At 47.9% G+C, this 67,192-nt stretch overlaps 5 protein-coding genes across 9 annotated transcripts in view; 2 read left to right on the forward strand and 3 right to left on the reverse strand.

The window, feature by feature from the left end:
• LOC136759255 (STE20-like serine/threonine-protein kinase) overlaps positions 1-3,423 on the forward strand; it is a 13,189-nt gene extending 9,766 nt beyond the window's left edge. The window contains exons 12-17 of the mRNA XM_066714168.1: positions 12-141; positions 811-935; positions 1,084-1,269; positions 1,528-1,653; positions 2,730-2,843; positions 3,001-3,423. Of these exons, the coding sequence (XP_066570265.1) occupies positions 12-141; positions 811-935; positions 1,084-1,269; positions 1,528-1,653; positions 2,730-2,843; positions 3,001-3,126 (807 nt within the window). The 3' untranslated portion in view covers positions 3,127-3,423. The remainder of the gene's footprint in view (positions 1-11; positions 142-810; positions 936-1,083; positions 1,270-1,527; positions 1,654-2,729; positions 2,844-3,000) is intronic.
• A 2,261-nt stretch (positions 3,424-5,684) lies between these two features.
• LOC136759256 (uncharacterized) lies at positions 5,685-10,782 on the forward strand. The gene is made up of 2 exons (XM_066714169.1): positions 5,685-5,852; positions 8,891-10,782. Exon 2 carries the CDS (start codon positions 8,907-8,909, stop codon positions 10,521-10,523), a length of 1,617 nt encoding a protein of 538 aa, XP_066570266.1. The 5' UTR covers positions 5,685-5,852; positions 8,891-8,906; the 3' UTR covers positions 10,524-10,782.
• Positions 10,783-19,178: 8,396 nt separating this feature from the next.
• rassf2a (Ras association domain family member 2a) lies at positions 19,179-29,604 on the reverse strand. 5 transcript variants are annotated; one of them, XM_066714170.1, is made up of 11 exons: positions 29,425-29,604; positions 25,335-25,412; positions 24,918-24,993; positions 24,677-24,828; positions 24,419-24,516; positions 24,165-24,304; positions 22,827-22,928; positions 22,533-22,584; positions 22,260-22,381; positions 21,990-22,087; positions 19,179-20,233 (listed from the first exon to the last, which is right to left on the reverse strand). In XM_066714170.1, exons 2-11 carry the CDS (start codon positions 25,385-25,387, stop codon positions 20,164-20,166), a joined length of 963 nt encoding a protein of 320 aa, XP_066570267.1. In that variant the 5' UTR covers positions 25,388-25,412; positions 29,425-29,604; the 3' UTR covers positions 19,179-20,163. The 5 variants fall into 5 exon arrangements, with proteins under 5 accessions (XP_066570267.1, XP_066570271.1, XP_066570268.1 ...); XM_066714174.1 differs by lacking the exon at positions 29,425-29,604 and adding an exon at positions 27,390-27,442; XM_066714171.1 differs by lacking the exon at positions 29,425-29,604 and adding an exon at positions 26,594-26,894.
• Positions 29,605-30,177: 573 nt separating this feature from the next.
• On the reverse strand, positions 30,178-44,443 carry slc23a2 (solute carrier family 23 member 2). The gene is made up of 16 exons (XM_066714175.1): positions 44,111-44,443; positions 39,287-39,568; positions 38,711-38,809; positions 38,463-38,579; positions 38,052-38,209; positions 36,883-36,971; positions 36,523-36,590; positions 36,258-36,439; positions 34,770-34,890; positions 34,518-34,674; positions 34,256-34,403; positions 34,066-34,171; positions 33,819-33,948; positions 33,486-33,623; positions 33,281-33,376; positions 30,178-33,160 (listed from the first exon to the last, which is right to left on the reverse strand). The coding sequence occupies exons 2-16, from the start codon at positions 39,380-39,382 to the stop codon at positions 32,910-32,912; spliced, it is 1,956 nt and encodes a 651-aa protein (XP_066570272.1). The 5' UTR covers positions 39,383-39,568; positions 44,111-44,443; the 3' UTR covers positions 30,178-32,909.
• A 941-nt stretch (positions 44,444-45,384) lies between these two features.
• On the reverse strand, positions 45,385-60,635 carry kcnip3a (Kv channel interacting protein 3a, calsenilin). The gene is made up of 8 exons (XM_066714176.1): positions 58,307-60,635; positions 53,038-53,162; positions 52,610-52,679; positions 52,287-52,357; positions 49,889-49,996; positions 49,231-49,335; positions 49,097-49,159; positions 45,385-48,956 (listed from the first exon to the last, which is right to left on the reverse strand). Exons 1-8 carry the CDS (start codon positions 58,407-58,409, stop codon positions 48,909-48,911), a joined length of 693 nt encoding a protein of 230 aa, XP_066570273.1. The 5' UTR covers positions 58,410-60,635; the 3' UTR covers positions 45,385-48,908.
• Between the last annotated feature and the right edge of the window lie 6,557 nt (positions 60,636-67,192).

Below are 67,192 nucleotides of genomic sequence, written 5' to 3' on the forward strand. Positions count from 1 at the left end.
CCTCTGTGCAGGAGCAGCGGTTCATGCAGCGTCAGCAGCAGGAGCTGAACGAGGTCCTGCAGAGGGCTGTGCAGGAGCACAAGAGGAGAGTGTCAGCGCTGGAGTGGGAGAGCACCACCAAGACCCAGCAGCTCAAGAGAGGTACATCCAACAGCACACACTGTGTATAGACACCACACACACACACACACACACACACACACTACATATAGTGTACAGACACCACACACACACACACACACACACACTACAAACACTACACACAGTGTGCAGACACCACACACACACACACACACACACACACACACACACTACACACAGTGTGCAGACACCACACACACACACACACTAAACACACTACACACAGTGTGCAGACACCACACACACACACACACACACACTACACACAGTGTGCAGACACCACACACACACACACACACACACACTACACACACTACACACAGTGTGCAGACACCACACACACCACACACACACACACACACTGCACAAACGGTGTATAATCACCATACACACAAAACTGTGTATAGACTGTGCATCTTCTGTTTGGTTTTGAGGTCTCAACCTAAAAATAACGCACCCGTAGAACCGTCTCTGATTCCAGGGAGCCTCTGTCTCTCTGTCACCTATTCCTTTAGATAATTTTATTACCATTGTCTAATAAAAATCATATTGATTCACTCTGGTCCTGTGGATTGGATTTCTTACAACACACTGCACAATTTACACTGCACACTGCACACACCCCACTGAATACCCCTCATTGACCTCCCCCCTGCCCCTGCCCCCCAGCACGTGAGTCTGTGATCTGGGAGCTGGAACAGCGCCACCTGCAGGAGAAGTACCACCTATTCAAGCAGCAGGTGAAGGAGCAGCTGTCCCTGCAGAGACAGCAGCTTTGCAAGAGACACGGCAAGGTTAGCCTCTGCCTGTACCTGTCTGCCTGTGTTTGCCTGCCTGTGCTTGTCTCTCTCCCATCCCACTTTCCCTCTATCCTGCTCTCCCTCCTCCTCTCTCTATAACCAATCACTCTCTCTCTCCCTCTCCCCCCCACCCCACTCTCAGGATAAGGAGCGTGCCAGTCGTTTCCACCAGACTCTGCTGGAGGAGCAGCGAGCCCAGTGTGCCCAGGAATGTGCCCGCCTGCTTCGCACCCAGCGCACCCAGCTCAAGGCTCAGCTGACCCAACTCAAACTGGCATTGAAGGGCCAGGGGCTGAGCGGCCAGGAAGTCCGACAGCGCCTCTCACAGGTCAGCGTCAGAACTACCCCGAGACTTCCCCGCCCCACTTTACAGTACAGCACAAGCAGCTAGTGATACGGGTACGGGTGCCTGGCAGGAGTCAAACAGCAGCATTAGTGGGAACAGGGCTAGACAGGAGACAGGTAGTGTCTTGTCTATCTCAGCCTCTTACCTCCAAACCTCTCTCACATCATCTCTCCCTTCTATTCTCTCTCTGTAATTCTCTCTCTCTACCTCTCTCTCTACCTCTCTCTCCCTCCCTCTCAGGTGCAGTGTGAGGAGGAGAGCGCTCAGAAGGAGCAGAGGCAGGCGCTGCAGCAGCGGCAGGAGAGGGAGCAGAGGGAGCTTCAGGAGCAGTGCAACACCAACATCGCCGAGCTGCAGCAGCTACAGGTAAACAGACACCCACATCACTGAGCCACAGGGACACTGAGCACTGAAGATGGCACACACTGAACACACTGAACACTACAGACACCAAACACACACAGGGCACTGCACACAATATAAAAGTTTATACAGGGGCTAAATGTAATTTTTTTCAACCAATACCAATACAGAAAAATCTAAAAACTATGGACAGATAGAACCATCCCACCCACCCGCCACCTGCAACCTCCCCCCACGTTGAACCCACCTCCATATCCCTCTGTAGTCTGGAGAACAAGTGCAGCTCCAGTCTGCTAATGGGAGTCTGCTGCAGAAACAATCAAGATGCTTTAAATGCAGACTTTCATCTTTAATTTGAGGGTAGTTACATCCAAATTGGGTGAATGGTGTAGGAATTACACCCATTTCTAGATGTGGTGCCCCCAATGTTAGGAGCTCAAAAGTAATTGGACAAACTAACATAATCATGAATTAAATTGTGAGTTTCAATACTTGGTTGCAAATCCTTTACAGTCAAAGACTGCCTGAAGTCTGGAACCCATAGACATCAGCAGATGCTGGGTTTCTTCCCTGGTGATGCTCTGCCAGGCCTGCACTGCAGCTGGCTTTAGTTCCTGCTTGTTCTTGGGGCGTTTTGCCTTCAGTTTTGCCTTAGAAATCAAAACAAACCAATCAGAGAGATAGCAAAAACATTAGGTGTGGCCAAATCAACTATTTGGTACATTCTTAAAAATAAATAAAGCACTTTGAGCTCAGGAACACCAAAATGCCCGGAAGACCACACACCACCGTCACTGCAGCATAAACAGTGATCATAAAATTAACATCTCATCCTTGAAGTGCATGAATATTCAGAAAATAATGTGAGCGCTGCTCAGTTACTTGGGGGCGGTGCCGCCACTGCCAAATATACTGACTGGTTTAGACAATTGAGGGGCGGGCTGGCACAGGTTTGCCATCCATGGTCTATACTGACCACCGTGCACAGCTAGGATTGCAAACACTACACTATACTCACTGAAGTGTGTGTGTCTGTCTATCTGTGTATGTGCGTGCATGTGTCTGTGTGTGTGTCTCAGCTCGAGAAGCTGCAGGTGCTGGTGGACAGAGAGAAAAGGAAAATCCGCACCCTGGAGGAGGAGCACACACTGGAGCTGAATGAGTGGAAGGACAGACTGGCCACCAGGAAAGAGGTGAGAGGGGGAGAGAGAGACAGATGGAGAGATAGGGATGGAGGGAAGGATGGGCAATGGTAGAGAGAGAGAGAAATTAATTTTCCCGTGTATGTCTCTGTGCCTGTGTTTGTGTATCTGTGTGTATGTGTGTGTGTGTATGTGTCTCTGTGCATAGGTGCTGGAGGAGGATCTGGCTCGTCGGCAGCAAGAGAGGCGGCAGAGTCGGCGGAGGTCCAGCGAGCTGGAGTCCAGGAGCGCCAACCGGCTCTCGCGCTTCCTGCCCAGTCTCAGCTTCTCCTGATAGCGGGAACAACCACAACCTCAGGAACAACCAAACCAACAACAGGGTCACACAACCTGAACCCCGGCCTGCACAAACTCACTGACAACATGTGTGAGAGAGTGTGTGTGTGTGTGTGCGTGTGTGCGAGTGTGTGTGCGAGAGTATGTGTGTGTGCAAGTGTGAGTGAGTGAGTAGTTTTGCCACTGTACATTTCTCTATTGTGTAAATATGACTGGTTTTCAACTCTACAGAGAGAAAGAAGGAAAAACAAATTTCACCAAAATCAAACTTTTTACAAAACAAATAAAAACCATGAATCAATCAGTAATACAAATGTCTGTGTGCTACACTCAGCGCGATCATGTCAATTAACACAGAAACAAACTCACTGCCAACCTTCACATCATGGTTGTCATCGGCTCCCTGGCACCCTCTGGCCTGAGGGGGGCAGCTCTGGCCTCGGTGCCGGCTCTGCTGCAGAGACACAGTGGCCTGTGCGGCAGCTCTGCCTGAGACACAATCATTAACTCATGAAGGTCATCACGGTCACTAAACTGACAGGAAGAGCAGCGCAGGTCAAACTTGCATATTAATCCTCCGGTTGTAAAAGTAAAACATAAGAATGATCCAGATCAGAACTGTAGGATGAACAAGAAGTGGTCTCCACCCCTCTGCCAGCAGGTCACTGTCTGTCAGCTGCTTTCGCACAAAATAATCGTAGTTAAGTCACAAACTTTCAACTCGGAAAGTCAGAAAACGAAGAAACAGACAACGGAGCCATAAAGTACAAGCAATTAAAAAGTTTGAAACTTTGGCTTTGTGATGCATGAGCACCTTCCTTGCTCTCCCCCCTCTGTGCTCTTCACAAATCTGCACACTCAAGCACGGATGGATAGCTATAGATAGATCGATGGACAGATAGATAGACACACAGATAATCAAGCCAAGTGCTGCTCATTATTATTGATTGACTTACCCCCGTTACACCAGCACAGCCACACAGGCTCACCAAGCAGAGACAACAGCCTGTCCATCCTGCTGGGGGACGCACCAACAGCAGGGATAGCAGCGCAACACATCAGTGCCTGCCACACACTGAGAGGCAAACAGCACTCGGACACTGACACTGGGTATACAATGTAAAACGCCTGATAGATGTTAAATGTTTATCTAAAATCTAAAATGCGTACTTTCTGTGATTATTGCTCCCATCGCCCTGTTCTTGATCACTGGATGTGTCTGGCAATGCTTTGGCAAAACTGATGTCAATTAATCATGCCAATACAGCTTTACTGAATTTGAAATTGTCAGACGTACAGACATGACACCAGAGGGTTGTTACATATTCGTGTCAATTAGAAGGTGTGTTAATGTAACAGTGGGTATTGTCCATGGGGGAAGAGGCGTGCCATGAGCAGACACTAACTGGGCCTGATCTCGGTCAGCAGGGTGGAGAGGCCCTGACACGGCTTCCCCCTGCGGGGAACCTGTCCTGCCAGCTGCCCACCTCACCCCTTACCCCAGAACATATTTTTAATGTGACCTTTAACCCCACAGTCCTGGCACCTCTCAATGACCAGCCTGCACACCAGAAGCAGCCCTTCTGCCCTTTGCTGCTGACTTGAGATTTAACATTTAGATTTAAACTAAACATGCATTAAGAAGCTAAATATATATTTTGTGAATTGAGAGATTTAAGATTAAGTTAAATATTTATTTAAAAAGTAAATGTTTAGTTTGCAAAGTTCATATTTAGGATTTTGTTCAATATTCATTGAAACGGCACATATTCATTTTTCAAAACGGAGGTTTAGCTTTTATTTAAGTATTTACTTAAATAGAAAAAAAAGTTAATTACTAAAACTGGAAAAACACATATGATTTAAGTTAAATTGTTTTACATTTGGTGCGTGTGGCTTTTGCACTGTCCCACCTGCCTGTATTTATTTATTATTATTATTATGCAATCTGATATTTATTTGTGCAATTTTCAGTTTCGCTACTAGCTATTTCAAACCCCGTCCATCCACTCTTCTGTCCCTTACTGTTGTTGTTGTTGTTGTTGTTGTTGTTTTAAAGACATGAAAACAGCACGTCTAGGAGCAACACCCTCCCCATCATAACAAGAGAAACCTCCCGGGAGAGCGCAGTAACAGCGCAGTAAAGTGCGTGCTGCCCCCCAGCGGCCATTTCTATCCAGTGTGACTGCAGGGCATAAACCGCACAAGTATCGAATATCAGGACTGTGATTGATTGAGACAGACACTGCACTGCACTACTTTGCGCTGGCCCTCAGCCGTGCACCGCGTCCTTTCTGCCATTGTACATTTCCTAGCGGCTGTCAGAATCATTCATTAACAAGCGCTTTTCCTGTGCGTCTGGTGATCAGGAAAATCAAACTGCTATCCGATTATTATTATAAGCATTGCTATTATGGTGATTACTGTGTAGTCAACTGCTGCAGGACCCAGTGCCCCCAAAACACTTCCAGACAGCCTGACACTTGATATCCGGGATTCAGTTCCCACGGCGGGGCCCTCTAGAGACCTGCATCCACTCGCAGAGCACTCAGGGCTGATGACATGTGCGTGTCTGGGTCTCTGTCTCTGCCGGGAAGCCGCACAGGCTCCTCCTCTCCCTGCCTCTCCCACGCCCTGGTCCCTCTCCGCCGCTGTGTGTTGAAGAGCTCCAGTGTGAGCAGAGAAACAGACGGACAGCACTGGCCGCTAAACTCTCCAACACAGGTAGGCTTTCTGTGTGATCCGCCCTTACCATTGACATGCCTGTAGCTTCTGTAACAATGTGAGAGCAGGTACAAAGGCAAACAAAACAACAGTTATTATTATTGGTCTGTCACCCACTGTGACGACATAGGCATTCATTAAACATGCATGTTTTGTTTTAGTTATTATGTAGCGGTGGGGAAAACTAGTATTCAACGGTGGGAGAATTACACGCAGGAGATGTGAGCGCAGGATAGGCGTTTTTGTGTGAGACAATACAGATCATAATGATAAAATAATAGTAGCAAGAGTGACTGTACCGGCTCCTGGTTATTCTACAAACATGCGCTTCATACAAACATCGCTATATATCCGATCTAGGGCATTGCAAGTAGGGAATAATATAGACACAAGTGCGCAGCGCCATTTTAAGGACCTGTGTGCTTCATTTGCTGGCTGCCTTATTATAGCTTAGAGCCGGCCAGGGAGAAGGATAACGGGGCTTATTACACGCTTGTGGGCCTGACCGGACAACCGGGGATAAACAGGGCATTAGGCTTTGGGGCCGAGAGAAACTATATTGAATCTGTAGTCCTTGCATAGGAGGGTTAATGTCCCTGCACCTGCCAAAAGCATTTTAAAAACATCACATGAGCCGACCTTGATTAAACTGGGAGAGAGAGAGTTGACACACAGGGAGCGGCGGGTGTTGACCGTTACATAATAACGGTCTGCAGAAGCAACGAGACTACGCGACGCGCAAGAGCCAGCGCTGTATTATTATTATTATTATTATTATTATTATTATTATTATTATTATTATTGTCCAACTTGTTCAATTCTCGTCTGTTTCCGTTAGGGTTAACGCCATTGCTCAGTGCTTATCCGTTAGAACATTTTCGACTGGAAAATTGAAAAACCAACCAATACAAATCTGAAGGGAGGACGCACTGCTGCTCCCCGGCCAAGCTCTCAAGTTCTCAAAACGTCATTGCCTGAGATTTGTGACGTTCAAGAAAATGGGCTGGAGGCGTATATGTGTTGTGAGACTCCAGAGCTGTGGTTCCCCCGCCTCCAGAGAGGGGTGGGGAGTCATCAGAGGAATAAATAGGACTATTATGCTTATAGAAATTGAAAAAAATGTACCTTTTCGTTGATTTATAGATTGAATTCAAATTCATTTAAAATATTTTTTCCCCATTTATCCACACATTCTACCATTCTACCACACACCTTCCCAATTAAATTGATACTCTAGATTTGTTTAGGAAATAATAATAATTTTAAAAATAGCTCAGGTGTAAGCGAAGACTCCAAGGAGCCAGAGTTGTTGAAAGGCACAGATTAGGGGATGGGCATAAAAAAATATCAAAGGCACATAGCAGCTACATACAGAGCCTGTACAAAGTCTACGCCTCCTTGAACTTTTTCACATTTTATTGTGTATGTGCCTCAGACTTTCATGCTTTTAAATTAGGATTTACATTTTCTATTTGATTTAGGGCAGGGCTCTGAATAGGACTTTTCTATACTTTGCTCAATTCATTTTTCCTTCTATCCTGACAAGTGCCCCAGTCCCTGCCGATGAGCAACATTGTCATAACGTGATGCTGTACCACCATGCTTCCCAGAAGGAATGGTGTTCTTTGACCAGTCTTGACCAGCTCTTGCAAAGTTGCCAATTGACCTCTTGATAGCCTCTCTGATCGGGTTCAGTCTTGCTCGGTCATCCAGTTTGGAGGGAAAGTCTTGGTGGTGCCACATACACCTTCCACTTCTTAATAATCATCTTGACTGGATAATTGGAGATAATAATACATTCAATTATATTAAAAAAAAAATTCCCACTTGAACCTCAAGCTTTCTGTAAGCTGAACAATTTAAAAAGACAGTGGGGCCCCAGAGAAGGACAGGCCTCAGATAAAGGATTATAATGTTGATGATAATAATAATACAAAAATGCCTATTATTTTATAGTTGGTTTTCAGTGGAATGCTTGTTGTCCCAAGCTGGATACAAGTCAAATTTCTAGGGATGTGACGGGCTGACAGAAATACGCATCTGTCAAATGCAGATTTTAAAGCATTAAATCCGTCAAATGCGGATGCAGGGTGTGGACATAGTGTATTTAGTTGTAGGTTGAGGGGCATTTGGTATTTGCCAGTATTACTGTAAAATCAGTTTGCTGCAGTTTTTATATATATATATACAAAAAATTAACACATTTTATTTAAATGCTGTAAATGTGAAATAGAGCTGAAAAAACATCAGCTCATAGTCCTAACATTGAATGAAATGGAGTACTTTTATTACTATTATTTCACTGTTCAAATTAACAATTGCGTGAGTTTTCAGACATTTTGAATGAACTGTTCAGATGCAAAAGTTACAATTTGCCGCTCCGCTCGGCTCCACTTCACCCCTGTGTCAGAGGTGGAGTGCCACCTTAACGGATTAACCGGAGCGGCGCTCTGGTCTGGTGTGCTTTACAGCATTACAGCCCTATCCGTAACAATCGCATCATCCCTTCTCTCTGTAAAACAATATCTGGGACGTACTGAGTGAATGAGCGGACTGACTTCATGCATGTGCGTGTTGCAATGGTAGCCAAAAATATTTTTGCTACAAATTCGAATTTGTTTGGTTTAGTATTCAATGGAGTTCAGATTTGTTAAACATGTGCGAAGTTCGACATCTGCGAGTGTGCGAACTTCGTCACACCACTACAAATTTCCCAACACACCCAACCAACCAACACACGCACACGCACGCACGCCTCTAAAGGTCAGTGTGCTCAGTCTGTCTGCAGTGTGCATTGTCCTCATTCAGTCTTTTAACAGTATGTTCAGTGTTCGCACACACTGGCACGCATGTAATCACACACACACTTGCATTCACACACTTACATACATGCACACCCTGGCGCTCAGGCACACGCACACATGCGCACTGACACACATGCTCGCACACACTGACACGCACACTTGCACACACGCACACACGCACACATAATATACATCAGTTAATGTGTCTCTCCCCTTGTCTTCTCCTCTCTCCAGGTCAGTGAGTATTGCGATGGGCAGTTCTGTGCTTCAGCTGGCCGTGGCCGCTCTGGCCCTCCTGCTGGTGCTGCAGTGTGACCCCACTTGGGGTAAGGGAGGGCGTGGGGGAGGCGGGGGCTTAGGGGGCTCCAAGTCCATTGGGAGCAAGATTTCGAGCTGGGGCAAAAGCAAGACCGGCGGCAGCACCAACAAGGGCAAGACACCAACAGGAACAGGCAACAGGAACACCAATCCCGGTAGCTACCCCAAACAGCAGAACCCAGCCGGAGGGGGGTACCCCCCTCAGTACCCAGCCGGAGGGGGTTACCCCAACCAGAACCCAGCCGGAGGGGGGTACCCCCCTCAGTACCCAGCCGGAGGGGGTTACCCCAACCAGAACCCAGCCGGAGGGGGGTACCCCCCTCAGTACCCAGGCCGAGGAGGGGTGAACCCTGCAGGGTACCCCAACCAGAACCCAGGTGGAGCGGCATACCCCCCTCAGAACCCAGGCGGAGCGGCATACCCCCCTCAGTACCCAGCTGGAGGGGGGTACCCCAACCAGTACCCAGGCCGAGGAGGGTACCCCAACCAGTACCCAGCCGGAGGAGGGTACCCCAACCAGTACCCAGCCGGAGGAGGGTACCCCAACCAGTACCCAGCCGGAGGAGGTTACCCCAACCAGTACCCAGGCCGAGGAGGGGGTTACCCTAATCAGTACCCAGGTGCAGGGGGAGGGTACGGACAGCCAGCCGGTTATCCTAACTGGGGTGGAGGAGGGTACCCCAATAACCAGTTCCCCAGCCCACGATTCGGGGGGTATGGCATGGGGGGCGGGGGCTTGTCGCCCTTCGCACGCTCAGTGGGGGGCCCGTCCAAGAATTCAATGGGCTTCGGAAAGAAGGCAGCACTGGCAGCAGGGGCGGGCGCAGTGGCAGGCATGGCACTGGGCTATGGGTTGGGCCGCTTCCCCCGGCCACACTTCCAGTTCCACAGCCCCGAGGAGGAGCACTATTACAACCGCTACATGTGGCGGCGTTACGGATCGCGCTCCACTGATGAAAATGACTACGGCCGCGACTACCACTACCGTACCCCCCCTGAGACCTATGACACCTACATGGACAAGTGCGTCCAGAGGGATGACCTGCTGCCCATGCCCAAGCCTGGCGCAGACATCGGGGCTGACCCTGGCACTAACCCTGGCACTGACCCCGGCACTGACCGCAGCATCATTAGAGACCAGCCAGCCAACATCAACACCAACAACAACACCAACAACAACACTGATGTCGCCCAGGGGTCACCTGTCAACAACACCCAAGCCGCCTCCATCTCCCTCTCCTCTTCCAGCCAGGGCAAGATCCAAGACCCCCCAGCAGGCCCTGCACCAGGTGGGGGGCAGAAAGAGGAGGACGACGACATTGTGAGCATCATGGAGATCGGGTACCCGGAGCTGATTGAGCAGTTGAAGGTGCGTCGCTGTGTGGAGCTCTACCTGGTCTACTCTGAGCGCTACCTGGAGAAGAACCCCGCACCCCAGAGCGGACGCATGGGCAACAACGACGCTGCCGCCCCACAGCTGTGTCAGGGGCTGCTACTTCTGGTCACCACCTCTGCGCTGCTCCTGACCAGCACTCTGATGGTGCACTGACTGGGATAAGGGACAGGGACAGGGACTGATACAGGGCACTGGGGACAGGGACAGGGAGTCTGCGGATTACATTTTCTTTGGTCTCCTCACGGCATGGTGTTGCAGGTGAGGTGAATACAGATAGACATAAAGACACTAATTGACTGCTGGGGGAGGGGCTTCCAGCTGCTCTGGTGGGCTATGGAGGACATGTCCAGCCTCAGACCAGTCACCCCTCTCTCACAGTCCACGCAGTATGGGAGGGAGGGGGTGGGTGGGGTGGGGCAGTGGGGGGGGAGGGAGGGTTGAGACAAATGCTGCATTCTTTGCTCTGTGCTCTGTACACTGAGAGCCCTGACTGTACCAGCTGGAGTCTCCGGCCTGTAGCTGCCTGAGGCACGGAGGCTCCCGCTGCTATGACGATGGGCTCAGACACTTGACCCGAGCCGTTAGAACACACTGCCCTGACAGCGTGTGCATAATTATTAGGAAGTCGGTATTCTAAATATTTATTATTTCCAAGCATGGTTTTCCTGCAAACCATGTCAACCTAAATAATGAGTGGGTAGAATCATTTTGAGGTGATATAATTGCTTCATGAAAGAGGGTGGGGCTTAAAGTGATAAATACCTCATATTCAGGTGTGCATAATTATTAGGCAGCTTTTTCACCACAGGTAAAATTGGCAGAAAAAAGGATCTAATTGATGCTGAAAAGAAAAAAAATGTAAAATGCTGATCAGAAGGATGCAAAACCTTTGACATGTTCAAACTATTGAGTTGTGATCACTGCACAATCAAACGCTTTGTAAGTAATAGTCACAAAAAGAAGTTAGCAGCATTGAAGAGGACCGTGATATTTATGCAGGACAACGCTCCATCGCGTGCGTCTAAGTACTCCATTGCTTGGCTAGCTAGAACAGGCTTCAAAAATGAGAGTAATTGAAAAGAAGGGTGGGTGGCTTTATTGGCAAATGGACTGCACAGAATCAATATGAAAGGCCCAACACTGTTATTTGTTAAGTTTTATGTTATTTTATATTTATTATTTGTTAAACATACTTGTACGTTTATTACATTTTAAAGTAAGTGTAGAAATAATAATTTGTAATTTAGTTGCCTAATAATTATGCACACTAAGATTTGAGGAAATTCTTGTATTTCCCCGAGAAAGACAAATCTCACTTTTTCTTTCTAAAACATTCAGTTTTGATGCAAAATAAAGTTTTGGCTTCAATGATGGCATTGAATCTCTCCAATGGTTGAAATCATCTTGAAGAATAATAATTGCCTAATAAATCTGCACACGCTGTATAAAACGGGTTCCCGAGGTATGTGTATACTCGCATATATAAATCCTTATAATTAGCATTAATGTTATTGCTTAACATGATTGGAATATCTAGGCGGCTGCATCCTGCTGAAGTAAAAGGCTTTGTACTATTTATACACTGATTTATAAATATTTATACTCACTCTCAAATCTGCATCTTGCTGTTGAACTGGAGAAGCTGAGGTCCTCCTCCACAGTGAGAGTACAAAAACCACCGAGTTACACACCTGTTCCCCAGACACTCGCACGCACACAGACACACACTCCCAGAGACACTCACACATGCACACTGCCCCGTCCTGCCCCAGCTCCTCCAGGCTACAGCACATGCATGCAACGTGGATCATGTTGCACTTTAAAGATTTGTGTTTTTTTGCTTTGTTTGTATGTTTTTGATGAGAATGTAGTGCTCACACTGATACAATTACGATTGTTGTCGAATCTGAGAGGTGTGTGTGTGGGGGCTGTATTGTTCAGGGAATGAAAATCTGTACAACAATGTTAAAAGGATAAAAAAAAAAACTAAAAACATCCACACAGGTTGTATGCTGCATGAAAATAAACAGGAATCTGTAATTTTAATACCAGAACCCTGAAACTCATCATCAACCCCAATACAAAAACGCATGTCACTGAATTTGCACTGCACACGTACCAGATTTACTGTATAAAGCACCATCACAGCTACACAGGCGACTACAGGAGAACAACGCACACAGCGTGATGTACGTACACATCATAACCCAACAGGAATAAGACAGTTAAAAAGAAGAAGCTAAAAAGGTTGATGGAATAACTTTGAAATCGATCAGTGAGTCAAGTTGGGATATCATGAGCTTGGGGGTGTGGCAGGAAGTGGTCCACACGTTCCCCTCTGAGGCCCTGTAGTTACAGTAGCCCCCACTACCACACCTCAACCACTTAACCAAGTCACATTCCTCCCAGTGCATGAGTCACCCTGTAACGCCGGGACCCCTGTCGTATGCATTACTGAATGATGCACACACTGCTGCTCTCCTTCCACACAGATGTATTCTGAAACGAGTGTGATCAGTCCATGTGTTTCTGTTGTTTTGCATTGCTGTGTATGAGATGAAATGTAACGTGTGCTTGGAATGCACAATCAATAAATACATGATTAATTACATACATCCTGACTCATATATTTAGTAGTGCTGCACAAAAATAATATTCCACTGTTGAAATTGAGTTTTCTGGGAGGGTTTGGGGTACAGAATGCCTGATATGACACACAGACGGACGGACACACTGACTGCAGCGCAGCAACTCCTGCCAGGGGGGGTAGTCTGCCAGACTGCTCTGTGCTAGTGTCGACCATGCAGTCAGCATCTTTTCAGTGGGCTGTGGCATCATGGAAACACAGATTGTGGCAACCTGTGCAAACACTGGGGCTGAGCAGACAGAGACACTGTCAGCAGCACATATTACAGAATAAAGTAGATGCACATCCACCTTGTGAGTGACAACGGAGAGTCATAGCCCATAGGTACATTCAGGGAAGTGGTGATACTACAGTATGTAGCTTAGTATGAGTAGTGTTTGTAGGTTACAATCTGTTCCTGTATGTCATTAAAGTGTCATGGAGTATGCTACATTTTACTGTTTTTAACATAGTTTACCATACCACACAAGTTTATTTCCACAGTATACCACTCAACACTTTACTGTCATTTTACCACAGTACATCACACCACACTTCGTGATTTTACCACAGTTACACCATACTTTACTGTAATAACAATCCCACTCGTTGTCTTTTTTTTAGGAGCGGTCACCATCTATTGCAACCAAACCAGGTCCCACTGTTGATGTGTGCTCATTAATATTCATAAAGCGGACAACTAGCGAACCACCGAAGAAAAGGTGTTCTTGTCAGGTCAACTGAAAATAATGGTTCATTAAAATAATTACGTGTATAAGTTAAGGAGGGGTTTCTCTAACACAATCCAGGGGAAACGTGTTAAAGAATGCAATTGTTTTTAAAAGAGAAAGCTTGGAATATGAAATGACTGAAATGAAATGGTTTACCATTATATCGCTAGGAACAGAAAAGCAAATCCCATAATGCACCGCTTCCACAAAGGTTAAATGAAAGTGGGAGTTGATAAGATCTTGTTTAGATAGTGGGTTGTGGGAAGCTGTGCAGGAGATTAAACAGCAAACCCGTAATGGCAGTGTTTACACTAGCAATTCAATGACAGGAAAAACACACAGGCCTGTGTTGCTACATGTACTGCAGCTTTGAATGACTTTCCCACTCAAACACATTCATTAATTCTCAAAGGGCAACACTCCCTCTCTCAGTCTCACGCACTCTTCCCTGTTATCTGACAGACAGGTATTCTGCAGAGGCTGCACAGTGGGATACACCGAGTAATTAAACACACTCCATGCCCACTGGAAACAATGGTCGCACTACACCTAAAGCAAATCAAGGACAGTAATTTACTTTCTTTATATGATATATATTAGCTACCAATGGTTACTGTAACATTTAGATGAATTAATTATGCTCCCATTAACATTTTTATTCTCCAAATCTTTAAACTATACTGTCCTTACATAGGCTTAATGCCCTGTAGGGAGAGAGAAACAGAGGATGAGGATTAATGGCGCTGCACCGGTCAATACCCCTTTAAAATTTAATTGAACCATCAAGTCTGCTGAACTTAATGAAATTGAGAGAGAGAGAGTGGTGACACAGAGGGAGCGGCAGGATGTTTACCATTACACAGCCTGTTATATGATATCAGTCTAGAGAACCAACGAGAGATGTAAAACCCTCATTTGCAGATGATGTGCAACACTGCTCAACAAGCTGAGCTCCATTACCCACTGACCATATACACTCTGCACATGTACAAACATAAGTGTTGAATTTGCAATCAGATGATGTTACGGATACAAAGTCCACAAGGCAGTACTCATGTTTAGAGAACAACGAGGAAGGAAGAGTGGGAGAAGGAAGAGATGAAGATGAAGAAAGTGGAGGAGGTAGAGCAAGAGGAAGACCAAGACCAACGCCAAGAACAAGGAGAGCAATCTCTGATGAAATTCAGGCGACTGTGGTTGATCACCCAATTTATAAGCTAGTTTTATAAACAATGTAGCATCAACTGTAGCTCAGATTTATGGGCGTGTATTGAAGGGATTCACAATTTCATCCAACTGATGAAAAGGATTGTAACGACGCTTTCTGAGAGAATGTGCACTTTCACTAAGTAGCTCATCCTGAGAGATTGTCAGATTGTCAGGACACCTGCCTCCGTGGCGGCCGCTAGCCTGTGGAGAGCGCGAAGTGCAGCTGGAGACGGTTTCCATAACAACCCTCGAGCAGCTGAAGAAACGGGCGAGCGCTGCTGGCGTTGCTATGAAACTGATTCCCTCTGGGAATCATTTGGGATAATGATAGGAGGAGAGAGAAAGAAGGAAGAAAAGAGACGGAGAGAAGAAAAAGAATAGGCATCCCTGAATTTCTCTGTGATGACGGTGTGTGTGTGTGTGTGTACACACTGTTCCAGTTCTTTTCCACTGAGGCCTGACCAACAACGCAGTGTCTCATGAATCAGGGCAGCATCGATGTGGCCAATAAACACTGCGGGACAGTCGGCATTCAGGATCTGATCAGGATTTTTTATTGTGTTTGTTTGTACATGTATCACCCAATCCAGCACATTTAATAAGGTGAAAATACTGCATAACCTGAACAAAAACAATAACAACAATAATAATCATCATCATAAATCCCAGACACTATGCTGCGCCACAGCCTCTCCAGCTGGAAATGACTGAAGCCCTTGTTACCTCGGAGACCCTAGACAGGGTAACAAGAGACGGCATGACACGCAGACGGACGTCCAGACGGACAGACAGACAGTTCCCAGTGTGTGGTCACGTGGCAGTTTTATATAGCGCATCACATGAAAAAGCAAATATATAAAATAATTAAAGAGAGTAGTGAAGACAAAGGACAGAGGAAACGCGGGGGTCCTGGAGAGTCTCAGGAAGCCGTTGTCTCGCATCCAGAGCAGCGCAGCATCTGCCCTCCAGCACCGCAGCTCTCACTCTCTCTCGGATTCAACTTCAAAACCAGCTGTTTCGGCGTGAACGCTCTCTCACTCTAGGTCCTGGCCCAACCGGGCAGCAGGGCCGAGAGGAGTGACCCGGCCAGCACGGCGCCGGCGCTGACCCGGGCTCCACGGGCCGAGCCCCCGCTGGCGTGGCGGGTGTCATGGAAGGCGTGCGACTGGTTCTGGAGCCGGAGCCCATCGTTGTAGTAGTAGGTGCGGTCTTCCTCGGAGGAGTCATCACGGCTGCCGATACCATGGTAGCCTGGTCTCCCTAGGGACCCCAACCCGTAGCCCAGCGCCGCCCCCCCCAGAGCCCCGGCCGCCGCTGCCCCTGCTATCTTCAGTCCCTGATTGCTGGAGCCCCCCTTGGGCCGGCTGTGGGGATGGGACACAGAGTGGTGCCACCCCCCTTTAAACCCACCGCTGGTCTTGCCGCCCCTCTTAGATTGCGTGGGTGGGGTCAGTGTTGCCAGGAGCAACAGGCATGCCCACATCAGCAGCAACTGGCCTCTTTGTCTGTACATGACTGTGAGAGAAAGAGAGAGAGAGAGAGTTTTATCCCGAGGACAGAAGTGCTCTGAGGGATTAAGGGTGGGGGGCTGTCACTGTGCTTTCAAACAACAGATCTGACCGAGACTGGACACAGGGCAGCACTGACGCTGAAATGTGCCCAGACACTGATTTGTGTGAGTGTCTGTGTGTGTTATCCTTGGTACGCCTTCAAATGCCTGAAATCAAACAGTCCCCAAAAGAGCTAAATACAATCAGGCTACACTGCACTGCACAACAGAAAGCTACACAATGGTACACAATACTGTCTAATTCTGTATACCTACACTGTGTACAGAAAGATCCCATATGGATGCTCGCAAGCCTTCTACCACTCCCTCTCTCACTCCCCCTCCCTCCCATCACTCTCCACCCCCCACCCTACCCATTCATCCCTCCCTCGGTTTCACCCATTCTTTGTCTCCCTTTCCTCTCCCTCCCTCTGTTGGAATCATTCCAGGTATTTGCAGAGATGAATATATATACCTCCCTCACTCTCTTACCTCTTAACCACCCCCCATCTGTCTCCTAGGCTCTCCAGTATAATACACTGTATATTTCTATCCATTCAGCAAGGAACAAAAGGAAAAACTCACACCACTATGGCTCCCAACTTGTAAAGTGGTTTAAGAGAGACAGTATGGCACAGCACAAAACAGCAGAGTATAGCACAATACAGTATAGTACAGCACAGCTCAACACAATACAATGCACAGTTATTACATTTAACATGGGGGAGAATTGGTCTTTAGGTGATAATAATAATAATAATAATAATAATAATAATAATAATAATAATAATTATTATTATTATTATTATTATTATTATTATTATTATCACCTAAAGACCAATTATTTAATTATTACTATTATTATTATTATTATTATTAATGACTACAATATTGCAATGAATTATGGAGGTAAAAAATGAACTAAAGAATTGTATTACAACACAGTACAAATATCTCTCTCTCACTCTCACTCTCTCTCTCCCCCAGCAAAGAGTAAGACTGTTCCCTACCTGTGGAGCGAGTGATGGCCAGCGGATGATAATGAGTGCAGTGGGAGCAATCTGTCTGTCCGCCCGTCTGTCCTGCTCTCCCCAGCTGCTCCCCAAGCCGTGTCTGCGCTCCCGCCCACATGCCTCTAGGCTGTCACTCACAGACGCCGTGGCCAATCAGCAGCCAGCGGTCTTTGTTTCGTTTCATTGATGCTTTACTCTCCCCCTGCACACCTCCCCCTAGGTGACGGAGGATTGGCTGGGAGAAACAATAACAAGGGGGCAGGGCCCATTTCCACAACAATGGCAGAAAAACATCATGCATCAGCAGGGCTGCTGATCACTGATACCCTTACTCTCCATCCGTCTCTCGTGCGCTCGCTGTGTCTCTCCCACTATCACTCCCTCTCTCCATCGTGCTCTTCTTCTCCAGTTGTCATGGTAACCGCAGCACTAAGATGTACCGAGCCGTGTGTGGGATGCTGTGAGGTGGACTAAACCCAGCCCAGTATACCCCTGGTATAACTCTGTTCTTTACTGTTCAGTGGAACAGAATAGTGCAGTGCAGTGCAGTACAGTCACAACCTCTAAATATCACCCGCCCCCTCCAGCTCATCCACAACTCTGCGACTCGTCTGGTATTCTCTCTGCCCCGATTCGCACACGCTACTCCACTGCTCCGCTCCCTCCACTGGCTCCCGATACCGGCACGCATTCCGTTCAAGACACTGACCCTCACCTACCGCTGTCTCGACCACACTGCACCAAGCTACCTTCAGTCACTCATCTCTCCATACATCCCCTCCAGACCACTGCGCTCTTCCAGTGCCAGAAGGCTAACTCTGCCTCCTCTCCACTCTCCTCCCTCCAGAGCCGCTCCTTCTCATCCCTGGACCCTAAATGGTGGAACGACCTTCCCACTGATATCAAAACAGCAGTCTCTGACCCCCTTCTGTTGATTACCCAAGACACGTCTGTTCAGACTCTACTTGTGATCTAGTCGTTTATTATCCTCTAAATTTGCACTGATTCAACATCAGGCTTTGACATACCCCTTGCTTGCATTTCCAGTACATGTATTGTTTATTTGGATTTCCCCTATGCCTCCTTTCCCCTAGCTTTTAATGATACCTGCACTCATAGGTGCCGAGTTTTGAAAGTTACTAACCTTAACCGCCCACGACCACTGTCAGCTAAAATCACTTACATAAAAAAACGCTGATTTTATTTTATACCTACATTCTAGGCCAGTGTTCGTCAACGGGCCAGAACATAATTAGCAGACAGTGTTTTCTCCGATAACAATGGGGGGGGGGGCTGACAGGGATTTCTCCAGTAAGAGTGGGGGGGCTGACAGTGCAACACACTATATAGTTCTATGCGGGATAATTTCTCAACGCAACTAACGGGGACTATTGCAATTAATGCAGTATAAAAGACAAGAATTGCGTTTTTTGTGAGTGAGCCCCCCTTTTTACTGTTCGACGGGGGCTAAAGCCCTTGAGCCCCCATGTAGGCCTATGCCTGCACTTACTAACTTTTACTACATTACTGTATATTTCCTATACAAGTGTGTAAATTGAAATTTGTAAATTACACTATGCTTTGAACTGCACTGTATTTTTTGCACTTTGTTTTGTAAGTCACCCTGGATAAGGGCGTCTGCCAAGAAAGAAAGAAATAATAATAAATAAGTCACAGAACTCAGCAGGAACAATCTTTATTAAATAGCCATTAGAACAGCCTTGTTATTATTGTGCTCACTTAAAAAATTAAAAATTAAAAATATTAAGAATGGACAGGGGAGCTGCATCTCACTGTTGCAGCAACATCATCATCATTACATCATCGTCATTACATCATTTCCCATCCCAAGCAAATACAGTTCTGACAACTGAATACAGAACCAGAGCAGTCATACAAACACAGCAATCAGTGGGGCCACAGAGGCAGACTCCAGGACACAGGGAGTCAGTCAGAACAGCAACATGCCAACACATGTGTGTGTGTGCGTGTGCGTGTGTGTGTGTGCGCAGGGCAGAGTGTGGGCGGACGGACAGAGACAGATATACAGAGATGGAGACATAAGAACAGATGTACATCAGCACAGACAGACTGACTGATGTCCTGAAGGAGGGGCTGGACAGATAGACAATATGGACCGCTAACAATCCAGCCACATACAGGGGGGTCAGCTCAGAACATGTGTGTTCATTGAGAGAGAGGAGAGGGTGTCTCTGCCCTGTGGCCCCCCAGGACGGGAGGAGGGCTTGTGCTCAGTGCTGGTGTGCTCTTAAGCCTTTGTGTGCCCGTCTTTTTTTTTTTTGTTATATATCATTTTGTATAAAAACAAAAAAAGAATATCAGTTAAAGGAAAAGTGCTACAAAATGTAATAATAATCATTATTATTATTATTGCGTTTTTTACATGCTTCTGCTGCTCGTGCCCTGGGCTACAGAGGATGTTAATGGTTAGCATGGTGATGCCAGGGCTGCCAAGTATGCTGCCCAAAACTCCCCCACAGCCAGGAGGCGGGGCACTGACCGGACTCACATGAGAAAAGGATGAATGCAGGGGTGAGGGAGAAAGATGTAGAGGGGGAAGAGAGAGAGGAAGGGAGGTGGGAAGGGGTAAGAGAGAGAGGGATGCCAGGACAAATGTCAAACAGAGGTGCGGGGGGGGGGGAGGTCACATGCAGGTCGGCCCCTCCGTCACACACTGCAGCTGTCTCTCTATCACTGAGCGCAGAGCTGTGTACCTGTGGAGAGAGGGAGAGAGGCGATGAGACGTGTTGTCACAATTCCCTAGCCCTGACCCTCTTTCCCCACTAGAGGCCACCAATGTTCCCTTGCCTTTTCCTGCTCCCTGCACTGCTTTCCTTTTTTCTCTCTGTCAATTAACATTCCTCCACACCCTTGTGCACTTCTGTTCCTGTCCTCTGTTCTCATTGGTCCTGCTCTTGTCTTCCTAGTTTCTGCTCTCCTTTATAAACCCCTCACTCTGGGAGAAGTGTTGTCAGCTCTGCCTGCATCACCAAGCTGTGTTCTCCTGGTTCCGTGCGCACTCTCGCTCTCTTCAAGGGTGCTTTATTGGCATGACAAACAGTTTCGTAGTGTTGCCAAAGCAGTTGATATTATATACATACATTGAAAAATAATAAAAGGTAAGAAAAAGGAGAAAAAAAAAACAACTCTCTCTCTCGCTCCCAGTCCTCCCTCTTTCGCTCTCAGTCCTGTCTTTGTCTCCATCTCTCTCTCTTTCTGTCCTGTATCTCTGTCTCTCTTGATCACCTGGATTTCGACTTTAGCCAGTGACCTTGACCACGCCTTTGGATTCTCCTTGGTTTCTGTCAGTTAGTTGTACTAGCTCTGCACTTGGGTCCTATCTCCTACAGCTTTACAGTTCTCCCACGAGGCAACCGTGACAGTTATTCAATTAAAGATGGAGGCAGAGAGAAAATAATGATTATGCCACATGTTAGAACATGCAGTCTCTGTATTATTATTATTTCATTCTGATCAACACGATACACAGCACAGAGATTCAGCCTCATATCGAGTACTTTCCACTTTTTACTGGATACGATCAATAATTATTGATTTATAATAAAAAATATAAATAAATGCCATTGTGAAATCAATCTCCAGAATACTTCTCCTTGTGTCATATTGGTTGATAGACAATCAGCAGTGAATCACACATTTTATAGCCAATCAGGAGCATTTACAGCAGTTCACACAGATATATATTCTTATATTTAAATATAATTAAATAACCATCACACACACTATGTCTGTTCCCTATCAACCCGGTGGATCCTCTCTGCATTCTGGTGCTGAACACTGATCTCCCAATGCGCTCCTAAAGCCCCCTGTAGTGTAATTATTATTATTGTTAAAAATAATAATCCATTTGTTCATATCTTGGCTGACATTCACTAACTCCTCATTTTGAATCAGATGACAGTATTCATCAGATAATACCATAGTAATGCCAAATAATATAAGTGAAATTCAAACACATTCCCTGAGAAATGATCACCCTAGTTTGTGTGTAATAATACGATTGCAATATCGACATTTTACTGTAGTACAGCACAGTACAATACAGCATAGCGACATGGGAACAACCAGCAACAGAACTGGTCTGGGGGTCAACAGCTGTCTCTCCCTTTCCTGTCTCAGTCCTGGCGTCAGCTGTATTGTCAGTAACGGGCAGCTGCTTTTGTTGTTGCAGTGGCACCTAGTGGGAGCCTGTGGTGCTGCAGATACATGGCTAGACTGTCAGCGCTGAGCTGACACCTTCTTCCCCAGATTCCCCACCAGAGCCCCTGACCCCCCAGCTCAGCACAGAGGCTCAGAGTGGGGCTGGAGCACAGAGACGGCGCTGTGATCGCAGCAGAGTACAGCACAGCCCCCACAGGGCCAAGAACAGCACAGCCATGTCTCCTCACCACCAGCAATTTGAATTTGAGTGAGTGTGTCAGGGAGTGTCAGTGTGTCAGAGCGACTCACTTGGTCCTCAGTTTCTGCACTTCTCGATCCTCCTCCTCCTGTAACTTCATGATGAAGCTCTGCAGCACTGGCATCTCAAACTTAATATACTGAGCCACCTGGGAGAGGAGGAGCATATGAACAGTGTTATCAAATCATTATTGCAGTGTTATCACCGTGTTATTCCAGTATGTATTCCAGCGCTCATATTGCACTGTCATTACATTGTTATTACTAACAGTGCCAATGCAATATGCCAGTGTCATCCCAGCCCCAGTGCAGGTGACTCACATCGTAGGTGACCTCCTCCCCCAGGTCCTGCTCCATCAGGAAGATCTTGCTGACCTGCTCACAGGGGCCCTGCAGCACCCTCACCACCAGGGGGCGGTCTGAGCGCTTCAGCTTCTGACGCTCTGAAACGCAGGGTCACAGTCTCACACACGTACTCAGATACTGCAGTGCACACACACACTGAGGCCAATATACACGGACACACACTGATAATAAAAGAGGAGAGAAAGAGAGATGGAGAGAGAGAGAGATTAATGAAGTAGGGGGTCTTACCACCACTGGTGTGCACAAGGTAGAGAGAAAACTCGTCTGCAGAATTCTCAATCTGCAAGACAGACACACACACACACACACACACACACACACACACACACACACACGCAAGGTTACAGTGTGCTCCCAGGTCTAGAGCCCTGACCTCTACCCCACAGTGCTGCAGCTCTGCTATAACACGGGACAATCAGTTTAATAACAGCCTGGTTCCCACTGTGCTGACGCACTGAGCGATTGTACTGAGCTGACACACTATACTGCACTGACGCACTCGGCCCGTCTCTGCTCTCTCACCTTGAACTTGTTGAGCAGCAGTTTGAGGACTTGCGGCGTCGTCATGGTGCTGTTGATGCGGACGTTGGTGACGGAGCCAAAAGCTGGAGTGAATACGGACGTCTGAGGGAGAGAGAAGAGGGGCAGAGGTTACAGTGCTTTCATGCTCACATTGCAAGTACGCGTGCGTGCGTGTGCACCTTATGGCTGTAGTAGTGTGTTAGTTGTTAGTTTAACATTACTTAAATAAAAGTTGTTGTATAGTAACGAAGTTCGAAAATGTCAGCAGGCATTTGATCAGACTAAAATGCTTGCAAACTACATCATTTACATCTGCATTACTACAGTAATATAATGGAAACGTAAAACAAAAATGTTTCGGGAAACATCTACGTTTGGAATGTTTTGCTAAATGCACAGAAGACCCACAAACTGCTTAATGCAAGCTGTGCAACTGAAAATAGGTATAACAGAAGAACAATTCATCTCCAGCATCATTTGACCAGCTAAGTTTAAATTATGATGCATTATTTATTAGGCTTAAATGGGTCAATTGAATAGAACTGAAAGCAGCGCACGAAAATGATCCCATGTAATGATCCCTCTGCAAGTTTGTGGCAATCGTCCCAGTATTATTTTTATTATTAATAATAGTAATATACCAAAAAATACAGCTCTGGAAAAAATCAAACGACCACTCCAAGTTCAGAAAACCAATGTTAAGTGGGCTCTTCATTTTTTCCAGAGCCGTATATAATGTTGACACAAACCCTGAACTGTAGAAGGGAGTCTTTTTATTATAGTTAACCCAAATGTCAAGGTTACTGTGTTCCAGTGCCTTTAGAAGTTACTACTTTCAATATAGTTACTGAATATTGTTTATTCAACAAGGGGTTTACACTGATTCACTACTTCTGACACTTTCTGTATTGAATAAACTACAAATTAAAGTTAATATGCACATGTCATCACGCATACAGTTTATTATGACCAAGGTGCTTTTACTGGAAGGTTAACATGTTCATGAAAGTAAAATCAATACCTATAGGCTACATAAACCGTGTGCTTGTAAAAATAAACAAACATGATTACTGTTTATTTATTATTTTATACTAGAAAACTAGTAGCTACCGTGACATCAGATTAATTATGCAAATAGCAACAACAAAGCTTCAAACCTTTGTTCGGTAATGTGTTCTGAACCTTCTGAGGTCAAAATGTACCCTTCGGGACAGCCCTAGTAAATTGTGGCTGTAGTAGTGTGTTAGAAGAAAGTGGGTACTTTGTGGTTGTAGGGGTGTGTTAGTAGTGAATGTGTACCTTGAGGGTTGAAGGAGTGTGTTAGTAGCGAGTGTGTACCTTGTGGTTGTAGTAATGTCCGTTGATGGAGAAGCGGTGGCGTCTGATCCTGCGCTGGTCGCTGGGGGTCCTCCTCGCGCCCCCCCGCCGCCATACCCCCGCGTCACTCTTGGTCCGCAGCAGCTGGGGGGAGCACTCTTCTGTGGACAGTGGAAAGCAGAGCTCAGCACCGGTACTGCCGTTCTTACTGCAGGTCTTACTGCTACAGTTACAGTACTGTCCCTCTCCCTCTCTCCATCCCTCTCCCTCTCTACCTGTCTCTCCCTCCTCGTTCACCACGCTGCTCTCCTCTGATTGGGCATCGGCCTCTGTGACCTCGATAGCAGGCGGGGCCAGCTGAGGGCCCTCTTTCCTGGAGGGAGAGAGTGAGATGCAGCGAGAAAGAGAGAGGGGAGCAACAGAGGGACGAATGAGTTAAAGTTCACAAATTTCACAAAGAAAGACAGGAGAGAGAGGAGAGAGACAGGTAGGAGTGGGGGATGGGGGGGATGGGTGGCAGGTGAAAGCCTCACCTCTGTGCATCCAGGGTGCAGCCCGAGTGCCAGGATGTGGAGGAGGGAGGGGGTTTGATTCGCTCGTTGTCATCCTGCATCTGAAGCCTGATTGGCCGGCGCAGCCCCCAGGAGATATTCAACAGGCCCTCCACTATCAGCTCATCCTCCTCCTGCACAACAACACAGCACAGCTACACAGTCACACACAACCCCCTCTGTGTCTGTGTGAGTGTGTGTGTGTGTGTACGAGCGCGTTTACCTCTCTGTGTCTCAGCTGCAGCGTCTGACCCTCGTAGTACAGGTTATAGGTCTTGAGGTTAGACAGCAGCGCAGTCCTACACACAGAGCACAGTGTCAGCAACAACAACACGACACAGCAACATGCTGTAAAATGCAAAACACACTGGAACTAACGGCACACTTTGCAGAGGATTCACAAAAAGAAAGTTATTTTACAGTGCAGTCATTGTACTAATAGGAGGAGTAGCAGCAGTAATATTAGTAGTTGTACTTATGGTTTTAGAAGTAAGAGTAGTTGTACATATAGTAGTAGCAGCAGTATTGGCAGTAGTAGTAGAAACAGTAGTGGTAGCAGTAGTAGTCATGTTATTGGCAGCAGAGTTAGTAGTTGCAGTTAGTGGAGTTAGTAGTAGGAGTAGTAGTGGTGGGATCTTACTTGCTGATGAACCTGTTCTCTCCGATCTGCACACAGTTTGGCCCCACATCCATCCTGCTCACGCACACAGCATCCACACTGCACAGAGAGGAGGAGAGACATTTTTACATTAGTCAAACCAATAATGCACCTTTTAGGGAGAGGGAGATAGAGAGAGAAACAGTTATGTATTATTTAACAGCCAACAGCCAACACTGAGATTAAAGTGCAGCCTCCACCACAACACACACACATTGTACAGGACTCACACTATCACGGATACTCGCAGTGATGCGCACACACACACACACACACACACACACACACAAGGTGACACAATCTATCTCAGTCTGTACTTCTGACAGACCACAGAGCAACAGAGTGCTAGGAGAGGGGGAGGAGATCGATAGAGGAAGGAAGTAAGAAAGGCAGGGCTGGAGGGGGGGGGGGGGAGAGAGAGAGAGAGAGAGAGAGAGAGAAGATTCTTAATTTCACACACTGATCTCATGCTGATCCCATGACTAGAGAGAGAATAACCCACCAGTTACAACTGGACACAGTCAGTTATTATCAGTATTATTATGATGCTGATTAGTATTTAGTAGGAATGTAGTAAAGATTAAATAAGTGATTGAATCAGCCTGATGTCAGCTGTGATTACAGCCCTATACAGCAGAGAGAGAGAGAGAGAGAGGAATGAAAAGAATAGAAAAGTGAGTGAGTGAATGAGAGAATGAGTGAGTGAATGATTGAGTGAACCATTGAGTGAATGAGTTGCTGCCAAGCTGCCCAGAGAAACACACACTGGAGCGGCCCTCTCTCTCCTTCCTGCTCCAGACGACAGCCCCCAGCCCTTGGACCACATTCCACCTGACCCCACTGCGCACGGACACACTGACACACTGCTGTGTGTCCATCGACCCCTCTCTGTCTCTCTCTATCAGTTACAGCCCGCCTGCTGGCCATCCAAACATTCTCAATATCAGAAACGTTCTCGGACCGCAGGTTGGGCCCGGCTCCTGTCAATCACGCTCGCACCTGAGAGATGGGTTTATCGGGATGGCTGAGTGGCAGGATGCACTGTATGTACCCCCCCCACCCCAGAATACTCACGGTGTCTGAACGGGAAGCTGGCCAGGTATAAAGTCTTGCAGAGTTTTAAAGACGTCAAAACATCTGACAAAATTCAACCTTGCCTTGGAAATCAACAGCAGCAGCGGAACTAAAACTAAAATTGTCTCCAGTTATGTAAGAGGTAGAAGTAAAACCTCCATGCCTACCCCCACTCCGCTCTCAGCACTCGGCTCTCGCAGATGGAGGCCCCCGCCTGACAGGCTCAGCCACAGTGTGTCGCTCAGAGACCCCCGACACCCAGTCACACAGTCACAGCACACGACTGCGCACGTCAGCCACAACACACTCTCTCCCTCTGTGCGTGTCTATGAGTGTCTCTGTACGTCTCTGTATCACTCTGTATGCGTCTCTTTCTCTCGGCGCTGCGTTGCTGCTGTGACAGACAGACAGAGGGACAGTTTCACCGTGTCCTTCTGCTCCCTGCGCTACCCAGCTTCCTCTTTCTAAAGATGAACAGGAAGTCAGAGTGATCACACTTCTCTCCCCCCCAGCTCTCTCGCTCTCTCTCTATCTCAGAAATAGACTTCCTCTCAAAGCCAGTGCCCTGCCCCTGCACATCACACAGGAAACACACACACTGGTACACAAACTGATCCACTGATCTTCAGCTACTAACACACTGACACACATACTGATTTGCTGATTTACTGACACACACTGATACAACGATAGACTGGTCTTCAACTATACACACACACACACACGTGCCGCCCCGCACTGTGCCCTTATTAATGCTTAGATTATCCCACACACTGTCCTTGACACTCATCTGCACACTCCTATAAAATATCCCTTATCAATAGTATGTTGTGCAGAGAGTACTGTCACATGCAGACAAAGTATTTTCACATCTTCCGAATTCTCGTTATGATGACTGGCGGTACTGGTGTTTTCCCCATGGACACACAGCCGCTGGTCACAGTACTCTGAGTTACAGCTTACTGTTGGGATTTGTTTGTCGTCGCTGTGTTGTGTGCCGTTTCTTTCCGGATTCCCAGGGTCTGTGCCCCGAGCCGCCGGCCTCTCCTGCCCTATCCACTCTCTCGCACCCGGAGAACCCCCGAGCGCATTTTCGATGTCACCACGGTAACAACAACAAAGGGGAGAGCCAGGGCAGCCATGACGGATGTGGGGAGAGAGAGAGAGAGAGAGAGGGGGATCTGTTCTTCAGTGGCTGAATGAAAGCAAACAAAGTTTCAGGACTGATGGGTGGAGATAGTGTGTCCGACAGTAAGAGAGGGGGGGAGGGAGAAAGAGTTCGATGCACAGCCGAGTCTGAACACAGGCATCTCACAACACAGCACTGCAAACGCAACAGGACTTGCAGTGGCAGCAGGCCCGTCACGACACTGGTTTAATTTTTGTGTGTTCAGCAGTTGAGCGTGTTCAGCAGTACAGTTTCTTCTGTAGCTCAGTGTGTTCATTACAACAGTGTGTTCTGTAGCTCAGTATGTTCAGCACTGCAGTGTGTTTTGTAGCTCAGTGTGTTCAGTAGCTCAGTGTGTTCATTACAACAGTATTTTGTAGCTCAGTGAGTTCATTACAACAGTGTGATCAGAAGCTAAATGTTCAGTAGTTCAGAAGCTCAGTGTGTTCAGTTGTTCAGCAGCTCAGCGTGTTCATTACAACAGTGTGATCAGAAGCCCAGGGTGTTCAGTAGTGCGTCTTCTCATCGGGTTTGGAGTAGTAATACGCACACGTGACGGTGTAGTATGATAGCAGGTATGTTGTTTCTGCAGTACTGTGTAGCTCAGTATGAGTGGATGCATGGCGGAAGCAGTGACACTGCAGTATGCAGGCGAGTGTCTGTCAGGCCCAGAGCTGCGGGGGGGCAGGGCACAGGTCATAACAGGGGCACTGCCTTTTGTCCATTTGTCAGCGGGGGGTGGGGGTGCTGACGATTTGCCCAGCATGGGGGCACTGCAGCACCGCAGGAGGGCACAGGCCTGGTGTCTGTGATACTGTACTATACATATATGTCCCATCCAGTGTTAAGTCAGCTACGGCTCAGCAAGAGCACAGGGTCGATGCGTTGCGAATGTGTGCTGTACTGCGTGCAAGACACTCAAGTTGTCCTGGTAAACTACATTTTACCATGTCGCTGGGTGCATGTATATATATAATCCTTCACTTTACAACAGTATAAAGTTTTATAGTATATTCCACATTGTCTACTGTGATTGTTATGCCGGATCTGTCTACACAAGTACTGTACTAATAATCTGCATCTATACACAGTGTCAGTTATACCGAGAATGTGTGCGTGTGTGTATCTCACTCCGTCTATTTGTCTGGTTGTATCTGTCTGTCTGTCCATCTGTGTGCGTCTCTGTCTGGACATCTTCGGACTGTGTAACAAAGTTGACATGCTCGGCAGAGTCTATAGCTATGAAAATAATATAGCACCCACTTCAGAGACGTCATAGCATGCATGTGTGTCTGTCTGCAATCTGTGACTACCCGGTTCCCCGACCTTATTCCTCCCGTCTGCGGGACACGTTATTTAAGATGCTCCGAGAACCAGACAACTGCATAGAAAAACAGACAGAGAGAGAGACAGGAGAGACCGGGGGGCCGAGAGTAGCAATTTACTGGCGCTTAAACACAGTTTCTAGACGAGACGTGGTCACGGACGTGGGACGGTCGCTGCCTGACCCGCAGCTGTCAGCGCCGGGCTGCGCAAATGACGAATGAATGCAACGCAGCCAGTCTGTCCCTCTCAGGCCCCCGTCTCTGCTGCTGTCATGTAGTTTTGCGATTGTGTGTTTGTTGTTGCTGTTGGTTTTATTGTTGTGAAGAGGAAACAACTGTAAGCATGCAGTGCCACGGAGAGAGAGAGGGGAGTGGAGGGAAAGAAAGAGAGGGAGAGGGAGGGTGGTGGTAGAGAACTGCTTTGATGTCCATCTTTTTCTTTTACACGTCAGATTCTTGCATGCAAACAGAATTAAATGAATATCAATGGGAAGACGAGACTTACTCTGTTGTGATGTGTGTCTCTCTGCCGGCAGCTCCCCGTTTCTCTCTCTGTATGCCGGGCTACAACCCGCGACGAGGGTCCAGACGGCTGGTCGGTGTCCTCCGTGTCCGATCCGGTTCGGTTTTGTTCGCTCGTCGTTTTCCGGACACAATCGGCCCAGGGGGGGTGGGGGCGTGTCCCCGGGGCGAGGGGTTCCCCATCTGCTTTGTAACGGATCCTTTGACGGCAGCCAATCAGCGCCCGCCTGACGCACCCATTGTTCCCGTCGCTGTCCAATCGCGGCTCAGCGCGGCGAGGGAGGCGGGGCCTACGTCAGACAATGTAACAGTCCGTGGAACCCCCCCACCCCAACTCGCGGGAGACAGTGGCTCAGGTGGGCGGCCTGTCCGCCTGTCTCTCCCTCGCAGATGGGCCAATTAGTCTGTCATTGTTCTCCAACTCAAATGTAATTAAAAGCAGTGTGTGTGTTAGTGTACATGTGAGTTTTAGTGTTTGTGAGTGCATGAATGAGTGTGTCTGCGTGTGTTAGTGTGCATCAGTGAGTGTGTATATTTCCACCATGAACTCTAATACAATTACCCCTTACCCCTCCAGTAACAGCTGTCTCTCCTGCATGCCCTGTAGTCTGCCTGGAGGGGGGTCTGCATCCTGGACCAGACCAGTGAGCAGAGACTGGGGCACTGACATTTACACACCACTGGACTGGACTGCGTCTCTGCAGACCCTGGTTAACAGCAAAGAGAGAAAGTCCCGTTCCATTGTGTAACATCATGTTTTATTAAATAGCTTTAGGAATAAGGAATAAAACATATACAAGGGTACTATAATTATACACAATCTGGTCCAGGTCATTATAGCACACTTTTGCATCATTTAATATATATTTATATAGTTTCATTTTTTTTTCTTCCATTTTTACTATTATTAACATGAAACAGTAAGCAATGTTAGAAAAATACATTATGAAAAGTTCTAGTCAACAGAAAAACAGCAATGACAAGGTACAAAAAAAAAAACCTAAACGAAATAAATGTGCTGATTTATAACGTTAAAAAAATAATTTAAAAATCAATAACAAACAATAAGTGCACGTGGCAGCGCGGGGTTTGAGATTTGGTTGCGCGTTCATTTCTCTTTTGTCAAGTTACTTTTTTGTACAAAGGTAACTTTTCAGGATTTTAAAAAAACATCACGCACACAAAAACAAACAAACAGAAATAAAAACGAATTAAATTCTATTTTTAAAAATGACACAAAGCGCAGCTGGGACAGGGGAGTCGGCGGCCTGGTGAGAGAGGAGAGCCGCGGCGCAGGAGTGCGGGGCCGCCCCTTCGAAAGAACAGAAGAGGGGTCCTAGTTTTATACAGCTATGACCATTTTCCATATACTGGTAAAATATCGATTTAGTCTGTTTGCATAACGGCACAACATCTACCACGAAGACCAATAAAAGGAAAAGGCAGGGGATGTTCTATTGTCACCCAGTGTGTGCGTGCGTGTGTGTGAAGGGGTGGTATTTGCAAAGTGTTTGTGTGCATTTCAGCAGTGTTGCATTGGTTCTGTTGTGTTTCACAACTGTTGCAATATATTTAGAGAAATATAAATACACACACAAACAAACAAATTATATAACAAGACAAATTTGAATTCAACATTTTCAGTATTTTCAGGGTCCCAGGTCAGTTAGGGCTCAGTGTAGCGTTATTATTATCATTTCCTATTCAGTGTTGTTTAATGCCTTGGTAGGAATAAAGGGTCGCCTTGGAAAGAATACTGTACTGACCAGGGAAAACAATTCACTTTACTGGCAAAAACACTCCTGCCTCCCTCTTTCATTCCCAGCTGTAAAGAACTGCTGAACAGACAGCCTATGTCCTTCAAGTAAAGGTAATAAATTGTCTCCCAACACCAAGGACTGTAAACATCTCTCCCTACCGCCACCAAGTGGGCATAACTGGCACCTGCACTCAATGAGCCCATACATCATAGAATTAGTGCCTGTTGTTTTACTTTCAGTTCATGTTTTTCCAGCTTTCTCAAGCATTAATGTTTTATCTCAGCACAGCCCCCTATTTTAAGAGCGTTGTTACTACAGCACAGCCCCCTACTGTACCGCCCTGTACTGTAGCAGGATATTTAAATTAATTTAACCAGGACAACAAAAATATAAATCAACATAACATAATGCTGCCTACACCCTGCCCACCCCCACCCCCACCCCCACCCTAGAACCAGCTCGCTGCAATAACTGGATTCTCTATAAACAAACTGAGCACTACAAAACAAACCAATATATATATATATATAAATATGGATATAAAAATGAAACCTAAAGCAATCAACACACAGACACAGTGTTGAACACCGACCTGTGGGTCAGTAAACTGAGACAGACAACGCAAAAGGAAGACAGGCAGGTGGACAGAAAGACAGGCAGGCGGACAGAGACAGGCACACACAACGCAGAGCTGGGGGGTCCGTGAGGGACAAACAGGTTTCAGTTAAAGTCTCAGGAACATAATTGAGAACTACTCACAGACCCGATACACACATGTATACATACAGCCCAATACACACATGTATATCTACAGCTGGAAAGAGTGTAAACTGTGCCTCTCTCTGCCTCACATCCAGAGTGGCTTGGAACCCTTAGGCAAAGGTTCTGGAATGCTACCAAGGGACAGCCAGCAATACATTATTATTATTAATAATAATAACAATAATAACAATTACAATAATAATAATAATAATGAGGAGATGGTGTACTGTACAGAGCAAGAAAAAAAGGAAACAGAGCCCCCCCCTGCTGCCCCTTGTTCCCCCCACACAAACAAACACAACCACCCCCTCCCCAAACCCTTCACCTCCCCTGTAATAAGGTGCAGGATCTCACTGTAATAAACCATGTGTCCACTTAAACTGAACAATATCTACAGACGGACAGCACTGTCAACTAACTACAACAGCCCAGAGATTAAGATTAAGGTTGGTGGATAATATTGGACAGGTATTCCTCTCCGTCTCTGTCTGTCGGTCGCTCTGTCTCTCTGTCTCAGTGTTGATTCGATTATTTTCTCATTCTGTAAAATGGTACGTATGCTGCAGTCCACACAGCACTGGCTCCATTCATCCAGTACATATAGATATATATAGCACAGCATGAACTTGCACTCCCCCACACCCCGTTCCTCAGAGCCACACAGTCCGAGACAGAGGAATTACAGAGACAGAGAGAGGGAGGGATGGAGAGGGAGAGAGAGAGAGACGGGGAGAGATTGATCAACATTTACTGGAGAGAGAGTTATGCTTTTAATAACTACACCTTCAACTCAGGCAGAGCGTGTGTGTGTGTGTCTGTCTCCTCTCTGTGTCTCTCTCTCTTTGCGTGAGTGTGTGCGAGTCTCTCTCTCGGTCTGTCGTTCAGTCAGTCAGTTGCTGTGCCACCCCAATTCCCCCCCGCCACCCACCCCTCCCTTCCGCGGGTGCTATACCCCACTCTCCCCCGCAGTCGCCCCCTCGCCCCCCCGGCCCCGGCAGCGCCCCCCTCCCCGCGAGGCACAGGGCCGCCAGTGGTAGCCGGTGAAGGTGGGGCTGATGGGCAGGTGCTGGAAGGCGGTGTGTCGGCGCAGGAAGTCCATCCCGAAAGGCAGGTCGTACGAGCGCAGCCCCTCCAGCTCAGCCCCGCTCGGCCCCACGCCACGCTTCAGCCGCCGGATCCCGCGCTCCTCCAGAGTGCCTGGAGGGGGGCAGAGAGAGAGAGTATCATCAAGAGCACATACAGGGACATTCTTATTTACTTATTACTGGTCATAGCAATAAAGCATTCTGAATTTGAATTTGCTAGAGAGACACAGACCTGGGATGGTGTTGTCCAGGATGAATGCCACAGAGCCCCCTACAAACATGGCCGTCGTCAGCAACACGTTGAGCACCTGGTCTATCTCCACTATCCCTGCGAGAGGCAGAGCGAGAGGGGTGTCAGTGTGGGTGTGGCAGTGGGTGTGTCTGGTTCCAGAGGGTGCGTGAGTTGGGAAATGTGCGCTGCCAGGGGCGGTGCTGACCTGTGACCAGAGGGTTCTGTTTCAGGTAGCTGGGCAGCACCAGGCCGAAGAAGATGGAGAAGCCCAGGACAAACAGGTTCCTGGAGGAGTTCAGGTCAATGAACTGCAGGTTGGACAGGCCCACCGCCGTGATCATACCTGAGACACACAGGGACAGGGAACAGCGATTAAAAAAAAAAACACAAATCCCCACTGGGGTATTTTAAATAAGTACAAAACATAATGATAATAGTAATCATTCTCATGTGAAAGGGGGTGTTGGCAATGATACCACTGGAGGTGTGCAGTGGGGGCCAGGGGGCAATACATTGGCGGGGGCAGTTGAACCCTTACCAAACAGAGTGCAGAACAGCGCCCCCAGCACAGGGTCGGGCAGGGAGGCAAACAGTGCACTGAACTTCCCCACCAGTCCCAGCAACAGCATCAGAGCTGCACCGTACTGGATCACTCGCCTGCTGGCCACCTGAGAGAGAGAGAGAGATAGAGAGAGAGAGGGGGGAGGGTTAATAGAGCACATGAGGGGGTGAGATACACAGAGATGGACAGACAGAGTCAGAGAGGGATGGAAAGACGGACAGACCTTGGTGATGCCCAGCACCCCGATGTTGGGGCTGGAGGATGTGGAGCCATTGCCTGTCCCAAACATCCCGTCCAACACACAGGACAGCCCCTCCACAAAGATCCCCCTGAGAGAGAAGGAGAGAGGGAGTTACTACAGTCAGTCAGTGTGTCGGTCAGAAAGTGCGTCAGTCAGTCAGTTAGTGCGTCACCTGTTGATGGCGTGGATGGGGGGCGGGGGGGCGCAGGACAGACGGGCGCAGGCGTAATAATCGCCAATGGACTCGATTATGCTGGCGACCACGGCACTGAACATCCCGATCACCCCTGCAGCGGACACTGAGGGGTACCCCCACTGGACTGAGGGAGGGAGAGAGAGAGAGAGAGAGAGAGAGAGAGGCAGGTTAGTCAGTCTCTGGCCTGGCGCGTAGCCGGTCTGAGGGCCAGGGGGCAGCGGGGCCGTCTCAGACTCACAGGGGTAGGGGATCTTGAACCAGGGAGCGGCGGCCAGCACCCCCTGCCGAGCGTCCGTCCGCGCGTAGTACCCGTACTTGTCCTTCTGCGGCGGGAACACGTCCGTCACCGTGAAGATGAAGCACAGCAGCCAGGACACCAGGATGGCCATGATGATCTGACAGAGGGGAGGTAGACAGTAAGTACAACCTGAGAAGGTTGGTAAGCTTGTCAGTTGGTCGGGCGGTCGGGCGGCCGGTCGGTCAGACTCACAGGGAACATCTTGAAGAGCTGCAGCCGGTAGGCAGTCCAGCCCTTCTTGTGTTTGTAGACGGGAAACGGCAGCTGGACGTTGCGGGCGTACTGAGAGAACAGCAGCACCAGGAAGATCGTCCTGCACAGAGAGAGAGATACTGCCATCAGGGACGCCCACTGCCACCGCCTCGCAGGCCTGACCTCTGACCTCAGCTCAACAACAGACTTCATTGGGGGTTTTTTTTGTGTAGGTTTTGTCTTTATCGCATCTATTGTTCCCATCACCCTGTTCCTGAGCCCTGGATGTGTCTGTCACTGCTCTGGCAACACTGATGTCAATTAGTCATGCCAATAAAGCTATATTGAACTGAGAGAGGAGGGAGGGAGAGGGATTTAAAAACCATGTCAGACAGCGAGACAGTCAGTCACACACAGAGAGAGACACACTCACAGCTAGGGAATTCGATCCCAGTCTCTCAGTCTCAATTTTCAAGTCCCGAAATACCGGGATTAAAATCGTGAAATACCCAGGATCACGGGACTGTGGTTAAAGAAAAACGTGACGGCGCAGTAATGCTTGGACTCCGTGCTGTAAGCTGTTCCTCTTTGAACACGGAAATGACGGGGGCTGTACCTGCAACTAACATATGATGTCCACTCCACCAAACCAGTGTGGCATCCGAATGCGCATTTAAGCTGCAAGTGTTCTGTGCACAAAGCTACGCACAGGTCGAAAAGACGAGATAATTGACGCCTGGAGCTTTCTTCCAGATTTTTTTTTTTCTTAATTGCTATATTAGTCTAGTGCTTGTGGCTGTTTAGTGCACAAATATGCATGTCTAAATTGATGCCTTAAATTACATAAGTTACATATAAAAGCATGACTTATTCTAGTACATATGTTTAATGGCTTATTATATATATTTTAGTGTAGTATATAGCCTGCATTATAGTTGAATAACATATTTCTCTCATCTCCACGTGTAAATGTTCAGTGTTCTGAAGTACTTAGTAGTTAAATCTGTTCAACATTCAATACGATCCCTGACGTGATGCTTCAATAAAAACGTTAACGTGTTTAAGAAAACTATTTAAGAAGGCTATTACTTTTGTATGTTTCACTGTTGCCATCGGTTGTATTAAAATGTTACTACATTTGAAATTGGCTCATCTAACACAATATTGTCAGAAGGCATTCAAGACAGAAAACAGGAGACAGTTCTTTACAGAGTCGTCACAATCTGAACAAACTCCCCAGCGATGAGAAGAACATTTAAAAATAGACTGGATAGGATCCTTGGATCACTTAGTTATTAATGGAAATCAAACGAGCATGATGGGTCCAATGGCCTCCTCTCGATTGTAAACTTTCTTATGTTCTTAATGTTGTAGCAACATCATAAAGAGTGTGTTAGCTGGGGATCCCAGGATAAAAAAAAAAAAAAAAAAACAACCCCAAAATCCCAGGATTGAAAAAAAGCGTCTGGGATCGGATTCCCTACTCACAGCATGGCGATGCCCCAGTGCTTGCCTGCCCGCTCTCCGGCCGCCTGGAAGCCGGACAGTCCGATGAGGGCCACGGTGGGGGTGATGGTTAGCGGGCCAATGAACTGCAGCAGAACGCCCGGCAGGCCCAGCAGCCCGATGCACACCTCCACCAGCGAGGATACGATGATCGCACCCTGGATCTGACACACAGAGAGGGGGGTTTATACCGACACGCCGACTGACTGACACGCTACAGTACAGGACAACCACGCCACTCTCTCACCTCTCGTATCCTGGGGTGCCAGATGTGTTCAGTGTTGAGCAGCTCAGTGCTGTTCAGGACTGGGACCTCTGAGAGAGAGAGAGAGAAAGAGACAGGGAGGGGGAGAAAGGAAGGATTAAGAAAGAGTTTAGACTCAAAACACTCCCTAGATACAAATTCCCATCACCATTGAGCCGTGATAGCATTAATATTAGTATCTCATGTTATCCTATACTTTCCATCACTGACTGATGAATGGGTCAGTGCTTCTGACTGCCGTTACACATTTCCTGCCACCTGTTTGCCTGCCAGCTGGACTTCAAAGATGAATGGACAACTAAATAGTTTAATTGACAGGTAATTGAATAATTGCATGTGCACCTGTGGCATTGCACTTCCACTTATCCAGTGACAGGATGGCACGAGCTGGAGCCAGGAACGCAAAGGCACTGGCCTGGAACAGAGGGAGTCTGGAGAGAGGGAGGAAGGGAGAGAAAATGTTACTTTTAGGAACTATGGTAGTGGACAATCCGTATATCAACAAAAGGACCTTGCAGACAGCCGACAGCATAGACTGTCCACCAGGGGGCACCAACAGCCACCCTGTAACAGCAGAGGAACTGCAGTCAGAGTGAGAGAGGTGGGGAGAGAGAGAGGAAGGGGGGGAGAAAGACAAGGTCTAAAATGTGTAATTTGTGTATTTATCATTTCCCATTGCCCTGAAAAAGAGTGAGAGAGAGAGGGAGCAGTCTGTACAGCTGCAGACTCCACAGAGTGGGTTCTCTGTATCAGGTGACTTTCTGCCAGAAGTGGGGGTTGTACAGCCCTGACTGCAACCCCCCCGTTCCCCCCATCCCTTTATCAGCACGACCGTGACTAAGTCAAGGTCTCCTACAGCTCATCCCTCGTTCCCTCTCAGCCTCTAGCTTTCCTGCACTCTCTGGGGAACATCTAGTCACACACACACACACACATACTGAGACAGACACGTGCATACAGCCACCCCACAGAGAGAGAGGGTATGACAGCACTGCACACAAAACAGGAACAGAAAATTAAAAGAAGAATAGAAAAGCAGAAAAGAAACTTTGAAAATATCGATCAGCAGAAGAGAGAGAGCGCATGACAGAGGTTACAGTGATTTGCTTAGTCAGATCACACGAGTCCCACTCCGATACACCGACTAACTGACTGGCACACTTGGACTGAAACCAAGTGACATGACACACAGAGTGCGTAACGCAGTCCGTCTGTCTGTGAGGGGAGTGTGATTAGGTTTTAACCTGACCAGTGACCCTGCACTCGCACAGCACAGAAAGGGGCGGGGGGGCGGACTGCAGGGTGCCGCAGTGAGTCACAGCGCTGTGCTGACGGGGCGAATCCAGATTAAAGCTCATGTCTGCGAGAGAGGAGTAGAACTGGGTGGGTGGAAGCAGCAAACTCCTCCCCCCCTCTCCCCCTACCCTTTTGTATCCTTGCCACCCACCTCCCTCTTTCATGCCCCCTTCCCACTCTCATCCCTCCAACTATCACCCCTCCCCCTCTCTCACCGGCACCCCAGGGTGGTCTGCAGCAGGGTGGTGATGCCCACGCAGAAGAAGATGGTGCCGATCAGCTGGCTGGTGGCCCACTGGTCGAACCCGACGCACATGGCCTCTGCCAGCAGGAAGGGCACGGCGATTGTCCCGCTGAAGCACGTCAGGTAGTGCTGCAGACAGGGGGGAGGTGCGTCAGAGCAAGCGTGGGAGGGTGTGTCAGTGCACGGGTTTGAGGGTGTGTCAGAGCACGGGTGTGCGGGTGTGTCAGAGCATAAGTGTGTCAAAGGGCAAGTGTGCCAGAGCACAAGTGTGTGGGTGTCAAGAGCATAAGTGTGTCAAAGGGTGGGTGTGTCAGAGCATAAGTGTGTCAAAGGGTGGGTGTGTCAGAGCGCAGATAAGTGGGTGTGTCAGAGGTGTGTTTACCTGCAGCCCCAGGAAGAGACAGAGGTACCAGGGGGGCGTGTCCTCGATGGTGTAGATCATGTCCATGCGCTGAGCGTCCACACCATCCCGGCTGTCCAGTGTCTCCGACAGGGAGGACTGAGAGACAGACAGAGAGCCATTGACTCTCTCTCTCTCTCTCTCTCTCTCTCTCTCTCACTCAAACACACACACACACACACACACACACACACACACACACACACACACACACTCAGAGTAAATGTTACCTTCTCAGCCCCCCCGCCCTCGCGGCTGTAGATGGCCATGAGCTCGGTGTCCTCATTGTCTTGCTCCCCCGCTGACTGGGCGCCTCCACTGACCACTGCCTGGACACATAGCACAGTGACATATTCATGACACGTGTGTGGTTCAACAACACAGGGAGAAGCTCAGAGACAGAGACAGCATTCACTAAAGCACAGCACTGGTTAGTGTGTGCAGATGTGATGTCAGAACACCGAAACATGACTCCGCAGTTCTCCTACTACAGAATGACATCACACACGCACACACACACAGTGACTGAGTGCGTTGGCGACAGAAAGCTGTGTAGATGTGTGTGTCAGTCATGCAAATAAAGCTTTTATTGAATTTGAGAGATAGCAGTTATGCATGTATTTATACTTTCAAACACCTGGGGGGTCAAAAAGGAAGGATTAAAGTGAGAAAGAGGAAGAGAGAGTATTATCTGCTACGTAGAACAGATTAAAGAGATTTGGAAAGCAGGACAGACAGATAAGTTGAGATACTTGTGTGCGTGTCAGTGTGCCAGTGCATCAGTGTGTCAGTGCGTCAGTGCTCACAGGAACGGGGTAGAAGTCGGTGCTGTTCTTCGTCTCCTCGTCGTATTTCCCTTCGCTGGACTCCATGGCCTTGGAGGTGTTCTTCCCCACGCCCATCTCTCCCGAGAAGCCTCTCTCGCTCCCTCTCTCCGTCTCTCCCAGCACCTCCGTCTCTCCGTCACGCTCCGTCTCTCTCTGTCCGTCCGTCCGTCCGTGGCGCAGCGCGTGGGCGTATGGTGGTGTGGCTGTGTGGTCCGGTCACATCTCCCTCTCCCCTCTTCCTCACCCGCTTCCTCCAAGCATCTATGGGAGCAGAGAAATCAGTCAATCTATCCAGAGACAGGCTGCACGGGTTTTCATTTCCTGTTCCGTTAACGAACGAGTCCAGCAGCTCCCTCCCTCCGTCTGTGTTATTTGATTCTAGAGAGCTTTATTGGCCAGTTATATCAGTTTTTCAGCTTGGTTTGATTGTGTGTGTTTGTGTGCTGCTGTCCTGAGGCTGGTGGGTGTGGTGTGCGTTTGTGTGGTGAGCCTCGGGCCCAGCCGGCTGAGGGAACTCCTCTCTGGGCTCGGCTCCTGGCAGCACAGGGGGCCTCGATGTGGGAGGGGTGTGGGTCGCTGTTTTTATATTAATCCAGAATTTAACTGCTCTTTCTTTAACTCTCTCCCTCTGTCTGTCTTCCCCAGCTCTCCTAAATGACGCTCATTCTCTGGCATCTGACAAACAGATCTTTGAACAGATGTATTTATTAACAGAGGGACAGAGACAGCAGGGGGGGTATCTATGGGATCTGGACAGAATTGTTTGTATTGTGCAATTTATTAGCCTATATATTAAAATATATAACAAGATAATTACAGTACACTGCAATATTCATCAACAAACTATCTTGCACACACACTCATTCATTACAGTAGAAGCAAGTTCACTTATCAGAAAGTGCAGATTTGCAGTTTCTGTGTGTTATCAGCGTGTGTCGCTTATCAGTACGTGTGTGTGTGTGTGTGTCTTAGCAGTGCGCATGCGAGTGTGCGATGAGTCTGCATCTTATTGCGCGTGTGTGTGTGTGAGAGAGTCTCCAATTTATCCATAATTTGAACCTCCCCATTTCCCTACTGTTTCTCATGTATTCTTTTCAATTAATTCCTGTCACTCTAGGTTAAAAAGAAATTGATGTAATTGGTTATATTGTACCTGCTGGCAATACTGCTGTGTTAGTCATGCCAATAAAGCTCCTTTGAATTTGAATTTGAATTTGAATTTGAGAGTCAGTGTGAAAGAGAGAGACTTTGCCCCATTACTACAGCTTATAATCATCATAATAAATCGACCAATAACAACAGTGATGCGGAGTAACTGAATTACAGAGGAATAAACCAACAACTGCGTCATAACAACACTACTACTGCCATTACTGCTGTTATTACTACAGAGTCTACAGTTACTACTGCCATCAAAGCGGTTACTACTACACAGTTTACAGATACTAAATTGTAACACTTGTAAGCCGTCCTGGATAAGGGCGTCTGCCGATAAATGAAGTAATAAAAATACTGGTGTAACTGGTTATAGTAGTAACAGAACAGCGGTATCGTTTTCATCTTCACAATGGTCCAACGGAAGCAGTTAAAGGGGAGGGGCAGTGCTGCAGGGGAGAAGAGATCTCTGCAGGTCATAGGGGTCACCAGAAGTGTGATCTCATCACTGTGGGTCTGTTGCTTTCGCTGTCCTTTGAATCTGTGACTATGTTTTAATAATTATTTTCACTGTACTGATTCTGTAGATGTATATACAGACAGGTGACACATTAAAGGAAAAAACAACATAATGCGTCTCCGTAAGGTGTTGGGCATCATGAGCTGCCAGAACAGCTTCAATGCTCTTGGCACAGATTCTACGAGTCTCTGGACTCTACTGGAGGGATGAACACCATTCTTCCAAAAGATATTCCCTCATTTGGGGTTTTGATGATGGTGGTGGAGAGCGCTGTCAATTGGGTTGAGATCTGGTGACTCTGAAGGCCATAGCATATGATTCACATCATTTTCTTACTCATCAGACCATTCAGTGACCCTCGTGCCCTGTGGATGGGGCATTGTCATCCTGGAAGAGACCACTCCCATCAGGAGAGAAATGTGTCACCATAGGATAAAGGTGATCACTCAGAATAACTGTGTAATGATTTGCAGTGTCCCTTCCCTCTAAGGGGACAAGTAGACCCAAACCATGCCAGGAAAATGCCCCCCACAGCATAACAGAGCCTCTGGACCCCCTCACTGTAGGGGTCCAGCAGTCCGGCCTGTATCGTTCTCTTGGTGTCCCACACATGCACTGGCCCACTTGTCCAGAGCACTAGCCAGTTGAGCGTCTGTGTGACTGAAGCTCCTGCCACTCATGTCCCAATAATGACCCCTCTGTCAAAGTCACTCAGATCCTTTCCTCAAGGTCTACTGGTCCTGCTCAGCATTTGTATACATGCCACAGAGCATGATAGGGGGTTAATTGCTTAATTGTATCATGCAACACACCTCTTTGGAGGCATCTGCATTCCTTATGTTCCTCCACTCATTTATTCCGATTTTTCCTTTAATTCATCACCCATCTGTGTGTGTGTGTGTAATATATATATATATATATATATATATATATATATATATATATATATATATATATATATATATATATATATATATATAGCTTTGGAAAAAATTAAGAGACAACTGCAAAATTATCAGTTTCTCTGGTTTTATTATTTATAGGTATGTGTTTGGGTAAAATGAACATTTTTGTTTTATTCTACTGACAACATTTCTCCCTAATTCCAAATAAAAATATGAATGAAATGGAATGGCTGCCATACACATAGAGATGCTGATTTAAGAAAAAATTGCAGTGGCCTCTTAATTTTTACTGTACTGTGGGGATCCTGCCACAGTGAGACTCGGACCCTGTTCTCCTGCCACAGTTCAGTGACCTTACTGTAACACTAAAGGCCCAGGCCCCTTAGCCATAGCAGGGCTTCAAAATCACTACAATATATATTTGATGTATTAATAAAGTATTTTGCTGCTGTTCTTGTAATTCATTTTGATTGTGTTCTCTGTAAAGTTGCTTTGGCAACACTGCTCCTGTTGCTCATGCCAATAAAGCAACCTTTGAATTGGAGTCTAAATTGGAGAGAGGGGGAAGTCGGTTAAGGACTGGTCTGACTGGCTAATCCAGGCTGTCCCCCCACGGGCTGCAGGGGGTCACTGTGATCACCTCAGGGCTCAGGACTACTTTATTATTGGCATCCATAATACCGCAAAATATTTCTTCAATTACTTTTCTGCAAATTAAAAAAAAAAAAAAAAACAATCTCAGAGCCGGCAGGACAGAACCAGTGCAGAGCAGTGCAATGCAGTTTAACTCCATGGGTGTGTGCGTTTGTGTGAGTGAAGTGAAGTCCATTGAGGAACGAGTATTGCGTGACACTCAAATGGATTTGTTTTCTGGGATCTTGGTTCTGCTGGTTTTGTGAAGGACACAGGTGGCTGGCACAGGCAAATAAGAGTCAAAGCAGGACGCTGCCAGAAGACACAAGCACACAAAACCCTGCCTGCAGCCAGAGTCCCCCGCTCTACACTGTAGTGACTGTGCAGTAACGTGCTGTGTGTTGTGGGGAGGGCAGGTGGGCTGTGCGTAACACCACACTCAACTACAGCCACAGCAAAGACAACTCCATGACAACACAACACAGCCCGACCCCAGCTCAGACAAAACAGGCAGGCAGACAGTCTGTCTATTATTTTATCTATGCTTCAAGGCTCATCTTGTCATTTATTATTATTATTAAAGAGAAAGAGATTTTTAAATGGAGCCTGGGGGGGGGGGAGGGGGTAGACCTACTGGATTGACAGCATTGGAACATGAATCATGACGTTGGAAAAAAGAAAAAGTGCATTCCATTCCAGTATGAGGAAATTGGAAATTACACAATCGACTCGCTCTGTACTGCCATCAACATATATATATATATATATTAAATAATAATAATCATGATATTAATATTAATAATGATAGGTTTCCAAACACGGGTCAGACACAGACCGATGCGCGGCGCACAGAGCACCTGCACAGCCGCGCTTACAGGTCTAGCATGTGACCGTGGCGAGCGGACGGAAATTCCCGAGTGAACCTCTACGTGGACGCGATGTTACCCGAACAGGGAGGCAGGGAGGGAGACAGGCGGGGGTCGTGTCATTATGGTCCACTCCTGCTTATATCCTCCGTGTCGCTGTCGCCGGTAATCGCAGTCACATGCCACGACACCCGGCTGGAGGCGCCACACGGACCCCGCTCCCGCTCCCACACACAACCCCCCATCCTCCCGTCCCCTACAGCACCCCACCTCATTTTAACTGATTGATCTCCCAGAAGCTTCATTTTAACGGGGCGGGGGGGGACCATCTGCGCCTCAGCTTCACTGTACAGCTCCGCTTCAGAGACTTAAAACGGTGATTGTGTGAATAAGGTAACACAAAACACACACACACACACAGAGCGCCCGATCGACACACATGTCCGTCTACATGCCTGCACATACGCACGGATGCAGATCGCACGCCGAGTCTGTCTCGCATGTGCCAGTGCGTGTGTGTACAGTGTGAACCCGCACGGATGCGCCATCCTCCGCACCGCTGCGGTACAAACCCCACGACACGACACAGCATCTCTGTCTCAGGCGAAAGGCAGTGTTGACGTTTAAAGCGAAGTGTCCCCCCATCTGCGGTATGCACGGTGCAACACATTCATACAGCGCACTCTAGCTAACGCAGGGGCGCAGTGCACATCATTCGCTGTACCTGTCCTCGTCTCCCGGTGTCCCCGTCTGTCCCCGGGCTGGCGCTGTGGACTCCGTCTGCCCCGGATGGGATGGAAGGCTCCGTTATGTCGCTACACTGCCGCCGTGTGAAGTACCCCGCAGCCCCGGGCGCTCTTCAGCTCCAGACGAGGCGCCGGGATCGCAGTGGGAAGGAGTCAGTCAGTGTGGATGTGCGTCTGTGTGCGGGAATGACTTCACTCCCCCCCTCTCTCTCTCTCTCTCTCTCCCTCTCTCCCTCTCTCTCTCTGTTGTGCGCTAAATCATAAGACTCGGAACCCACATTTTGCGAGCTGGCCACTGCGCATGTCAGAGCGGAAGACGACGCTAACTGGGGGCACAGGCCGGCTTCACAGTGCCCTCGGCCAATCACCGGCCTCTCCGTCGCTGTCGTCATCGTGGGCTTCGTCTTCTCCGGGTTGAACACGCTGCGTCTGCACCTCCTCTCCCTCTCCCTCTCCCTCTCTTTTATGCGAAAAATGGCGTCCTTATTCGACTGTCTCGATCTCTCCTTCCCTCCTCTTCCCCGCCTCTCTCTGTCTATCGGTGGTCGTCGCTCCACAGCGCCCCCTGGACCCCGGTGTTCATAGTGGGAACTGCAACGTTACTTAACTGACCCACATTTGCGCACACATCCTCTGCTCTCTCTCTCTCTCTCTCTCTCTCTCTCTCTCTCTCTCTCTCTCAAAGGATTCAAATTCTGGCATTCGATGTTTCTGCAGAGCTGTCGTCACTATGACACAGCATTTACAGGAATCCGTGGCCACAATCAACAATTATTATGCGTGTGTTAATAACAACCCTTCGCACACTACCTTCTTCTTTTGAACAGAAAAAACACTTGTCATACTAATAAGCTGTACATACATAGTTATAAATAAACTGTAGAGTATCTCGCTCTTTCTTGATCTGTTCACCTGCCTGTAACCACCACCTCCTCCTCCAATGTAACCCCATTCAAATTCGTTTACATGACTTCTGTATACCTTACATTTGTATGTGGCATGACGGAATTGTCAAATCACCCAGACCTCACATGCCTGATAATGTCTTGTATACACACACACACACACACACACACACACATACACATATACAGACCTCATAACTATCTCTCTGTCTGTCTTCATGTATGCATACATATTTATATCTATACAGACCACACAACTGTCTCTCTGTCTTCATGTCCACCCAGTCGGTGCTGGATTGCCCTGTTTGTGTGTGTACCCACGATAGAGAGACAGAGGGAGCGCAATGTGACTTTAATAGACTTTATTAAACTGGAATAGCAAACATCAGATAAAATCAGAGGACTGCAATCGATTAGACAACAATAACCCCAACCCTTTAGCGGCACGTAGTGGCGTTTGTGGGGAACTGCAGATCAGTTATATAAACTGGTACCTGTTTTATATCTTATAATAACATGCATTGTGATATTTACAAAATAAAGACTGTGTACTATATACATTTGTAGGATAATAATAATTATAATAATAATAACAGACATAACAACACAAGACAACATTACAAAACCATCTGAAACCCCACTGACGTCCCTCTGTTGCCATGGCGCCGCTATTTCCAGACTTCGGGCAAAACCAGTCACCCGCACAGTGACGTGCACTTCAATTAATAACTTGTGTTGCAGGTGCAGTGCCTCTCCACACCCACAAAAACAGATGTTTCACTGTGGGTTACAGCCTACATGCGTGTGTTTCATAATGTGCTGTGCTCTATGGCACTGTTGTGTTATTTTGTGTTGTGCATTGCTGTGTTGTATGGCACTGTTGCATTGTATTGTTACCAGCACAATACATGTTGCAAATGTTGATAAGATTAGTCACACACATACACACAGACACACACACTCATACACACACACACACACACACACACACACAGAAGTAAATTAGTTTATTTCAAGCCAGTACCATATACAGCAGGAGAGAAACTAGAGAACATTAGAGCTGACAGAGGCTGTAGTAGGTGGGTTAGGAGCTCAGTTCATATCACGGCACAAACGGAACAGAAATACATTTTGAAATCGAGGAGTAGAGACACTTTTCTTCAATGTCTTCTTATAAACCCATGTATTATTACTCTTCTCTTTCTCACTTCCCCCCCTCTCTCTATACCTCACCCCTCTTCCCCTCTCTCTCTATCTCACCCCTTCCCTGCTCTCCCTACGCATCCCTTTCTCTCTCTCTCTCTATCCCTCACCCCTCTTCCCATCTCTCTCCTTCCTTCCCTCTCCATCATCCTCTCTTTCACTGACATTTCTGCAGACAATGCAGTCTCTCAGAAACACTGACTCCCTGCTCACAGTCACTACAGTTCACTGAGTTCGTACTAATACTCCAAATAACTAATTCTCATTAATAAAAAAAACAAAAACAAACATAAAATCAGTCAGCTGGTATTGTGCACAAAGCATTATTATTATTATTATTATTATTATTATTATTATTATTATTAGAATTAGAAGTAAGAGAAGCCCGCCAATCAGTAATGATAATTCAGTAACATCTCCTATCTACGAGTATTGTTCCAGCATTTTACAGAAATCAAACAAAGAAATGTAATGGATTAATGGGTGTGTTTTCTGAGATGGGGTGGGGGTGGGCAGGTGTGTCCTGAGTTTAAAGGGTACCTGCAGTAAAATGTCTTAAAGGGGCAGAAACGTGACAAATACAAACACAAATCATGGTGATTAAAGACTCTCATGTCCGCTCTCTGCTCGCCTCCCCTGGCAGCGCACTGGCTGAATTCTCGGTGCCCACAGGTGTGGAGTCGGTCTTGGAGAAGAAGAACCCTGTCCCCTCGTCCTCCCTCGTGCTCTGGGACACGCAGACATGTGAGTAATCCGCCCGGGAGGGTCCACACAAACAAACACCCCCCTCCACAGCCCCATAGTCACTTCCCGTCGAATGTGCAGTTTGTGCTGAAATGTGAAACAGATTTGCCCACTGAAGTCCCTTCTTCCGGTCACTGGGCTGTTGTTCACACAGTGGTCACGCCAGCGCTAGTCCAGGTATTCAGTGACATGATGCCACGTCTCTCTTAGTCGTTTCTTGGAATGAGTGAAATTTGTTCCAAACTGTGTTGAACAGATCACAATGTGTGTATCTTATAGTATAATATATATATACACACATAGTGATGGCAGAGCGCCACAGGTACCCTTTAAAGAGGCAGGGAAAATGCTGCATGAATACAGCAGCTGCAAATGAGCTTCCGAACTGTCCTGTACACGCCTGATAAGACAGCTTAATTAGGTAATAGAGTAATTAAGAGAACAAGAGCCCCACTGAACTCCACTCCACTCAGCCAAGAGCACAGTTCAGACAGTAATAATACAGTTGTGCAGATATATGGATATGTCTTCTCATATGCAAAAATGTACCTAGTGTCATCTTCATTCCTTAATTGATTGTAGTTCTTTTTTTTAGATTTGTTTCCTATTCCTTAAATAATCATTCTAGCTCTTATTCTTGCTCTCTCTATATATATATAATTTAATGTCAAATTGTTATCTAGTGCGCACTGTTCTGACCCCTCAGCTGGAGAACAGTGTTGTCATGCAGGGGTGTGATGTCAGTGTGTGTGTGTGAGAGAGAGAGAATGTCAGTGAGCATGAGTGTGTCAGTAAGTGTGAGTGTGTCAGTGAGTGTGTTAGTGCGAGTGTGTCAGGGAGTGTGTGTGAGAAAGCATGTCAGTGAGCATGAGTGTGTCAGTAAGTGTGAGTGTGTCAGTGAGTGTGTTAGCGTGAGTCTGTCAGGGAGTGTGTGTGAGAGAGAATGTCAGTGTGTGTGTGTGGGAGGGGGGGCTGCTCCATGCATACTTACTGACACTGTGAGGGAATCGCTTGCTCTGTATGTGTGTGAGTGAGTGTGTGTGTGGAGAGTACAGAGTTTCCCAGTTGTGCAATTGAGTTAAGTGTTGAGAAGTGGGCTTCTTCCATTACTGCCACCCCTGCTGACACCTGTAGCCCACACAGGGGCCTGTTAGACTGGTGTTCTGAGTTCAGGAAAATGGGGAGGCTGGCTCCAGCTGTAGGCTTCTGGTAGAGGAGAGGGCGGGGTGTCTGGGCGAGAGGAAGAGTCACACAACATGGGAGAAAATCGACGCCTCTCTCTCTCGTTCTCTCCCTTTCCCTCTCTCTGTCTCTCTTTGTAATCCTCATTCAGTCCATCGGTACCTTCTGCTTCAACCGTTTAATCTTCCTCCTCCTCTTCCTCAGGGACAATAACAGCAGCACAGCCATGACAATGACAATCACAACCACAGTCACAATGACAACCACACTCACAATCACAAGCACAATGATAACTTCGCCCCCATGTCATTCCTCCAGCTTGCACAGAGACACAAGGGGCGTGGGGGGGTTGTGTGTTTGTTTAGTTTGTTACTTGTGTTTTCTGTGTTGCTGCTCTGGAGTTGAAGAAAGAAGAGAGTGGAGAGGAGTCCAGAGCAGTCCAGTCCAGTCAGGGAGATCATGGGATATTTGACCCATTGGAATCTCTTCTACATGGATACACACATGTGTTTGTGTGTGCCTGTGCGTGTGCACGTGCGTGCGTGTATGAGAAGGGAGGGGGTGTAGAGGGGGGCAGGGGCAGTGGGACCAGGCACTGGGTGAGCAGTGGACAGTGTGTGCAGGCTCATGATGTCTGGGACTATATTCTATGTTTCTATTTTATCTGGGTTTTTTCCACGTCCTCTTCATTTGATTCCTTGTCTTTTCCCTTCTAGGCTGCGTTCTAGATCACATTCTCGTTCTAGATCACATTCTCGAACAGCTGCATGGAGCTCATGATGTTTTCATCCTGCAGTTGTTGGTGGTGGTGCAGAAAGAGAGGGGGTGGGAGGAGAGAAAAGGCTTTGGGTTCACATCTAATGTACATCTTACACACACTGACTGATACACTGACTGACTGTGACCCGCCCCCGACCCCTGACCTCTCACCTTCTGGCAGGTCTCCATGAACTCATCGATGGTCACCACTCCATCCCGGTTCCGGTCCATTTTCTGGAAAGAGGTAAAGAGTGTAGTGTGTGTAGTGTGCAGTGTGTAGTGTGTGTACTACGGTTGCACAGTACCTGAAAGAAGGTGTCCACGTGCTCGGAGGGGGCGTCATCCCGCAGGCTGGGGGACGTGTAGCGTCCCATCATGTCATAGATGGACCGCATGATGGCCAGCATCTCCTGCAGCACAGCACCAACGCAACACCAGTGGACAGGTCAGCACATAGCAGTGACACACACACACATACACACACACACAGCATTAACACACAGAATTAACACATACACCATACTAAACACACACCCACAGAATTAATATACACACCATATTAACATATACACACAGAATTAACTTCCACACCATATTATCATACACACCATATTGATATACACACACAGAATTAACATACACTCATAGAAACACTCACAGAATTAAGACACAAAGTATAAACACACATTAATACACGTGACCAACATAATAATAGCATAACACACTAAAATAAATAACACATATTACAGCACTAATGTACAAAATTAACAAATACAATAATATCACACACACACACAGTAATACACACAATGTATCACAGCGCAGGCACACACAGGATAAGTACGCACAGCAGTAACATACAAAATAACACCACCAATCAATAATACACAATTGCAAGCTAAAATACACACACACCTAGACCCACATCCAGCACACACACACACAGACACACCACCCCCCGACCTCTCTGGTGATGTAGCCGTCCTTGTTGATGTCATACAGGTTAAAGGCCCAGTTCAGCTTCTCAGTCACCGTCCCTCTGAGCAGCACCGACAGACCAATCACAAAGTCCTGCAGCAGAGGGGGCGGGGCAACAGCAACATCAGCCACTGAGTCGAACCCTAACCCTGGGATGCCCGGTCCCCTGGATTTGTGTCCAAAACGTCCTCTCAGTGATTCAAATGTACTTTCAATTGAACGCATCAGTGTTTTCGCATGTTTAAAACTAGGGAGATGTCAAGTGAAATAGTAGAAATTACAATACACAAACAAGGACAGGCGTTACCCTGACACACCCGACCCCGTGCAGTAACTCACACAGCGACACTCAGTGGGATGTGCTCATTTTGGATGTGCAGAGTCAGCGTGTCTCTCCAGCTCACTTCTAATATAGGTGATACTGGCAAAGCTTTATTTGATCTTAGTCTGCTGACATTTTCAGGATTGCATAAAGTCAAAAGAAGAAGATATTTAAACGCGGTACTCAAGCCATTAAAATGAAAACAGTATGGAGACTGTGAGGAGACGGCGAGGGGAGGGAGCACAGCGCAGGGTCACAGGGCTCCAAGGCTTTGCAAAGCTTTCACAACAGAGAACAAGGTTGCTGGTGTTCTGAGAATTCACCTTTAAATAATAATAATAATAACAGGAACAATAGTAATAACCAGACCAAATACATCGCTTTGTTTTGCTGGAGTGTCGTGTTACAACCGTGCTGGTTACTATGGGATCCTAAGCAGAGAAAGAATTTGCAGTACACTGTAAAACACGCTGCTGTGTTCACAGCACGCTACACCACACTACACTCTCTGTCTTTACACCACAATACAGATGTGTACATTTGACTGTGTTTGCAATGTGCTGTAATACCACGTGCTGTATTATAGTGTGTTTACACTGCGCTGTATTAGACAGCACACAGGGCTGACAGCACACTATATTTAACAAAAATAGACTTACACTACATAGATACATAATGACATGTAACTACATGCTGCTATAGTGAAGTAAAAGCTTAGTACCATCCTGTCCCCAACGCCCCACCCAGGAGGCACAGCAGGAAAATCACCCAGGAAATGTGATTTTTCACAGGGTGGGAGACTGGAGATTGATACAAAACAGTGTAGTAGTAATGCTGACACCACACTGTATAGAATATCTTATATATATTTGTGTGTAAGACAATTATAAGACGAGGCCTCAATTCCAAACTGTCGCCATAGGGGCACAGGAGGGTACCAGTCCCGCAGCATGGGGGGGTCACACACAACCCAAGGCGCAGTGGGAGGCAGACTGAGCACCATGTGCTGACACAACAGGGAGGCCCCAAATAACAGCAAGCTGCCCCAGACGGCACTGCAGTGCACCGCGTCTGCGAGGATCTGCAGGTAACGCCGAGGCCAATGACTCACACTGCAGGCAGCGGAGGAGCTATTCTCAACTCCTGGAGCCCTGGGTGGAGTAAGAAGCAAGATCCAGAGCTATAGCCACACCCGAGGACTATAGCCGAGCACCTTTCACAGCAGGGATCTGGGCGGGAATCCAGAGACTCGACCAGGCCTTGCATTTTTTTTCTGGATCGTTTGCTGTATTGTCTTGTTCGTGTTTATCATTAGTTACGTGTTGAGATTAGGGACCTGTTTACTGTGTTTAGTATAGGCTCAGTCTCCCACTCCCACAGCGTGGACACAGTTGTCTGAGGGCAGGGGGTCTCTGGTATCAGTAGCATAACACAAGGTTGGTGAGGAGACGGTTTGTCTACCAGTCTTGTATCAACAGCATATCAAAAGTTCTTGATAAGATGAGTAAGGAGACAGATTGCCTAACATGCTTTTAGGAGGGGTGAGAAAATCCCCTCTGAGTGGTGTGGGTGTGGGAACCAGAGCCACTACCCTGGAATGTGGGAGGGGGGGCTCCATTGTCACTTTGTATGGTCATAGGTGGCTGCCATTGGCTACTCTGAGGGGTGGGGTGATCAGTCAGGAAGGCGGAGTTGGACAGGGGTTCAAATCATAAAAGACTGACTATTCAATCAAGTCTTTGTATCAGTTTTGCCTTTGCTGTACTTGTATTCTGTGATCTGTATTATTTTCTTCATGAATAAATGTAATTGTGTGTTCTTACACGCAGGGACAACAGACCCTGAGAGACAGACACTCAGATAGACATGGACAGACAGAGAAAACAGACACAGAGAGACACTCCAGTGCACACACACAGAAAGACACATGCTGGACAAAGGCAGAGAGAGAGACAGAGGAAGAGTTGGGGTCCCTCTCCCTCTCCCCTCTCTCTCTTCCACACCCTCTCCCTCTCCCTCTCTCTCTCTCCCTCCCTCTCTCCTTCTCTCTCACCCTCTCACCTCGAAACGGATGGAGCCGCTGCGATCGATGTCAAAAGCGTTGAACAGGAAGTGGGCATACGTTGTGGCGTCTGGAGAGAGGGAGAGAGAAAAAGGGAGAGGGCAGGGTTATTTACAGTTTTTTTTTCTGTGTCTCCCTGTCAGTCTGTCTGTTTTCTTTGTCGGTGTGTCCATTGAACTGTCAGTCTCTAATTTTCTCTGTGTCTGTCTGTCTGTCTTTTTCGGTCTGTGATTATCTTAGTGTCGGACTGTAGGTCTGCTCATCAGTGTCAGGGTTCATTGCCAGTTCCCCCTTTTCCCCTTTCTCTCTCTCTGTCTCTCACCTCCTTGAGGGAAGAACTGGGAGTAAATCATCTTAAATGTCTCCTCGTCCACCAGACCACTGGGACACTCCTGGAACACAGAGACAGAGAGAGAGAGAGATGGAGGGGGTTGGGGGGTTGGGGGGTTGGAAGGAGACAGGAAGAGAGAAAGAGATGGAGAGGCACAGAGACACATGGAGAGGCAGAAACGGATGGGAGAAGGTTCAAGAGAGTGTGACAGATAGTGAGGGAGCCAAGGAAAGAGAGAGGGAGAGCCAGAGAGAGAGAGAGAGAGAGAGGGAGAGAGAGAAAGTGGCCGTCTGATTAAATTACTGCTACAGTCTGCCTCAGGGCACTGACACAACCTGCAAATCATACCACCCTGACCCCCTCCCCCTCCTCCCCTCTCTCTCTCTCTCTCTCTCTCTCTCTCTCTCTCTCAGACTCACGTTCTTGAAGCCCCTGTACAGTGACTGCAGCTCCCTCTTGGTGAATTTGGTCTGGGCCTGCAGCTGCTCCAGGCCCTCTGGCTGGTGCCGCACTGTGGACAGCTCCAGATCACTGTCGCTGCTGTCTGTGGGCCCAGGGACAGGGCCAGGAGAGAGGGAGGGAGAGAGGAAGAGAGGGAGGAAGAGAGAGACAGAGTGACAGTTCGGTGATGGGGAAGAGAGAGTGAAGGTGCGGGTGAGACAGGGCGAGGGAGTGGGAGGGTGAGGGTGTGGAGGAGAGAGAGGGAGAGGACGTGAGGGTGGGAGAGGGTGTGGGTGAGATAGGGGGCGAGGGAGAGCAAGTGTGAGAGGAAGAGTGAGGGTGAGGAGCAGAGAGAGCAGAGAGGAAGAGAAGGAGAAAGAATTGAAGGTGAACTCGGTTAGTTAAGGGAAGGGAGAGAAGGGGGGAAGGAGCAGGCAGAGAGAGAGAGAGAGAGAGGGAGGGAGCAGGGAGAGGGGGAGAGAGAATATGTGGGTTAAAACCAAACACATACTCACCACTGTCTGTTAGACAGAGACAGAGAGAGGGAGGGAGCAGAGGGAGAGAGGCAGGGAGGGAGGGGAGGAGGAAGGGAGGAACAAAAAGGTAGTGAGGTGGAGAGAGAGAGAGAGAGAGAGGGAGAAAAGAGAGTGCATGAATAATTAGATTAAAAGAAAATACCAGCCAGCACTGTATGGACTATAGTATAGTATAGTATAGTATAGTATAGAACCCAACCTGGAGTCAGTGCTGTGTGGACTATAGTATAATATAGTATAGTATACTATAGTATAGGGGCCCAGATTGGAGCCAACACTCCAATCAATTGATCTGTCGATTAACCATTAAATCAATCAATCATAATAATCAATACAACACAATATAAAATCACAGATGACCACAAGATAACTGAAAACTGTTTTGGTACTCAGGTATAAAATCACAACAGAGACCGTTTACACACAATGCACTGGCACTGTGACAAACATACATTGTGACACACTGACACTGACACACGGACGCGGACACTGTGACACACTGCATTGCCACTGTTACACACTGACACCATGACACTGACACACTGCACTGACACTGTGACACACTCTCCCCACTCTCTCACCTCTTCTTTTAATTTCTCCCCGTCTCTGGTCCCGTCCCCTCACCCTCTCTTCCTTTCTCTCTTGACCTCCCTCCCCCCCCCCCTCTCTCTCCGTCAGGCCCTACCTGTGTCAGTGATGTCAATGAGGCCCAGCAGGTGCAGGAGTTTGAGGAAGATGAGGACGAGGAAGACGATGCCCACAGTCTGCAGCCCCTCTGACTCCCAGCTCGCCCTCATTGCCCCCACCCCTCCCTGCGATACCCCGCTGCCCCACTCCCGCCCACACCCCTGCGGAGCTCTCCCCACTGCGGACGCCTCAAACCCCCCCACACCGAACAACCGGACCACAGACCCCAGCCCCTTCCCACCCTCCCCCTCACCCCTCTCTTTCTCTCTCTCTCTCCCTCTCTCTCTGTCTCTTTCTCTGGCGTTCACTAGGTCTGTCTCTGTCTCTCTCCTCCCCGCACAGGGGCCAGTCCTCAGTTCCGTCTTGCCAGTTGACAATAAATGATAAATAATATTAATCACATAATATTAGAAGTATCCCAATAATAATAGCAGTAGCCCAGGTTCTCCAGCAAATTCCGATTCACAAAATCAAGAAAGAGAAAGAAAATCGTCTCACAAAGTCGGACAGCCACCCTCCCTCCCTATTCCTCTCTTTCTCTCCCTCTCTCTTTCTCACTCTCTCTCTGTGGCAGAAGTAATAGCAACATGTTGCAGGGAACAGGCAACAAGGGATCTCCCATAACTCTCCCTCCCCCCTCTCTATTTCTTTCTTTCCCTCTATTTATGCTAGTATAAAAAATATGCTGAAATAAAAAAAATCTCATTCTCCTTTTCTTTCTCTCTCTCTCTCTCTCTCTCTCTCTGTCTCTCTCTCTCTTTCTCAGTTTCTGGCTCTAGGGATGTACTGTGTTCTGTGCAATGGAGTCCAATGGAGTCCAGTTCAGACCAGACCAGACTGACTGACTGACACACTGACTGACTGATACCTTGCCTGCAAGCTCCTCTCTCAGTACACACACATTATGAGGCTCCAGCCCTCAGGGGCCTCACAGCTCATTAGCCTGCCTGATTGGGCTTTAATTGCTTGTTCCACTTTGAGATCCAGTACTGGGACTGTCCCTGAGAGACACAAACCGTCCCTGAGAGACACAAACTGTCCCTGTCTCTCTCTGTCTCTCCTTGACCCTTCTCTCTCTCTCCCCATTACTATTTCTGACTCCAATGCAGAGTCACTCCCACCTCCTCCCTGTCTGTCCCACCCTCTCTCTTTCTGTTAATCCCTCTCTCCATCTGTCCCACCCTCTCTCTTTCTGTTAATCCCTCTCTCCGTCTGTCCCACCCTCTCTCTTTCTGTAAATCCCTCTCTGTCTGTCCCTCCCCCTCTCTGTCTGTTAATCCCTCTCTCTTTCCCTCCCTCACTCTCTGTCTGTCATTTAAAAAAGAAGGAAAAAAAATCAAGAATTCTCTGTCTCGCTGTGAGAGAGAAAAATGTCCTGAAACACTAATGTAATAAATGTATATCAAATAAATTATAGATAACATTGCCCCAGAGCCACACTGCACAGCCACAGCAGCCTATCAGACTACACACACACGGAAAATAACACACACACACACACACACACACTATAACACGCAAACAATAAAACACACACTCTCTCTCTCATACTCACACACAACACACACACACACACACACTCACTCACTTTCTCTCTCTCTCACACACACACACACTCCCTCTCTACAGTCAGGCACAGTGCAACACAAAGCAGTGCACTCTTATTATGCAATTCTAAGAAGTAATACAGAGTAAATTGAGGACAATGTCTCCCTCTAGAGGTCTGGCTCTGTAGTGCACAGTCACTGCGATGTCCACAGATCACCACTGCCTGTATCACAGCAAATCTGCAGCTTAGAGTCCATTCACCAGAACAGACAGACAGACAGACAGACAGACAGACAGAGAGGAAGAGGAGGAGAAGATGGAGAGGGTGACAAAACAGAAACTGTATAAGACTGTGAACAACGAGAGGCTCAGAGCAGTTCTTCCTAGAACAGAACAGAGGAATCTGGGAAAAGAGGAACAGAGGGGTAGAAAGAAAGAAAAAAAAAGAAAAGTAAGACAAAGATAGAGATGACAAAGCAACAACTCTTCCTCCACATGGCCTCAACACCGACACAGCCTCAACACAACCTCCACACAGGGTCACCACATTGCTGAGGCAGGACACTCAGAGCAGGGCTAAATGGGTCAGGTATCGACCCCCGCTCAGTACCGTGGCTCTGATTTCCTTGGCTCTGCAGACATTGTGTTTTAATAGCCTCTGTGCAGCCATAAATAGCCGGCATCCCCGTCAGAGACGCCTTCCTCCCCAGGTTCACCGGCAAAGTTACTCACCCCCGGCTCAGCACCGAGGCCCGGCTCAGAGTGGGAGTGGGGGTGGGGGGGAGCACTTTCTATTGTGTTGGATTTCCTATCCCTCTTCACTGTGTCTGTAAACGCTTTGGCCACACCCATGTCAACTGGTCAATAAAGCTCGTTTTACACTTGGATTGGAATTTGAGAGAGAGAGCAAGAGAGGGACGGAGATTGTTTATTTATTTTGTGGAATACATTTATTTATTATCCCCCCATATCAATATTATTATTCCTTTTTCTCTTTGTCATGTCTATCTCATTGGCAATAGATTATATATGGCCAGTGAAGCACCTTGAACTGAACTGAATTGAATTAAGAGAGGGAGAGAGACATGTGAAGGACTGTCCAGGGATGCAGGGATGCAGGGTGTGAGCCCTCGTGTCACAGCAGATCAAACAGCACTGACCTCCCTCCCTCTCTCTCTCACTTCAGATCAAAGGGAATCGACCCCCCCACCCCTCCCTCTCTCCCTCTCTCCATCTCCCTCTCCCCCAGTAAACGCCCAGTAAACGGTCACAGTAGCGGCCTGAGAGTTGGACTCATTCTCCGCCTCTCTGATCCCACTCCATTAGTGAAAGAGAGAGGGAGAGAGGGGAGAGAGGGATATGGGAGGGGTGGACCCAGGGGAGAGCAGGGGAGACCTATTGCCAGGAAACAGCAACAGAAGAAGAAGCAGAGAAGAGAGAGAGAGAGAGAGAGAGGGAGAGAGGCAGGGGAGGGGGCTGGGGCCTAGTGGTTAAAGACATTAGTGACCAAGAGAGAAAGAAAGAAAAGCGAGAGAGCAGTGGGGGGCAGGAGTAAAGGATATTTTTATTTTTTATTTTTTTAAAGGTAAGGAGTATCCTGGGGGGGTGGGGGGGTGTCCTTCAGAGTGCCTAAGGAAGACACAGGGCTCCATATTTAGCCAGCAGTAAACAGAGTCAGCTCAATACGCCATCCATTATTAATGCAAAGTAATGCTACACCACACTGAGGCCTCCACAACACGATGGAGGGAGGGAGAGAGTTCAGAGGAGTGCAGATAGAAGAGAGAGGAGTGGCAGTGAGAGGAGGGGATGGAGACCACATTGAGGTGAGAAAGAGAGGGAGATATCCCATAGATAGAACACCTATGGGATGAACTGGACAGAGTGAATCAGGAAGAGAGGCGCCAGCTTGCACACTGCAGTGACTCACACACACACCACTGACACTCTCATACACCACTGACTCACACACACCCTCACTCTATCAGCGCAGACCCCCTCACACTGCACTGTGAAGCTTAACTACAAGCTGTTGCAACCTGTATAAAATAGAACAATACACCGTAACACAACATAATACATCTCTGTGAGACACTGTACATCTCAGTGTGTCTCTGTGTGTCTCTGTGCGCCTCAGTGTGTATCAGTGCTTCCAGTTTGTCTCAGTGCGTCTCTGTGTCTCATTGTGTCTCTGTGAGCCTCAGTGAGTCTCTGTGCCTCAGTGTGCCTCAGTGTGTCTCTGTGTATCTCAGTGCATTTCTGTACGTCTCAGTGTGTTTCTGTGCTCTCAGTGTGCCTCTATGTGTCTATGTGTGTCTCAGTGAGTCTCAGTGCATCTCAGTGTGTCTATGTGTCTCTGTGTGCCTCTGTGCATCTCAGTGCATTTCTGTGCGTCTCAGTGCATGTCAGTGCGTCTCTGTGCGTCTCTGTGCATCTCTGTGCGTCTCTGTGTGTCTCTGTCTCCAGCTCTTCCTACCTTCCATGGACATGGGCTCCAGGATGCCAAACTGCTTGAGCACGGCGACGAACAGGATGATGACGACCCCCACGGCAAACAACTCCATCCCCTGGATCCCCATGGCAGCACAGGCCCAGAGCCCCCAAAGAGCGCTGCACTGTATTACACTGTCCTGTCACTATACTGCACTGTACTGCACTGTACTGCACTGTACTGAGGGAGGGAGTGTGTAAAGTGTGAGTGGGGGAATGAGGCAGTGAGGCAGTGGGTGTGTGAGGGAGGGAGTGAGCCAAAGACAGCACAGTACTTGACAGCTGCAGTTATTGTCTGAAATCAAGTATTGGGGAATCCGGGACGGGGGGGTCTTTCCTCAGGTCACCTCCTCATAACAACAGAACTCCAAATGACCAGCGCCACCACACTCAGAGGAGGAGCAGGGAGAGAGGATGGGTGAGGGAGAGATGCAGAGAGGGAGGTAGAGGGGGAGAGAAAGAGAGAAGCTGGTGTTGGATTTTTCCGATTTTAACTTTTCAGGTTTGCTGTTTCCTGTCGGTGCTTTTTCTTTTGTTCCCCAAACAGATGAAGACAGAACAAGCAGAGTACAGCTCAGCACAGAGAGAGAGAGTTCGCAAATGCTCCTCCTCCTCCTCTTCCTCCTCCTCTCCAGTCCCCAATTACATGGCAGGTGGGACCACTGGGATGTAGACTGGACACTTGGGAGCACAAATGTCCAGCTAGTGCAGCTCAGCAAAACTCTAGTTTTCTTTTGAGAAAGATCATGTATTTGTGGATGTTATTCTCCTGTGGCTGAAGGACGAGTCAGCGTTCAGGTGCTCAGGTATGTGGGCTCTCGTTGGTGGTCACGGGTTCAGTGGTCCATTTGGTGTCCAGCACCCCTGGCTCACTCTGTCCGACACACTGACTGATACACTGACCGACTGACTGGATAACACACTGATTGTCTGACACCCTAACCTCCCGAGTGACTGACTGATACACTGACAGAATAACACACTGACTGACTGACTGACTGATTGACCAACTTACTACAGGACTGACACAGTCATTGACTACCTCTCTAACTGACTGAATGATTGATACCCTGATACACTGCCTGACTGACACACTGGCTGACACACAGACTGACACAGACTGACACACTGGCCAACAACTTTCTAAAAACGTGTTTTCTTCCCTTCTGCGACAATCAAGCATCAGCAAACTTTTTTAACTCTTAAAACAAATACACATATGCCATTTTTTCAGTTTTTTACATGTGACCACATTTCATGCCGAAATGAAAGAACGCAGAGAAACGCAGATCAATACTGACAGGGTAACAGCCAAACCAAGAGGGAGAGAGTCTCAGCCTCAGGTCCGTGCCGGGGCTGGCTCTGTGAGCACGGGCTCTGCCTCAGTCAAGTCACCCAAACTTTCTCTCCCCGCAGCGCGAGCTCGGCAGGAATCATCATTGACCGAGAATGGATCCCTCTCCCTCCCCCTCTCCGCGTCCCGCTGCTATAGATCTGAGGAAGAATTTTAAAACTCCGTTAAAACCCAGATCAGGGGCCGAGGTCCCAGTCAGAAGGAAGAGCAAAACATTAAATTTCCATTGTCAGATTTCCAGAGGAAAAGCAAAAGCAAAAGCAGTCTGTCACGCCAACCCACTCTCTCTCTCTCTCTCTCTCTCTCTCTCTCTCTCTCTCTCTCTCTTCCTTCTCCTTCTTCTCCTCTCTCTGGTCGTTTGGGCGGAGGGAAAGGACTCCAGCAATCCGGCAGGGAAACACAAATCTGGCAGCAGAGGTCGGAGTGAGCTGAGAATCGTTCTGTGGCTCCACCAGTAGGATTGGTGTTGGGTTCCCCGCTCTCTCGCTCTCTTGCTCTCTCGCTCTTTCGCTGTCTCCGTCTCTGTGGCCGTTCCTCAGAAGCCCAAGGGGGTGTACTGGAGAGGGGTAAGTGTGTGGCGGGGTGTGTGTGCGGGGCAGTCCTCGGGGGGTGGGGGGGTGGCGATGTAGCCCCCCCGAAGTGGCAGTGGGGGTGTCGTGTGTCCGAGTGTCCCAAGACTGAGCTCCGCTCGAAATCAGCTGGCTCCCGTGCTCTCTGATGCTCTCTCTCTCTCTCTCTCCTCCCAGACACCCGTGCCAAGGGCTGCTCTCTCTCTCTTTCTATCTCTTCTTACACCTCATACTCTGTTCCCTCCCTTCCTTTCTGTCCCTCACTGTCTTGTAGGAAAGCAGTGAATAAACCCTAAACTGCTCTCTCTCTCTCCCTCTCTCTTTCTCTCTATTTCTTTCACACACACAGTCCACCCCCCTCCTTCCCTATCCATACCCTCCCATCATCTCTCTCTCATTGCACTTTCACCTCATTCATTCTCCCTCTCTCTTTATATATCTCTCTTCTCAACCACAAGCTTTCTCCCTTCCCTCAATCCCCCCACCCCCCCACCACCCCCTCTCCTGACCTCAAGCCAATATGACCCTCAGACAAAACCTCTTCAGAGCTGTGAAGAGAAACCCAGGAAGAGGTTTTATTTCTGGGACAAACCCTCCCTCTCTTTTCCTCCCTCCCTCTTTCTCTCTTGTTCTCCCTCTCTCCCTCCCACTTTCTCTCCCTCTCTCTCTCCTTCCTCAGATGACACACTACCTCTGCAAGATTAACAGAATGAAAACCAAAGAACAGGACTACCCAGGTCATTATAGCACCTTTCAGCCACAGCAGCTGTGGGCTATAGTATAGTAGAGTATAGTAGAGTATAGTACAGTATAGTAGAGTACAGTACAGTATAGTATAGTATAGTAAGAATAGTATAGTAGAACAGGGCTACCCAGGTCATTATAGTACCTTTCAGCCACAGCAGCTGTGGGGCTATGGTATAGTATAGTATAGTATAGTATAGTATAGTATAGTATAGTATAGTGCCCAGCCTGGAGCCAGCACTGTGTGGACTATAGCAGTAGTTCCCAACCCTGGTCCCTGCTGGTTTTTGTCCCAACCGAGCTCTCAATTACTTAATTGAACCCTTAATTGAAGTAACAATCTGTTTGATTTTACTTTATTTATACAATTATATACTTAACTTAAAACCCCTACTGTTTCAAACTATGAAAAAGCTCTGAGGGTTAGGAAATTATTAATTGAGAGCTTGGTTGGAGCAAGGACCAGCAGCACCAGTATGTCTGCTATAGTATAGTACAGTATTGTATAGTTTAGTATAGTATAGTAAAGAATAATATAGTATAGTTTAGTATAGTATAGTAAAGAATAGTATAGTATAGTATAGTACAGGGTCCAGACCAGAGTCAGCACTATGTGGACTACTGTAATAAAACAATACAAATCAATATAATGCCATTACCATTGTTTTGGGATTAAGCCACAGAGTCCCACAATACATAAATAAGGAAGTGAGTAAGTATAGCGGTCCATTATACAGTAATCCAAGGCACTGCTCAATAATTCATCCCAGATTTGATGATACTCACAATCACTGAGAGCCCAGTAATATTCCACTCAGAAACAATCAGCAAAACACACACCGACACACAGACACACAGCTACACACACTGACACACAGACACACAGCTACGCACACTGACACACAGCTACACACACATACACACTGACACACAGCTAAACACACTAACAGACAGCTACACACACTGACACACAGACACACACTGACACACAGAAACACTGATACACACAATGACACACAGACACTCATCAGCGTACACTGACACACAGACACACACTGACACACAGACACACAGGAATGTACACTGACACAGACACACACTGACATACAAACACACAGCAACACACACTGACACAGAGACACACAGACACACACACCGGCACTCAGACACGCACTGTCTTGTACTTGCAGTGTAGTGGGGGTGGGGGGGTATGGGCTGGGGTTGGGGTAGGACAGGGCAGAGCAGCACTGAAGCCCCTCTGTGTGCGTAGGGGGCTGACTGGGCTGGGGTGCTGTGTGGACACTGCCCCCTGCTGGCCTGGAGGAGGCAGTGTGGGCAGAGCACTGTCAGCCTGCCTGTCCTGCCACACTGCCTGCATTATTAATATGCAGGGACGGCCGTGGGGTGAATGGATTTTAGAAAGAGCTGAGCTGGGAGTGGGGGGGACTGTACTGCAAAGAACCACACCAAGGCATAGACAGACACACACACACAAACTGACCCTCACTCAGACACACAACACAAGAGAACACACAACACCGCACAACTGGCTCCAATCTGCACCCCCAGTCGCAGCCTCTGTCCAGAGCGGAGCGTTTTGGAAAACTGAAATGAGATCCACACAGACATCAACACAGATTGAGCTGCCAGATATCGATGTTCAGTAGGTGTGCCTCTGCATCGCATCAAAGGGGAGCCTTCCCTCCTGCCAGCCCTGAAATCCTCACTTCACATGGGCAGAACAGTGTAACTTCCTTTTCAGAAACGTGATTCTTTCTTTCATTCTTAAAAACATCCAAGTCGCCCATCAGTGCAGTAATGGCAGTAAATGCATTAGCCCAATGATTAAATGACCTTCAGAGTCTGGATTCAGACTGTGCTGCTGCAGTGCAGAGAGGACAGACTCTCACAGTGGGTTTCCTGCCCCATATTTAGGCCCCAACCCTGGCACACAGCACAGTGCCAGCCTCGGCCTCTGCAGCTCCACACCCCTGCAGTGAAGCCAGCAGAGTTTAATTGAATTTAATTTCATCATAATTATGTCCTACAGTCCAGTCCAGCAGGGTCTCCAGCCCCGGCCCTGCAGAGATACAGTCCAGTCCAGCAGGGAGGAGGAGGCAGGGGAACAGAGAGGGATTCTGGCTCACTCATCCACTTTTGAGCTTTAATATTTTACACGGTGCGGCTGGATCAATGGCTCGGTCTTTTGGCCTGCGTTTGTGAACTCACAGAGACGCTTTTCTCTCAGTCGAGCTGCAGCACAGCAGCCCCGACACAACCCCCCCACTCTCCCCATGCCTCCCTCTCTCTCTCCGTCTCTCAGTTTGAGTTGTCAGCTGTTCCTCTCTAGTTTTCACGGAACTTCCAGGAACAAAAAGTCACTTAAGTGTTTGCTGAGGAGTTCAGAGCCAAGAGGGTAAAAGAGGTTGTCTCTCTCTCTCTCTCACTCCCTCCTTTCTCTTTCAGTCTCTCTGCCTGTCTCTCTCTGTCCTGGTTTCTCTCAGTCGCTCTCTCCCTGTGTCCCTCAATCCTTCCCTCTCTCCTCCTCTCCCTCTCTTTTCCTCCACCTCCCCTCAGAGTTAAGGTCACTATTAGGAGTAAAGTGAGGTATCAAGTTATAGGATAGAGTGTGTGTGTGTGTGTGTTTAGGTGCTGTCAGCATTCCTTGTGCAGTTGTGATAAGTGCTGAGTGAGCAGTTATTAATGTACTGTGTTAAAGATGATGGGCTGAGGAGGGGAAACTGGTGGGGTGGGGGATCGATTGGAGTTTCCGGCACAGAGTTCTTGTGTGTGTGTGTTACTGTGTGTGTTACTGTGTGTGTGAGTGTGTGTGTGAGTGGGTGTCTGTTACTGTGTGTGTGAGGGTGTGTGTGTCTGTGTCTGTTACTGTGAGTGTGAGAGTGTGTGTGTGTGTGAGAGAGGGTGTGTGTGTCTGTTACTGTATGTGTGTCTGTGTGTGTGTTACTGTGCGTGTGGGGAGGCAGACATCAAGAAAGCACTAAATTGAGCACACCATGGAGTACAGAGAGTCAATGGGAAATCTCCCTCTCTCCACTCCCGCTCTCCCCCAGACACCTTACCATTACACCAGGAGAAAGCATGTGAGCAACCAGACATGCAAACTACATGCCTTGTGACCACATTCATAGAAAGAGGGTTGGGAGAGGACAAGGGGGAGAGGAGAGAGTGGGGGAAAGAGAGAGATAGGGAGTTCCGCATGTTCCGCATGACCCTGATGTCACAGATTGTCCTGCCAATAAAGCTTTTTTGATTTGAATTGAATTGAGAGTGAGCAAAAGAGAGAGAGAGAGAGAGAGAGAGAGAGAGAGAGAGAGAGAGAGAGAGGGAGAGAGAACTAGAGAGGTCTGCTCCTCTGCTCATCACGGCAGAGGAAGTCAGGGTGATTGATGGCTGAGCAGGAGGGGGTTCCATTACCTCCCACCCATTAACTCACTAACAAGCTTTTAACTGCTGACTGAGACGCGGGGCGGGGGGGCTGGGGACTCTGAGAGGAACTCCGATACTGACAGTGCCAAACCCACGCAACAGTGCGGTCCAGCCCGGCCCGATCACTCATTCACCCTCGCTTATTTTTAGATTTCCTTGGAAACTCCATCTCTTGTACTGTTTGCACTTTACTGTACTACACTGTACTGCACTGTCCTGTACTGCACTGTACTACACTGTACTACACTGTACTGTACTGTACTGCACTGTACTACACTGCACTGTACTGCACTGTACTACACTGTACTGTACTACACTGTACTACACTGTTCTACACTGTACTGTACTGCACTGTACTACACTGTACTGTACTACACTGTACTACACTGTACTGTACTGCACTGTACTAAACTGTACTGCACTGTACTACACTGCACTGTACTGCACTGTACTACACTGTACTGTACTACACTGTACTACACTGTACTGTACTGTACTGTACTACACTGTACTGCACTGTACTACACTGTACTGTACTACACTGTACTAAACTGTTCTACACTGTACTGTACTGTACTGCACTGTACTACACTGCACTGTACTGCACTGTACTACACTGTACTGTACTACACTGTACTACACTGTTCTACACTGTACTGTACTGCACTGTACTACACTGTACTGTACTACACTGTACTACACTGTACTGTACTGCACTGTACTATACTGTACTACACTGTACTACACTGTTCTACACTGTACTGTACTGCACTGCACTCTTGCAGAACTGCAGCTCACTGCTATTGGCCAACCTATTAAAGGGGGGGGTCTGGGAGTGAACAGGGGACAGTTGGGGAGAAGGAGGGAAAAGAGGAGAGAGGGGCTGAGAGGGAGGGGTAGAAGGGGAAAGGGTAAGAGGTGGGAGAAGTGGATGATGAGGGAGTGGGATAATAGGGAAGAGGGAGAGTGATGGATTGGGATGGAGGGGAGAGAAGGGGGATCAGTAGCAAGAGAGGGAGGGAACAGGAGGGGGAGAGAGGGAGAGAGGGGGAACAGGAGAGGTAGAGGGAGAGGTGGAGATGGAGGCAGGCTCTTACCTGAGCGGTGATATTTGGCGCAGCTGATTGGCTGCGGCTCAGACAGGAAGTGTCGCCCCCTGCAGGAGAACCGGCGCCTCGTCTCCAGGGACAGCGCTGCCACCAAGCCCCCCATCTTACCCCGCCCACCCGCCGCACAGCCAATCGCAGAGCTCACGCGCACGGCTACGCAATACGCGCCCCCCGCGCCGGCCAATCACAGAGCAGGTAAGGCCAGCGAACAGCACGAACTGGAAAAACAGCCAACCAGTTGGAGAAGTGAAGAACAAACAGACAAAGGTCGCCGTTGTCGGTTCAGTGTGATTGAGAAACGCAGACAACACTGAATCTGTTCTCAGTCTATCTCTTTCCCTGTCCTGCGTGTCGTCCGTGTGGTCTCCAGTCCAGCCCAGAGCAACTGACAGTGTTGAGAGATGGGACATTCAGAGACTCACAGGGGGACTGGGAGTCTGTGTCGCTGTGGCCAACAGGGAGAGAGAGAGTGGGAGGAGAGGGACGGAGGGAGAGGGACAGAGGGAGGTGGCGGGACGGGCCGCTGTGATGTCCGACATCAAAGCCTCTAATCAAAGAGCACGACCTTTCAGAACAGCACACAGTCTGCGCCCCCTCTGTCTCTCATGAATAAATCCAGAATGAATGCTCTCCCCTCCCTCTCTCTTTCTCTCTCTCTCTCTCTCTCTCTCGCTCTGTTTACCTTTGACAAATTTACAGATTTCGAATTTTCATTTTTTTTCATTTCATTATTATTTAATTTAACACCCAAATCTTGTGAACTTGGTGTCAGGCTGGATAATGCTGGTAAACACTGTAAAAACTGTAGACAAATACTGTAAACACTGTGCTACATCATTTTTGTGTGCACAGCAGCAGTAATATCAGTAATGTTACCACACTGTGACCCTCTTCCTCTGCTAAGAGTCTTGGCGTGACCCAAAAGACTCACTGTACCTCCTCTCCACTCCTCTACTTCTCCTCTCCCACCCTCGCCCCGTAGTGGAGGAACGACCTTCTGCTGAGGTCAGGACAGCACAGTCCCTGTCCCCCTCCCCGCGATGACTCAGACACACCTGTTCAGACTGTACCTGTAACACAGCAGCCTGATCCCCTGGGCTGCCCAGCACTCTGGCGCTTATGCACTTTAGATGGATGTATATTGTATTGATTGTATTTTACTGCACTATGAAATGGTTCTTGTGAAAACAGTCAGTCGCCATGTGTAAGGTCGTCTGGCAAGAAAGAGAGACATACAAATGTCTTGAAACCGTGTTTCATCGAACTGCACATTGTTGCTGTGTGGTCAACGCATGCAACTCTCCAGGAGGCGGCGCTGTCTCTGCACGTAATGTCAGGATGTGAAGAATCGACCCTCGAGAATGAAAACCGCGTCTGTGGAAATCTGATCCACGATATCGAGCGAATCTGACTATTTTAAGACTCTTTTACGCAAAAACCTTACTCGGCTGCTTTAATGTGCTTTCTTGAATAACAACAACTATGTTAAAGCAACAGATAAATACACACTACTGCAGCTGACCACGTCCTGCTGTTCTCTCACTGAGCTACAGCCTGAGCCACTTTGTGTGTTTCTCCCTCTCCCTCCCCCTCCTTCTCACTCTCTTTACCTCTTTCCCTCCCTGTCTCCCTCTTTCTCGAGCTGCGTG

The sequence above is a fragment of the Amia ocellicauda genome, chromosome 9 (genome assembly GCF_036373705.1).
Source record: "Amia ocellicauda isolate fAmiCal2 chromosome 9, fAmiCal2.hap1, whole genome shotgun sequence".
Taxonomy (NCBI): Eukaryota; Metazoa; Chordata; class Actinopteri; order Amiiformes; family Amiidae; genus Amia; species Amia ocellicauda.

Excerpts from the sequence above, each read along its gene's own strand:
- rassf2a (XM_066714170.1), bottom strand. The coding sequence starts at position 25,387 with ATGGATGTGGGGCCAAACTGTGTGCAGATCGGAGAGAACAGGTTCATC. Across the intron at positions 24,517-24,676 it reads TGCACCCTGGATGCACAGAG|GAAAGAGGGCCCTCAGCTGG; the intron begins GTGAGGCTTTCA and ends CTCTCCCTCCAG. Across the intron at positions 22,382-22,532 it reads CCTTGTGCACACCAGTGGTG|AGCGTCAGAAGCTGAAGCGC; the intron begins GTAAGACCCCCT and ends CCTGCGTTTCAG.
- LOC136759256 (XM_066714169.1), top strand. The coding sequence starts at position 8,907 with ATGGGCAGTTCTGTGCTTCAGCTGGCCGTGGCCGCTCTGGCCCTCCTG.
- kcnip3a (XM_066714176.1), bottom strand. The coding sequence starts at position 58,409 with ATGGGGATCCAGGGGATGGAGTTGTTTGCCGTGGGGGTCGTCATCATC. Across the intron at positions 52,358-52,609 it reads CCAGTTCTTCCCTCAAGGAG|ACGCCACAACGTATGCCCAC; the intron begins GTGAGAGACAGA and ends CCCTCTCTCCAG. Across the intron at positions 49,160-49,230 it reads ACGTGGACACCTTCTTTCAG|AAAATGGACCGGAACCGGGA; the intron begins GTACTGTGCAAC and ends ACCTCTTTCCAG.
- slc23a2 (XM_066714175.1), bottom strand. The coding sequence starts at position 39,382 with ATGGGCGTGGGGAAGAACACCTCCAAGGCCATGGAGTCCAGCGAAGGG. Across the intron at positions 36,440-36,522 it reads GGCACCCCAGGATACGAGAG|ATCCAGGGTGCGATCATCGT; the intron begins GTGAGAGAGTGG and ends TCTGTGTGTCAG. Across the intron at positions 34,891-36,257 it reads CACTGGGGCATCGCCATGCT|GACGATCTTCCTGGTGCTGC; the intron begins GTGAGTAGGGAA and ends CTCTCTGTGCAG.